General features: G+C 38.0%; 7 protein-coding genes across 11 annotated transcripts in view; 3 read left to right on the top strand and 4 right to left on the bottom strand.

Annotated features, from left to right (window-relative positions):
* vegfba (vascular endothelial growth factor Ba) overlaps positions 1-9,266 on the bottom strand; it is a gene marked incomplete at its 5' end in the record, with an annotated part of 15,724 nt that extends 6,458 nt beyond the window's left edge. Inside the window, 5 exons of the mRNA XM_079250090.1 lie at positions 2,230-2,265; positions 2,360-2,433; positions 2,526-2,722; positions 4,268-4,319; positions 9,189-9,266. Coding sequence (XP_079106216.1) covers positions 2,230-2,265; positions 2,360-2,433; positions 2,526-2,722; positions 4,268-4,319; positions 9,189-9,266 — 437 coding nt within the window. The remainder of the gene's footprint in view (positions 1-2,229; positions 2,266-2,359; positions 2,434-2,525; positions 2,723-4,267; positions 4,320-9,188) is intronic.
* Positions 9,267-12,444: 3,178 nt separating this feature from the next.
* dnajc4 (DnaJ (Hsp40) homolog, subfamily C, member 4) lies at positions 12,445-17,066 on the bottom strand. Of its 4 annotated transcripts, none has more exons than XM_079250260.1 (8): positions 17,024-17,066; positions 16,472-16,525; positions 15,678-15,792; positions 15,455-15,545; positions 15,002-15,180; positions 14,132-14,299; positions 13,607-13,693; positions 12,445-13,500 (listed from the first exon to the last, which is right to left on the bottom strand). In XM_079250260.1, exons 3-8 carry the CDS (start codon positions 15,767-15,769, stop codon positions 13,404-13,406), a joined length of 714 nt encoding a protein of 237 aa, XP_079106386.1. In that variant the 5' UTR covers positions 15,770-15,792; positions 16,472-16,525; positions 17,024-17,066; the 3' UTR covers positions 12,445-13,403. The 4 variants fall into 4 exon arrangements, with proteins under 4 accessions (XP_079106386.1, XP_079106388.1, XP_079106387.1 ...); XM_079250262.1 differs by having other exon boundaries at positions 16,472-16,537; positions 17,025-17,059; XM_079250261.1 differs by having other exon boundaries at positions 16,919-17,050.
* Positions 17,067-19,882: 2,816 nt separating this feature from the next.
* nudt22 (nudix (nucleoside diphosphate linked moiety X)-type motif 22) lies at positions 19,883-23,319 on the top strand. The gene is made up of 6 exons (XM_079250018.1): positions 19,883-20,022; positions 20,166-20,787; positions 20,853-20,978; positions 21,324-21,421; positions 21,776-21,869; positions 22,076-23,319. The coding sequence occupies exons 1-6, from the start codon at positions 19,937-19,939 to the stop codon at positions 22,274-22,276; spliced, it is 1,227 nt and encodes a 408-aa protein (XP_079106144.1). The 5' UTR covers positions 19,883-19,936; the 3' UTR covers positions 22,277-23,319.
* Positions 23,320-23,430: 111 nt separating this feature from the next.
* LOC306763307 (heterogeneous nuclear ribonucleoprotein U-like protein 2) lies at positions 23,431-29,031 on the bottom strand (the record flags this gene model as incomplete). Its single annotated transcript, XM_079250089.1, has 11 exons — positions 23,431-23,508; positions 25,225-25,277; positions 25,360-25,581; positions 26,531-26,699; positions 26,836-26,937; positions 27,046-27,168; positions 27,301-27,567; positions 27,686-27,798; positions 27,886-28,125; positions 28,293-28,369; positions 28,547-29,031. The coding sequence occupies 11 exons, from the start codon at positions 29,029-29,031 to the stop codon at positions 23,431-23,433; spliced, it is 1,929 nt and encodes a 642-aa protein (XP_079106215.1).
* Positions 29,032-30,533: 1,502 nt separating this feature from the next.
* LOC306763673 (transmembrane protein 179) lies at positions 30,534-35,606 on the bottom strand. The gene is made up of 4 exons (XM_079250545.1): positions 35,201-35,606; positions 33,846-33,983; positions 33,501-33,579; positions 30,534-32,077 (listed from the first exon to the last, which is right to left on the bottom strand). Exons 1-4 carry the CDS (start codon positions 35,521-35,523, stop codon positions 31,880-31,882), a joined length of 738 nt encoding a protein of 245 aa, XP_079106671.1. The 5' UTR covers positions 35,524-35,606; the 3' UTR covers positions 30,534-31,879.
* Positions 35,607-40,424: 4,818 nt separating this feature from the next.
* hs6st2 (heparan sulfate 6-O-sulfotransferase 2) lies at positions 40,425-44,148 on the top strand. The gene is made up of 2 exons (XM_079250471.1): positions 40,425-41,333; positions 42,849-44,148. Exons 1-2 carry the CDS (start codon positions 40,756-40,758, stop codon positions 43,666-43,668), a joined length of 1,398 nt encoding a protein of 465 aa, XP_079106597.1. The 5' UTR covers positions 40,425-40,755; the 3' UTR covers positions 43,669-44,148.
* Positions 44,149-45,564: 1,416 nt separating this feature from the next.
* mbnl3 (muscleblind-like splicing regulator 3) lies at positions 45,565-68,309 on the top strand. 2 transcript variants are annotated; one of them, XM_079249511.1, is made up of 8 exons: positions 45,565-45,755; positions 51,746-52,725; positions 61,103-61,267; positions 61,688-61,888; positions 61,982-62,221; positions 62,948-63,101; positions 67,599-67,693; positions 68,172-68,309. In XM_079249511.1, the coding sequence occupies exons 2-8, from the start codon at positions 52,552-52,554 to the stop codon at positions 68,172-68,174; spliced, it is 1,032 nt and encodes a 343-aa protein (XP_079105637.1). In that variant the 5' UTR covers positions 45,565-45,755; positions 51,746-52,551; the 3' UTR covers positions 68,175-68,309. The 2 variants fall into 2 exon arrangements, with proteins under 2 accessions (XP_079105637.1, XP_079105636.1); XM_079249510.1 differs by having other exon boundaries at positions 68,175-68,246.
* The last annotated feature ends 2,169 nt before the right edge of the window (positions 68,310-70,478 follow it).

Below are 70,478 nucleotides of genomic sequence, written 5' to 3'. Positions count from 1 at the left end.
CAACACAAATTATTTGTGCACATGTTGAAAACATTTGAAAAATAACAAACACGGTCATATAGATGATTGATCTTTTTCTTAAAGTATTAACTTTCCATACACACATACAAGCGTGCACTGGAATTCTGTATTTATGTCCCCATCCTAACAGGAAGTAGGGGGACATAAACATTAAAGATGCAATTGTGTGATTGTCTGGCTGGACCTGCTAGTATGAGGCACACAAACAAACACCAGGATCCAAGAGAAAACTTTTCCTCACAGTGCTCAGCTGTCACTCTCTAAAACCTCAGCAGATGTGTCTGAACAATTAGGACAGAAAGTTTTCTTTACTTTGAGCAATAATATGTATGTCCACAGCCAGAAGACTTTCATAAACAATAAACATATTCTGTAACAGTTCTATCCACTGACAACAAATATGAAACTCTCAAATCCTGCTGACCTTGAGATAAGTAAACCATAACAGAGATGTTACATAATGTTGAAGTATGTTCCCAGTGAGCCAGCTCTTACAAAGCTATAATATGTAACCAAAATGTCCCCTCAATCGATACCAAGTTTGCAGCATTGTGCTTTCATATACTTTGTTGAGTGTATTAAAGGGATTTTAGAGTTGGCTTCAGAAAACGTTAAACTAAAGGGTCATTAAGAAGTTATTCTGTAGCTGTGAAACAAACTCCATAAAGGTCATTGCACACATATGCACAGAGCATATAGAATATATATTGTCCAACTAAAGGTGAAAGAGGTTTTTCTGATCTGTGGTTGGTGACAACAGGCCAGCTTTCCAACAGCATCCTAACACAGTGGAATGAAGAAAACATAATGTTTAAAATTAATGTAAGCTTTGTGAACGAGTACATTCAAAGTCATAATGAGATATCTTGATAATCTTAACTAATATATGCCATGCCCCAGCCTAACCAAATTGCAATGGGGGGTAAACCTGATAAAATAGCTCTCACCCAATTTAAAGTTTTGCAGCTCAATCAGCAACCTGACACGATGACAAAATCCAAAATACCATCTTTGTAGCACATCACAAAACATTTTCGCTTAACAGACAGTCTAACTCTCAGTTAAGCAGCACAACATCATGTTACATCTATTTCAACATAATGGTTTCCACTTTCCACATCTTACACTCAAAGTAAAGAGTGTGGGGGCAATCCATGGACCCTTGTGTGTTTAATGCTTTTGTGGAAAAGATTGCTGGTTCAAGACTTATAATGTTTTCTACCATCATTGCACTTTTCAATCTTCTTTCTGCTTGCAATTCCTTACATTTTTGTTCTGCTCTCTGTGGAGAATGGTTTAAGTTAGATGTCAAATGTGTATGGCAAAAGGTTAGATTTAATATACCTGGTTAGATTTACATGCTACAAAAACCACTATTACAAAAATCTAAACTCCCGGATTCACTCCATGTTAATACTACCCAACAGAAAACAAGGTTACATTACCATCTCACAATTTACAACCAAACATTTTGAAAGTGTTGTCTTTTCCAGAAGTGAGAAATTTGATGCATTCCACATTTTCTGGTGAGATTGGGCAACTATCAACACATCAGTGCCAATATGCCAAATGCTGGTCATTAATAAGGAAGCTTTTCCTCTCATGTCAGATGCTGCAGCCTCAAGTGTGTCACAAGGGACACCATCTGCACATCTGAAAGCTGCACCCTGCCTTGAAAAACTGCAATATTTGATGTCCTGGAACATACAACAGATTGGAAATAACATGAAAACACACAACGCATTTAGGCAAATAGTGAATATATACATAAATCATCATCAGCACAGCCTAAATCATTAACCATATGTTTTTCTTTTTTGCTGTGTTTATTCTTTAAAGCATAAGTTAAACAACCCCAAATCGTTTTAATTTCTCAGTGTTAATTGTAGATATACCCATAATTCATGGATTGATATGGAAATGATAGTTTCCATTTCAAGAACCTGAGAAGTGTGACCTTTTTAAACTCAAGTGAGACTTACAGCTACTTAGGTTTAATTAGGAAGTGCTGCTTTCTGAGAAAGGTCATCTATTTATCAGAATCAAAATCAGAATTATAAGTGTATCCTCCATATGGATATGAGATGATAACCATGAAAAGATATAGTGTCATAGAAAAAAGCCAAAAAAGGGGAAAAGTCTGATGAAAGAAGCCACAGCAAAAAGATTCAAAACCATGAATAAAAAGGGAAAAAATGTGGGGTTTACCTTGTAGCTGGTGTTGGCTGGAAATGTTCTTTTAACCTGCATACAGAAAAAATAAGGAGCAAAGGTGCAGCAAAATTAATGAGCAGCAGGTACAGCATGCATTTAAAAACACAGAGTGTGTCGTTATTACCTGCACTCGCACTGGCTGTGCTCAATGAAGGACAGCTCAACAAGCTCATGCTTCATGAAGGACGTTCTCATCAGCTGCACACAGAGCAGAACAAAACTCATTCCACATTTATCATTTACAAAAGCATGTAGGGATTTGTGTGTGTGTGTGTGTGTGTGTGTTATACCTCCATGGTAAGTGTGTGCGTGAGTGAGGGCATGCACTCCAAGGCCTCATCAGCACAGCAGCCACCACATCGCTTCACAGACACACAGGATGGGATGAAGAGATGGTGGATCTCCCCTGGTAACTCCCGCCAAACTTCCACCAGAGTCTCCCGAGGCTCGCAGCCGCTGCGTGAATATACCTCCAACCACCGTCTCACTGCAGGATGAAGTAAATTGAGAAATTGCAAGGTTATTTTTAGTGTTTTGGCTCTATAAAGGCAAGCCAAGGCAAGTTTACTTGTAAAGAACATTTCCTGTACAAGGCAATTCAAAGTGCTTTACATAAAAACATTAAAAGCATTGCAGAGGGGTGCAGGAAGCATTACAAACAAACTTAAAAAAGAAAGTAAATAAAAAGAGAAAAAAATAAACAAATAGAAATAAAATAGACTAGATAAAATGCCTGAAATAAAAGTTACGGTGGAAGGAATTAACAATTATTTCAATAAAAAGTGGGAAATAGAAAGTTTTTTACTTTAATTATAAATATTTCTGTGAGTTTGTTCCACATGTGAAGAGCATAAAAACTAAAAGCTCGGAATACAAAGTCAACGTGACCCTGATAACCTGAGGGATGTGATTGGTGGTTCAGAACAAACCAGACGATCCTGAATGTGTTTGGGCCCTAAACTATCCCTGCTAATTAACAACAGGATTTTGAAATCAATTCCCTGACAGACAGAAAGCCGGTGTAAGGACTGGTGTTATATGCACCTTTTTAGTCTGAACTGCAGCTGTCTGATGGACATTTTAAGTGGCCTTGTAATGACTGTGTTACAGTAGTCTAATAAAGATAAATACATGGACAAGTTTTTGTAAATCTCACTGAGACATTAGTCCTTTTAATCCTCCAAATCTTGTTTAAGCGGTAAAAAGCCGACTTCTTAACTGTCTTAATGTGACTGCTGAACTTTAGGTCTGAGTCCAGGACTCAAAATTTCTGGCTTAGTCATTTGTTTTTAACATGGCTGTCTGACACTGAGACTGAGATTTTCAATCTTTCTCTCTTGGATCCAAAAATGATTACTTTAGTTCAATAATTTTGTCTGAAAGAAGTTCTGGCACATCTAGTCTTTAATTTAATTCATGCATTTGATTGGATTGCATCATATGATTGGATTATAAAACAATCCAAATGCATCATCCTGGGGAGATGGTTACCGGTATGTAGATTTGTTTCACATCAGTGTAACTATGGTGACATATTATGTTGTTTTTCATCATTTCGTCAAGTGGGAGCATGTAGATACTAAACAGCAATGGCTCCAAAATGGAGCTTTGGGGAACTCCGGAGCATATTGTCTATAGACACAAAGTAGTTCCTGCCTTTTGGTGCAGTGACAAAGAGTCTTACCCTGTTTTTCAGTCGGTCTAGTAAGATGTTATAGTCAACTGTTTTAAACGCAAGTCTGAGATCCATAAGGATGAGAACTGAAACGTTGCTGCATCTGTGCTTAGGCGGATGCCATGTAAGACCTTAACTAGAGCAGTCTCAGTGCTGTGATGTGGCTGAACACCAAACTGGTAGACATTAAAATAGTAAGTTTATGTCAGGAAGTTGTTTAATTGTTGGAAGGTAGCTTTTTCTATAATTTTACCAAGAAAAGGAAGGTTTGATATTAAGCTGAAAAAAAAGAAAATAAAAAGCCATGAAGTCATGAAGTCAGAGTCTTTGTAGGAACAAGCAATATTTGGACCATACCTTCTCGGCCTTCCCTGGATTTGGGGGTGTCTGCAGGCCGCCAGTGAGCAAGCTGGAGAAAGAATAAAGAGTTCAGTTTTGTGACTTAGAGGTATGATAAGTGGCTCTATTTTAGCAAGCTACAAAAGGTTAACCTTGTGCTTTAGGATATTCTAATTATTATTATGATTTATTTATTTTTTTTGCAGTGCCAAAGTTATCTATACTATGTACTAAAATCAACCTAAGATTCAATACAACTTTTTAAAAGTAAATAGGACATATTACAACAGTTTATCTGTGAAGTACACAAAAACATTAAATTAATGTAAATAAATAAGCAATTTGGTGCATTAAGAAACCCCAAATATATTGCTCTCATAACAAAGCCTTGGTGTATCTGCTTTGTTTGCACATCAGAAATCAAAGCAAAGGAATTTCATTTACGAGCTGTTATTGATCCCTAATTGGCGCTTATTTCTGAAGTAGACCATTATATGGCTGCAGTAAGGCTGAATTTTGTGTGCATGACCTCCTGTTTGACACTGTTGTAAAACCCTGCTGAAGCAGCGCAAAACATCAAAGTATTTCCCGTTAATGACCACCACAATATTTCACACCTAGGATCAAAACATGACAAGCCCAATAAAGCCTGGCGGTAGATAGCAAAAAGAAAACAAAGCCTCTAAACTTTGAACTTTTGAGATGAACTTGCAAGAGGGTTCGAGTAGGTGTGACAGCATATTAAACATCAAGATTGATTTTGGTTTTTGCCCCAACATATTTCCTGCATTAGTGTGGCCTGCATACCCATTTAAAGTGAAATTTTCTGTGCACATGATTAAATTTCAACCCAATCTCCACCTCCATGATGTTTTGCAGAAGCCGCAGGATATTTGAATCAATCACATCAGGTATCTTTGCCTAAACGCCTCTAACCTGCTCCATTTCAGACACTTTCAGTGGACGTGCAGAGCCTCACTGTGAGTGTCTGCCTCTAGAAGGACTGTGCAAGATAAATATAACTTTTTAAGAAAATGATTGGTCTAAATAGATTTTTGTCTTTTCATATAATCCCACATTTCCAGCTCATTTCTACCATTTCTTTGGTTTTCTTTTTGTTTGTTTTTTGTAGTTTAGTCATATGGCACAGCCTATCTACACCCAGAAAGGGATTTTTCATCACTTACAACTTTATATTTTTACTTCAATGTCTTTTAGGGACAACTATTGTTATTATTGTTTATTTATTCATTTATTGTATGACAGCTTGCCTAAAATAAAAAAAACGCATGTAGCAAGTTGATAAAAATTTATATTAAATGTAAAATCCATGCTTGTTGATCTCTTTGGCTTGTAACCAAATAAACAGAAAATTTAAGTTTTTTTTTATTTTTTTTATACTGTTTCAGTAAATATGTAGGAAATCTGTTACTACTTTAAAAAGAATCAATTTATGGCACTTTGGAGGGGCAACAGTTTTGGTTTGGATATACTGAACAAAACTAAAATGGTGCTCAAATCTTTATTATTGAAAACCCTTACAAACACATGGTCAAACTAAACTAAACTAAACTAAACTAAACTGAAGAAAGTCACAAGGCAGAGAAAGTCCTTTTACTTTTGGTGGTGTTGGTACAATAAACTTCAACACATTACTTTAATGCCAAGAACATATTTTTAAAAAGTTCATTTCGATTCATTTTTATGTATTGTGTTTTCTCAGGGGGGACTCTGTCGTCGAGGGCCCCAGTCCTGCAGATCTTAGAAGTTTCCTTGCTGCAACACCTGACTCAAATCAATACGTTGCAGCAGGGAAACCTCTAACATGTGACATCATCATGCAACATGTCTGGGGGGAGTCTACATGCTGTAGTTTAGTGAAATGAGGAAAACATTTCACAGATGTCTCAACAGTTCCAGACGTCAGTTTATTTCATCTTGTTTTCATGCATGATGCCTCAAACATTTTCAGATGGTGGCACGTCTGGTCAGCTGGCAGCCCAGTTTAGCAGCTGAACTGTAAACATAGGATCTATGCTGTTGTATCACCCGCACAATGCAATTTAAAAACAGTTCTGGTAAAATATGCAAAGCTTTTTCTGACAACAATGTCATCTGAATAATGGTAGCATATGTTCTCCCAAAACCTTTTGTTCAACATTTACTTTCCATATTAACCGAGTCATGTCACATGCACCAGTTCTGCTAATCTCTTTATAACTCATGCTGTAGCGCACTATTGGTTTTATTTCCAGTTGGTTTATTTCCAATTAAAAAAGCGAATTCTTGCCTGTTTTACCTTCTAAATTAAGTTTGTAAAGCTTTAATGTCTCTAACCTGTCACCAGTTAACTTAATTTAACCTGATTTTACAGCAAAATGTGAAGCACCAACAGGTCCATACTGCAGTTTTCCAATATAGGCTCAACAATTTTACAAAAATGTTTTTCTGCGCAGATTCAGCTGAAATTGTGATTCCAAAGCACATAAACTTCAGTACCTAACATTTTCATATCTGTTCCAATTTTGACATCTCAAAAGTCTATATGTTTCCACAGGGAAGGAGAAGATAGTTACAGCTCTCAGTTTCCACAATGACAGGAGGGAAAAAAGCCTATTGACGTATATTACTATATTATAATTTAACATTTTGCTTTATGACATTATATTTTGGGCAGTTAGACAAATCTATAACTACGACACCTAATTAAATGGAACTTGTTCTACCAGGTGCATGTGTTTCACCTGTCCAAACTTTTTTCTGTTTATGTAGAAAATAATGATGATATCAGCTGAAAAATTTGTTATTTTCAACTTATACAAATAAAACAAAGCATTTTGATTCGCTGCAAATCTTTGCACTGTATTTTTATTTACAATTTACAGCAATATTTATGGAAAAATGGGGTGTATTTTTAAATCTGTTGTTGCTTTTACACAAATAAAGGATCTGAATAGTTTTTTCTCCAACAATGAAAGAGACACAGAAAGAGAAAATAGATTTATAACTCCATGTTTTAGTCTATTTGTGCATGAAGACCAAGGCCACTAGTAAGGGAATGTAGACTTTGTCCACTTGCCCCCTTTTTAACTGCTCCACCCCCTTACATACACACAGACACACACATCTGCAAAAAAAAAAAAAACTGGTTTGGCGCTCATTGATTGAACAACTTTGAGTTACGCTGGGACTGAAGCCATTTTGTGACCGGTAAGAGCTAAACCAAGTGTGTCTTCTCTGTATCAGTCTTAGAGACAAGTCTAAGATTAACTCCTATTGGCAGCCATATCTGGCACGCACACACACAGACACACACTCCAGCGTGCCAGCCCAGAGCCATCTGCACTGGCAGCGCTATCTGTCAACAGTCTAACCCATCTAACTAACAGCCACTCCCTGAGCACACTGTGCAGATGGGCCATGTGAGTGCTTTGTGTGTGTGTGTGTGTGTGTGAAAAAGATCTTTCCCTTGAGCTGCACATCAGCTCCCTCACACTGAACCACATCACCACAAGAGAAGAAGGATGACCCCTTTTTCAAATAAGCTGTCAAAGAATCAGACAGCATGAAAGCAGAGAGTTTCGGGTGTGAAGGAGAAGAGACTTTCTGGTGCACACTTCTGCCTGCCATGTATTGTCTAGCATGATGAATGACTAAAAGATACAGTATGCAGCAGCTCAGAGACAGAGCTGGATCCCACACCGCCTCAGAGCACTGCCTGTCCCTGACAGAAGCCTCCAGACATAAATAAGAAAACAGAGCGCAGGTCTCTCTTTGAATTTGTGAAGAAGTGCACATAAATCACATCGAGGACCACGTTAGTACAATCGATAAACATTTCTTATTAATAAATAACCTTCTGCAAAAATCAAACAAAAGCAAAACTTATCAACATAATATACTGATGTAATTCAAACATAAAATGATGAGGTCATTCATCTAATAGCTAAACAGCTTTTATTTCTAATGATAAATTAGGTAATGAAAAAATATCTCCAGTTCAAGCTTCTTTTTTTTACCTAATATGTTCTGGTGATAAGACGACCCGTCTCTGAGCTCTAAAAGGATGGAATGGGTTTTTATGTGCTGCTTTGAGATAAATAATCCATAAATTAACAAACCAATAGTTAATTGCACATGTATAAATATTTAATTTATGTTTATTGTTTGCTGCTAACTATTAATGAGCTAATATGAGCGATTTGGGGGTTTCTTTAGTGAATGCATTCAGTATGATGCTTTAACAGCATTATATCTGAAAACAAAAAAAGTTCTTTTTATACTTTGTTTCCACAAAGCCAGGGGAAACTTGACTGCTCAATATGTCCTCAGTCTTTATCCAACACAAAAAGTGCATCATCTGAGCTAACTAAATATGAAGTATTTATCCATCAATACCAAACTACTTTTTTAATGTTAACATTAATGCAAGGATAATTGTTCCAGACGTCCCATGTACTTTTTTAAATTAATTTATTGAATTTAATTTTTATAAATAAATATCTAACAAAAGGGACAAAGCAAGTGCTGGAGGAAGATTTTACACAACCTGGCAACTTATTAACAGTCCTCATGAATGGCAAATCTCTGATCTAAAGGGAATTAGTGTGCAAACATATTTAGAAAACATTTACCTTTATATATAGTAAATAATGACTGAACGAAACGATAGTAAACAACAATATGTGGTAGCTAAAACTGCAACTTTACATTTAATTATCAGTGCGTTATTGCGTCACTAGACTTTGGGTGGCAGGTGTCATTGACCTCGGGTATAACCACAAATCTGTACAATAAAATAACCAAAGCAGATTTATGTCTATAGCTAAAACAGTAGCAGTAAGGCTGAAATGAATCACTTTAGTCCCATCCTGGTGGAGGTCTGACCACCTCGCACGCGCTCTCTACTGAGGTCAAATGGTCCATATAGGCTACATACCTTGGCATGGGACGACGGTATTCTGGTTAGCAGTAGGAATTGAAACATTCCGAGAATAACTTGAAGCATAATCCCCATCGTGCATGAGTCCAAGGGACACGCAAAAAGTCTTTTTTGGACCGACCCAAAAAGAGAAAGTGGCTTGTCCTTCTTCCTTGTCCTCTGTATCCGGTTAAAGACGCAGATATCCCGCTCTCATTCCCCAGTCTCCCCGATGTGAAAGGGCTCCCAGGGTGCCATCATCAGTGTTGGAATATTAACTTTATTGTGCAACATTTGAGCATAAATGAGGACATAAACATTAGCAAAAGTCAGTTCAAACCTAGACTCATTTACCTCAGAGTAGAGTGTCTTAAATACGGTCCGTAGTAAAGCCGAACAAATAAAAACAGTCTAAATATGTCTTTCTTGTGATATTTCATATAGAACCTTGGTACCACAGCTGCAAACCCTGACCTCTTCCCTGGAACTTGTATGAACTTTAAGGCAATGCCCCCTTTTTAAATGATTGTTATTGTTGGGTTATTACAATGTGGGGCAGTGTCGGTCTTGGTCCACAGAAGCCGGTAATGGGGTTCCGGCCGGCGTGGCGTGGCGTGACGGCGTGATCGCACAGATTCCCGCTGAAACGCGGTGTAATCATAAAATCCTGCTTGTTTTAAAAATGAAACAGGAGGGGAGAAGAAAACAGCCCACAATCCAGGTACGGGATGTTTATCCGTTAAAGATCCGCTGCTCTGACCGGTTGTGCGTACGGAAAGTGCCGCAAAATCCCGTCCCCCGGTTCGGTCACGGTTTCGCCACACGGTCTCTCCAAATGAAAATGTGACGTTTCCTCTCCAGGCGCATCCTCTCGTTTTTTCACCCTCCTTATAAATAAACCGAGAATGTGGTCCCCCGCTGACATGGTAGTGCAGCTGCAGCGGAGTCAGCACAGCAGCAGGGAGCTCCGCTCTCAGACGCAGAGGTCTGGAAAGGTAGCGGTCTTCATGTGTTATTGTGATCTGTTTCCTCGCTTCCTTTGCCCTTGAGACGCATGCAACGTAACCATTGCGCTGCCAACTTTTTTTCCGAGCGGGACAGGCGCACTGGATACAGGTGCAGCGTCTCTATTGGTCCCAAAGTGGGGGGGGGGGGGGGGGGGGGGGGGGGGGGGGGGGGGATCAAGGGGCCTCCAGGGGCTCCCCATGCAAGTGGGGAGCGTAGCTGTGCCGTCTTCCGATGACACTGAGGTCATGTCTCTGGAGTATTCTTTTAAATTTGATATATTCCCTTTACCCCGCGGGATTGATGTGGAAAACCAACACATGTTGCGTGGTGACAGTCATATTTGGAAATTTGAATATCAATAAAACATTTTAAAAACATCGCTAGAATAATTTTAAATAAAAATGTCCAATTATCTGATTGTTTTCAAAGGATTCCAAACTTTGATGGCACAGGAGCTTCATTTAGCAAAAACAATTATCTGAATGCATCAGATGAAACTGAATTATTAGAATTCGCCCCTTTTTTTTTTTTTTTTTTTTTTTTACTGGGCAGCAGTGTACTTCTTAATCCCCATGCAAGTGGGGAGCGTAGCTGTGCCGTCTTCCGATGACACTGAGGTCATGTCTCTGGAGTATTCTTTTAAATTTGATATATTCCCTTTACCCCGCGGGATTGATGTGGAAAACCAACACATGTTGTGTGGTGACAGTCATATTTGGAAATTTGAATATCAATAAAACATTTAAAAAACATCGCTAGAATAATTTTAAATAAAAATGTCCAATTATCTGATTGTTTTCAAAGGATTCCAAACTTTGATGACACAGGAGCTTCATTTAGCAAAAACAATTATCTGAATGCATCAGATGAAACTGAATTATTAGAATTCACCCCATTTTTTTAATTTAATTTTATTTTTTTACTGGGCAGCAGTGTACTTCTTAATCAATAAGGATGTGTAGATGAATGGGTTTGGGCAGAAAAGTTTACATGGAAAAAAAAAACAAACACATTTTTGTTTGTTGATCAACAACTTTCTGGAAACTGTCTCAGTTATTTAATAACTTCCCAGAAGGTTTAAACATATCTTAACCAATTCAAATTGTTAGATTCAGAAACAAATAGTCTGAATACAGAGGTGCACAATGTGTCAGCCTAAAAATCTGAAATATGTTTACAAACACAAAAGTGTGACTATAATAAAAGACAAAGTTCTATAAACCAAGTAGAAAAAAAACAACTAAACACTTTAAATTTGAAGCAACTAAATGTAAAATACACAGAAAGTGTGGGAGAAACTGTTTTACATTAGCAGTTGTTGCATCAACAATCCCAGGACATTCCTGCTGAGGAAATACCGCAGTGATTGTGTTATTTATCGCAGATTGCAAATCTTAACTGTTAAAATAAAAAAAAACTTGTCTGATGGATTGATTCAAGTCAAATGATGCAAAGTAAACAGCAGAGAGGATTGATTGATTGATTGATTGACAGTTTTCCCCCACATCTCATTATACTAAATATAAAAGTCAGTTAAATTTGTATCCATGGCTGCTTGTCTTGTGAAGCTGCTGAGTCTCCCCCGAGTCTTGTCTTTCATTATTACACGTGTGGCTGTATATGGGTGTCTGTTGGGACACGCCAACACCGCAATCTCAGTCATTATGGTGTGTTTGGGTTATGACGGGGCACTAACACGCCACATGAGGGTGAGGGTGTCTGTGAGCAATGCGGGGACAGAGCATGTTATCTATTGCTGGTGTCTTGGGGCAGGGGCTGCTGGTGACAAGAGCACTGTTGAGGAAAGCGGTCATATCTCCTCTTAAAATTTCACAGCTTGTTCTTCTTTCATAGAGGAAACCCTGCCTCCATTTTACAGCCATAACTAATTTAGCTGTCATGTCACAGAACAAGCAAATATATCAGTGTTAATGATGCTGCAAAGTCAGTTTTCAGCTATAATTGCTATAAATGCTTGACTTCAGGTTTGAATGTGTCACTTGGCCACTGATGCAATGGAACAGTTCTGATGTCTGAAGAAAAGCAGATAAATAATTATCTAATAACAAGAATACCGACTGCGCAGTGTGGTTGCTCATTAAAAAGCTCCTGTGCATTGCCGGATGTTTAAGCCTCGTCTTATCTTCGCCTAGCAGAGGAAGGGAATTTCACTTTGGGAGGATACCAGTAAAATGGTAACCAGCTAAATGTGAGCATCTTTTAGTTTGAGACAAAGGAAACAGGAAATAATGACAGATGACAAAAAGTCTGTTAAAGTTTAATAGTTTTTCTCTCAAGTCCCCTCAAAGAAAATATAAGGCATCAATGACAAACAACAATAATTTTTAATATCTAAAATCTGAGAGGCAGAATGGTAAATGTTGGGTCTGGATGTACAAAAGAAACATCACTAATACAGTTTTTGTCTTGCTTCTGTGTAATTCATTTACACATGTTTACTGTCTTATTACAACAGATTGAACATAAATAATTTAGTCAGTGGCACTTTTTCAAGTCATATTGGTCATTCATAATTTCTGCTTAAACAGAAAACTCTGTTTATGAGTTTAAGTGCTGAGAATTCCTGTCATCCAAAAAGAACCGAACTGTGCAAACAGGCTAGTTCACCAGTACAATGTAGCTTCACAACTCAGCTTCTCCTCTAAAAACAGCCTGAGGCTCATTAAAATTTGATGGAGACACTGATAGTAAAGACACTGATAAAGCCATCAGTTAATTTTCGAAGATACTGGTGTTAACAAGAGTCTCTTTTCTTTTTCACCTTCTATTAACTTGCAGCATTTTGCCAGGTCTGGATGCTGTACAACTTCAATGCAGAACTGAGGCTGAAGACAAAATATGATGAATATATTCCTATTTTAGGGTGCTTGTTGTGGCTTCTTTATATAAACAGGGAGGAGGTTTGTGAAGAAACTGCAGCTGGATCCTTTTGACATTCACATCAGTTATAATTAAGCAGCAGCTATAAATAGTTTTGGAGGCAAGCCTTGTGTTCTGCAGCTTGGCTTGGTCCAGCTTCAAGACCTGCACGACTGAATGAAAGTCCAAATTCATGCCCACGATGATCACCAGTGTCAAGATTACATCCCAAGACAAACTGAAGGTGCAGAAGATTAAGAAAAAAAAATCCCAACAATCTTAACGCTAATCCCGCATCCTCCACATCAGATGGCAACTTCATCATCGCTGAGCAAAGCTGGAGATTTACTTATCCTGTCCATCATTACGCAGGTTTAATCTCTCTTGAAACTCAGCGTGCTTCCGTCGCAGGATTTCAGTCTGTTTCTTAAAACCATTGACCCTGCAAAACCACACAGGTGGTTAAAAAAAACTCCAACAATTCACTGTTTTACAAAATTAAAAGGAAAATCCAATGCATATCAACTTGAAGGAGCTGATACACTCACCTGGCTCTCTCTTTGGCATCATGGTAGATCTCTGTAATGACTCTGTCCTTCTCATCCATGAAGTTATTGTGAACTTCTTCCAGTTTCCTGGAAAAGAAAAGGGAGAAACATTTCAGCAACACATCAAAACATTTACCTTCACCTGAAACATCATTGATATGTTTCCACGCCCCATTTAGTTTATTACACTTTTCTGGCAGCTTTTTCAGATCACAAGGAAGAGAACCTCAACTAACACAAGTGGCACCAAGTCAATGTGTGAAAACAAATCTATGGCAATGAGAGGTGAGGCTGTGCCAAAACACATGACACATAGGGCCACTTTGTCCACAGAACACTTTCTTCATCTGAATGTGAATGAGCAGCAAAGAAACCTTACAATGCAGGTATTCAGTAAATAGTGGAATGCTTTGGTATCAGAGTAAAATACATCTCATTTTACCACCTTCAGACTTGCTCCTTTCGGAGTGATTTATTTATGTTTAGTCCTCAGGTTTTACAGATACTGCGTGTAGAGATTCTTACTTGAAGAAGACCATATGAGCTCCGATGCTGACCATCATAGTGATGATGCAGTAGGCAACCAGTCGAAAGTTCCTCCGCCTCCTCTGCTGCTTCTCCTCGGCTGTCGCCTCTGGAGACTGATAACGACGAAACTGCTCCCAGTAATGAATGTTGTCCTGGGTGCCAGTGCTGATGCAAAGGAGACACGTGATCATGATCGGCTGTTCAGAAGACAGCGTTAGGATCGCTAACACAAATAGTCTGAATACAAAAGTTCATGAGGTCTGAGTGATAACAGTAAGTTCTGTGAATGAAATGATGAAAAAAAGCACGGTAAATAAACTGTACTTAACAATTTTATAGTGATCTCGACCACTCAGACTACATGTCACAATCACCCATTCACACACATATTCTTACATTTGATCTAATATCACACATTCATACTCCGAGAGGCGCATCAGGAGGCAATGTGAGGTTCAGTGTCTTGCCCAAGGACACTTCAGCATGTCGTCAGGGGAAGCCTGGAATTGAACTGACTTTCAGGTTGGCAGACGAATGCTCTTCCTCCTGAGCTCATAGTTAACCATGACAGTTAACTATGACTAAATGTCTTTTTTTCTCACCGTGGAAGACGGTTTTTGGTTTATGGTTTCTGGCATATCAATCCTTACACACAAATGCAAAACCCTCACTGTTCCTCTTTAGGAATAAAAGAGATAATCATTCCAATTTTGGGATTTCAGTTGTTATGGCTGAAGAGCATGTTCAGTGACTGTTACTTCTTGCAACATTGTCTTTAGAGATACTGCAGAGTATGAAACAGTGGTGGGTTTTTACAGATGGTGATAGTATTACAGATGAAGGTCAACACAAGCTAGGAGTCTTTACCTTCCGTAAGTGGTGTGACTAGAGGCAGATCTGAAGGCCTGGCCTCCACTGTATGGGTTTTGGATTTTGAAGTCATACTCCTTCCTGCTCAGCTCTTTGCTCAGCACCCGGTAGGCTTTATTCAACTCCACAAACTGGCTGTGCAGTGCTGGGTTTGATGGGTCACTGTCAGGGTGCAGCTGAATGATGAAAGTACCAAAGGCAGTGATGAAATCTCCTGACTCGACATATTCTAGTGCAGGCATGTGATTATCTGGACAATTTGCTTCTATCAGGCGCACAATATTCAGACATGCATTGTTTGAACTCAAAACAAACCCTCAAATGATAACAAAACTACAACATGAATACAGATCTCCAGCAGTTATCTTGAGCAAATAAGTTTGTGAAAGACTGCCCTCTTTTGGCTAAATGCTTCCACTTAGAGGAACAGCACTATAATAAAGGATATACCTTCTTTGATTTGTCAAAAAATGCATTTTTAATTTCGTCCAAGCTGGCATCTGTCTTGACCCCAAGTATGTCGTAGTAGTTCACAGCTTTTCTATGGTGACAAAGCAAATAACTCAAAACGAAGCAGGTATTTAGACCTGTACAAATACAGAGTGCACAATTATAAAGATGTTTTAGCAATGACAAAACCACACAAATAGAGTCACATATATGAAACATCTACCTGTGTGCATAGTTCTGGGACAGCATCCGCAGTCCACTCCTGCAGCACCAAAAACAACTTTGACAGAGACGTAACTGAGCGTCCAGCTGCATGATGGACAATTTCTCAGGTTGACCTGAATATACAGGAGAGATGTTAACATCAGCAGCGACGTAAAGCCATCGCAGAAAGAATAGAGACAAGTGTCGCCCACTTTGCAACATTCTAAACATGATTTTATTACAACCCCAAATCCAAATAAGTTGGGATGCTGCGTTATATTTACATAAAAACAGAATGCAAGGATATGCATATATCATAACCCATATTTTGTAGTTGAAGTTTTAGGGAAAGAATGTTGTCTGCTCTTGTCTGATGCAGGATTTTAGCTGGTGGGTCTTTCCTGCCAGATTAGTTCATTTCATGATACTACAAACTTTCTATTGGGTAAAGTTTTGGACCGCAGGCAGGTCAGTTTACTTTTCACCTGACAGTGGGCAAAATACAGTGTCATGAATTGTGTCTATTTTAAAGCCACATTACAAAAACAGATGAAAGTAGATCCTTAAAAAAATGGATGACTGACATTCTTTCGGATGATAAAAACGTAAATAAAATCAGTTTACTGCGAGAAAAGGTGACCATTTATATATCTTAAGATACAACTGTTGCACCTGTCAATTAAAGTTTCTGACCTTGTTTAATTATGTTGCCAAAGTTGCAGCATCCAAAATATCGCCACATTAACATTTAATTAAAAGTCATTTAGTGCAAAAAACAAACAAAACTTATTGTTAGCATTTATCCATCCTTACCTTTCACTGAGTTTCCATTGAAAACGTCGATGTCAGCAGCTGTCCCCTCGTCTCCTAGCACGTGACCATAGACCATAACAAAGCACGCGAGTGAAATTTCAAGCAAACCAAAACAACCATTTGATTATAGCACTTTTCATGTGCTATAATCATGTGCTGAAACACAACACACCAGCTTTAATACGCTGACACCATGTAGGGTTTCACTGGACTGCCACGTTTGTTTTGACTAAAGTTACATCTATGTAGTTACTTTAAATGGTGTACCAACAGCCATAACCCTGCTGCTTTTGTACATGTTAATGCATGAAATATCATACATTTCAAGAAAAATAGTGGACAGTTTTCAGACGGAACACTTTGTTCTGTTACCTAAACACACAAGCTAATGCTAGCCGGATGAAATAATGCAACTGGTACCTTTATATGTATATATTAAATACTTACTAATTCAGTTCGTGATGCTCTGTTAAGTATATGATGCAAACATCCGACCATACTTTGAATTAGGAGCATACATAAAATCATAAGTTGAGAGAAAAGGTGACATACCAGAGGACCTCAGTTTCGTAACAGTGCAGAAAGGGATTGGTAAATTAGCGTTAGCTACACCGGAAACAGATGGTACTATCAAAATAAAGTGAGAACTTTTCTTTCCATTGATTTTGACTTCAAACCACAGACTGCTTCAAATCCATGATGTCCATGTTCAAACCTGCTTCAAGGCTATGCTTTAAACGATGTACGGGAACCATGTTTAAAATACAATGTAGCTTATGCTAAAAAGAAAATGATAAACTGCACGACAGTATTATAACCTAACCAACTCAGCTAATTTTCTTCGTCAGAACAAGCGGGCCTAAATATTTTTTTAATGTTTTATTTCTAAAAGGCTATTATTTAAACCACAAACTACGAGCTCTTACATATAACAGTCATTTTATTTTGTGACATTGTTGGGTATATATGACGTTATAAATGATTTTAGGTGACTTCATAAAAACAACAAACCCATGCAAGTTTTTAGTATTATTATTATTGTTATTGATGATGTTGCTGTGAATTTGGTCATTTGGTTTTATACAAAACTACAAGTTTAAATAATCTGTTTGAATTATTGTATAGTTTCAGTTTGATTATTTTACGTAAGTGAAATTGTATCAACTGCAGTCCGCACTCACTGCCACTGGGTGGCGATAATGAGCGTATTTTTGCCATCAATGAAAGAGGAAGAAACTGCTGAGGGCTTTTCACGCATAGACATCATATATACGTAGACGCCTCATTGAGCGCTGGAGAGTGAACCAGCGTCGCCGCCATATTCGATGGGTCTCCGCAGTCGAGTTTTGCTGCAGCGTCAACGTAGTTTCCCCACAAAACTCTTTTGTGGAACAACCCGTATATATTACACACTAAAAAAAACACTTTTCTACATAATTGGTTGATAAATAATATTAACACAGTGAATAATCTCCTGAATGCAAGTGAATTGTTAGAATTATTATGATATTATTATTAGAACTATTCCTGCACACCAAGAACCCAGTAGAGGCAACACAGGATTAAAACGTAGAAGTAGAAAAAAAGCGTAGCTTCATATATGAGTAACGAAGCAGAGCGCTGGAAGATTAATGTACTGCACAAAGGACAATCATGAGACAACAAGTGGGGAGAAGACATAACATTTAACAAAGAATGAATGAAGAAAAAAGAAACCTAAATTAACACTAATACACACACACACACACACACACACACACACATATATATATATATATATATATATATATATATATATATATATATATATATATATATATAATTTGTGTATATATATATATATATATATATATATATATATATATACACATACATAATTTGTGTGTATATATATATATATATATATATACATATATATATATATACATATATATATATATATATATACACACACACATACATAATTTGTGTATATATATATATACATATACATATATATATATATACATATATATATATATATATATATATACACATATACATATATACATATATATATACATATACATATATATATACATATACATATACATATACATATATATATATACATATATATGTATATATGTATACACACACACACACACATATATATATATATATATATATATATATATATATATATATATATATATACACATATATATGTATATATGTATATTATGTATATTATTATATTATTAAACCTACATAAAATGAAACATCCTGGGTCTAATGTGTTGCTGTTCTGTACACAGCAAAATTTGGATTGTCTTAATTAAATCTTACTCCAAGGTTTTTGGAAAGTTATCAGCCCTTGTGTACCAGGAAATGTCCCTCAGCAGTCTAAACCTATCGCAGCATAACTAAGGGATAGTTAGATAGCTAATGATCCTAAACTATTGGACTTATCAAAATATTTTAACTTAAAAGCACGTTGTTTTTTAATGTTTTACAGTGATCTGTATCATAACAATATCTCTGCCCTTTGTAACAAACCAAACTGTGAGGAAAAACAGGTAAAAATCCGTGAAGTTATTGTTGTGGTTGGACCTACACCTTACAAATAAATGCATTGGAGGCGCATGGGAGACCCATCCAAGATGGCGGCGCGATGAGACGTCAGCTCGTATAGGCGGCGTGATACAATGCGGCGTCTACGTATATATGATGTCTATGTTTTCACGTCTTTCCGCTTCGACAAGGTAAGACAAGCGGCAATGAAAGATTCACAGGTTTTAACTTTTGTTCTCCTGGGTACATAAAGTGAAAGCAAAACGAAGTTGCGGAAGCATAAAATAAGATGCGTGATTCTTACCTTAAAACTGCTCTGCCTTATTGAAAGTATTTTCTCTTTAGAGATCGATTATCTTCTCGATATAACTCAACAGGAACTTACCTGCAGAAACTATTTGATATAAAAACCGGTTTATTATATAACCTGTCAGTGTGTATTAGGGTAAAACGTCCAATGGCAGTCGTCTTTCCTCATTTGATATGTTTTATTCATTTGTTTCCGCAAAGTGAAAATGTGTTCTATTTTCTTTTTCAACATTTCTGGAATTTTTAAAGAAAAATTAGTAGCACAAATTTAATGTGAAAATTGTAAATTCAGGGACTGAATAACAGGAAATTTTATTTCTCAAAGCAGTGACGTCACAAATAGTGACACGTCAAGAAAAAAAAATTATATCTTTGCTACTACAGTGCAGCTTCTGCTTGCTTTTTCAGTATGTTTGAGCAGTCATATCACAGTTACAGCTAAAAGCGCATTGAATCTCGCAGAGCCTACAGCTTATCCATTACTGTATTACCCAGGGAAAAACATTTTACTATAATGTGTTTTTATTATTATTATTTTACTTTTTTAAAGGACCAGATTAGGTTCCAGTGACTGGAAGAGAAGACTATCTACAGAGAAATTAAATGGACCCTGATGTGTCTGTGCTGCTGCAATGTGCCCAATGGAGGGGGCTGCTGGAGTCTCAAGTACAAGTGGAACTTTCCGAAAGGTATTCAGATCTCCTGTACATGCATGAAGTTTGGACAGTACAGGTGGTCTTGTAAATACAAACCAGTTCATACTACAAAATTTAGGCAGAAAATATATATTACTCTGACATATAAAGTGTTGATTTACTCATTCCTATCCCAGGTTCAACAGGCAGACAGACCCAGCCCTAGAGCGTCATATAGATGAGATTTGGACTGAGCGGCAGGCGAAGGAGCCATGGCTTTTCAATGGAGCCAAATTTCGGCTGCATTCATTCTGCTTAGCTTCTCCAACACGTCAACCTTCCCCTGATTCCTTCAAGGTCCCAAAGTCTGATTTTTCCGACAAGAAAAGGCAACAAGGGGACTATGATTTTGAGGATGATTTGGACATTAAGGATGGGTGTATAAATCCAACAAAGAGTGGCTGCATCCCTCTGCAGACAGACAATGTGTTGTCACAGTCTTCATCTTCTTGTGACAACAGAAGTTTTAGGAGTATTCAAGCTGAACGTTACTCGCACTCTGAGCCGCTCCTCACTCTGAGTCTGGGCCTTACATGCTACAAGGACTACTTGGGTACAAACTGGTCGCGTAGAGTGGCAGAGCTCCGTCAACGTGGAGAGGCAGAGTTTGGGGATCCTCTGGCATTGCTGGCTCAGCCTCTGGGTGTGGGTGCTGTGCTGTGCACAAATGACAGTCAAGTGGTGTTGATCAGGAGGAGTCAAAAGGTTGCAGAAGCTGGAGGTCTCTTAGACATACCTGGAGGTCACCCAGAGCCCAAGGTGACGTAAATAAAGTAAAGTCACTGAAGCAATACGTGTGTTAACATATTTGCTCCTCTCCACAGGCAGTGTGTGAGTGCCTGGGTGAGGCAGTGAATGAAGAACAGATCAGTCTGGTTATCATGCAGCAGAGGCCAGATGCTGTTGTTTCAGAGCTGTTCTCCTCAGTGTGTGCAGAGATTAGAGATGAGGTAGGTTTTTCTGTGTAAGTAACATAAGAGAAAAATTTCCATTTACCTGTTTTGTTATGTTTTTGTGTATGTGTGATTGAACTCACTTCCTGTTTGGTAGTGAGTTCCTGTATCTTAGGAACAGGATTTTTTTTTTCCAAATATCAAGTTATTCTGCATCCCTTCTATTGATTGTCTGCAGCTATGTTAATTAACTATAGAATAATAAATGCCAGTGAGAAGGTACCATCATTGTGTAATTCTATCATCAATTATTCATTTAACATGGAAACAAGTGAAGGAATATTTGTACATTTGTACTTGTAAAAATAGTTTTCATATAAAGTGGGTCTGTTCTGTCCTCAGGTAAATATTCCTCTAAGCAGCCTGGGAACACCACTTCTGATGGGCATTGCCCTGAATCACACCAGTGGCGGCAGACCAAGTGCCGAGTTCTTTGTCAGGTTGCCATTTTTTCCAATTTTAACCCTCAACACAAACTGCAGCACTATTTTTTCTTTAAGAATTTCACTTATGCTGCGCAGGAAATATGGACACTAAAAGCACTAAGACCTTTACATCTCCATCAAATGAATATAGTGGGTGGGTGGATCCATGTTTGCTTGGAGGTCTAAAACTGGCCAGCAATTTTAATAAAAAGATGAGTCCAGAAACAAGGTTGCCACTATTGTTAAAAGAAAGAAATTCAGAACAGTGAACAGATGTGTCCCCTCTGATCTGAAATTATGACTGTACTCTGGAGTAAGTTAGCCTTAAATGGGTCTATAAAGTAATTTTACTTTAATCTGTGTCCTCAGCTGCTCACTGACTTCTGAAGAAGTAAGAAAGTTGTACTGGAAAGGAGGAGCAGAAGCCAATGAGTCCACTGATGTAGTTTTCCTCCACAGAACGGTTAGTAGTGTGTACCAGTATTGTAATGTATGCACAGCTACACCAGTATGAGCTTTCTTGTTTTGTCAATATGAGGAAAACAGAGTTGAGCTCAATATTTCGATAAATGAGTTTAAAATGACATGGTTAAAGGTAAATTCATATGAAATCACACTGAAAATGTTTGAAGCATCTAAAAGGATAATTTATGAGATGTTGTGATGCAGGATGTGATGCAGCTGAACAGAAGCAGCCCACTGTGGTCGGAGCTTTGTCCTTCAGCTAAAGGAGCCATGCTGCTTTATCAGACCGTGAAACCAGACGACGGGCCAACATCCAGCTCACCACATCGCAACATACATACACAAGTTCAAAAGTACACAAATATTACAGAGTCTATACACTCACTGGTGAACCCCAACATTTAAAAACTACATGACATTGTATATTTTTTCAATGTACAGAAATTATACATTTAAATACATTAAAATATTTTTGATGAGGAAAAAAGTGAAGTTTTTGCATTATTATAAATTATGTTTTCCACAATGTCAAACCAGGTAGCACACAACACTGGAGGTACTGGACTGAACAGAACTGGGGGAAAGTTTATATACATTAACTGTAAATTTTCTAACTTTATTGCCATTTAGTTTGCAATTTAACCTTTTAAATTTTGGCTTTGGTTTAGTATTCAGTATTCAATTTGAACAAAATGATGTAATTTTCTTATTGAGAGCAAGAAAAAGGTTCCTGTTTCTTATGGAGTATGTAGCAGGCTTTTTTGTCATCATAATCAATGAGACACATTGCATTTTACAAAAACTTTTCCCTGTTAAAGCATTTTTTTTTTTTAGTTTAGTTTTTCTCCCTCCTATTGGCTTCCCTGGGTGTCAGTCGTACACATCATGCGAAAGCTTTAATTGACAGTTTGGCTATCTTAATTTAATCCACAAATCCGTTTCTTCCCACCAAAGATCATTTAGTTAGTGAAATAATACTGATTTTGCTGTACATTACATTTGTACATAAAGAGTGTCTTTTTACAACTCAACTTCCAATTGAAAATCACAAGATGAACCAGGCTTCACCAACTTTATTTAATAAAATTTCATTGTACCGGGACGCTGGTCCAGTGAGAGTAAATGCTTCTGATTCTGCTTCTAAAAATTCTGTAAATCTCAAATAACCATCATATCATCACCCACTTAAAATAATGACCCAAGTAATTTTTTCTCAGTTTTCTAAAAACACGAAAGTCAACCAGATATCTATTTTAAAAAAAAATTCAATCTTTGATTCCTAAACTCAATCTTTGATATCAACCTTAACGTACTGACACAGCCATCACATGGATGGCAGTTTGCCAATTCTGTGGCAGTGTTATGTGAATGAGTGTGAAGAATAAAAAACATTTGCATAATAGACTCGCATGTGTACAAAGTCTCCAAGTGTTTTTTTTTTTTATGGTTCAAACTAACCGAGAGTTAGTATAATAAGAAGAAAAAGGTGACATATTTGGCATTCATTCTCAGCTGAATGGCTTCTAAGCAGCAGTTCACCCTTCTCACTCCACATTGCTTCACCAGTAACCCTCATACCCACTGTACCCATAGTTTCTGTTATAGCAGCTGTTCTGGTCCTGATAAGACACAGTCCACTGAAAATGAGAAAAGAAACATGTGGTTTATGACATAAATTTCAGAAAGTTGTCTATGCTACTGATTAGCATAGCTTCGCTAAGACTAACATGCTAAATTTGACAAAAATGCTCAAAATATCTTCTGAACCACAAACTATCAATCAAATTAATCATATAGACTTATCCATTTGTAAGTATCAAGTGAGCCATTATACCTCTTCTGCTCATGTTTCACCACTAACTTCTCATCAACACATCAGTTTTTAAGTAGGTTGTGCACCGTATAAAAATAAATATGCAGACATTAAAATGTGACATTATTATTTGCACCCAATGAAAGACCCAGTTTAATAAAGAATTAAAAAAACTTTTTCCAGTTTAGGTAGATACTTGATTAAAGAGGGAAATATATTTAAACAAGCTTAGTGTACGGGAAGAAATGTTAACCATATGAAGCATAACCTGGGTAATTGTGCAGTTATTTTTTTGGAAATAATAATGCGAAGAGAATCCGCAGTGACAGTTGAGTTTGAGATAGATATCAACTGGGTTGTAAGATGATTGAGGCTTAATTTTTTTTCTATTCATGGTCTCCGTAGTTTGAGCTATCCCGAAAACATTTCAACAATCTGGCAGTATGTGTGTAAATAACTTAACCAAATATTTCAAACACAGAATAAAGTAAATGTAAATAAATTGTTTATAAAACTTTATAAATTAACCTTTTCATGCATAGTAGTAACTAAAAACAGATTTCTATTATTTACATAGGTGCGTATGTTTTTAAATATGCCACTGGATCAGACATCAATACACTGCCAGTCAAGGGAAAACAAAAAAATATATATACCATTTGAAACATGCACATATGTATATAAATTAACATATGATTAATAGGGAAAAATTATGAAGCAAATTTTCTATATGTCAACATAATATGTCAACATAACATTCTAGATATTTTAGCTGAAAATAGATTAGACAAAAAACAAGATTGAAATATGAAAAATGCATCACTTTAAAAGTCTATGGAATTAAACTTTTTGTAGAATTGAAAAAAGCTAACCTACTGATTTTTATATAATATATATAAAAATATCTATATAAAGAATATAAATCATGTATGAAGTATTTGAATACTTTTCTGTAAGTGAATTTTGGTTAAAATATCAGATACAACAAAGTTTAACCCTTTTTTTCTTCTAAAGTTTACGCCTTAAGCTGAAAAATAAAAGGTTTATAATGAAATATTAATTCATTCATTCATTCATTTTCCGAACCGCTTATTCCAATTCAGGGTCGCGGGGAAGCTGGAGCCTTTCCCAGCCGGCTTTGGGCGACAGGCAGGGTACACCCTGGACAGCTCGCCAGTCCATCGCAGGGCCACACAGAGAGACGAACAACCACACTCACACTCACACTCACTCCTAGGGGCAATTTAGAGTGACCAATTTTGGATGGTGGAGAAGCCAGAGTACCCGGAGAGAACCCACGCATACATGGGGAGAACATGCAAACTCCACACAGAAAGGCCACTGACCAAACCAGCCAAGGATTGAACCAGCGACCTTCTTGCTGTGAGGCCACAGTGCTAACCACTGCGCCACCGTGCAGCCCATAATGAAATATAATACATCAAATATAGAAAAGTTAAATTAATTGGAAACACTTGAAGAAGGAACTGAAGTAAGAGAATATAAAAGAACTTTGTTCAGTATGTTTTTATTCACTCACGTATCTTGGCTGGTGATTCCATGTTTCTGTGTTGAGTCTTGTGTTGCGCCAACCTATGAAGACCAAAATCTCATCAAAAAATGCTTCAGACTATAAAAACTTTAAAAAATATTATTTAATATTTCTCATGCTGACCTTGAAGCCTAGTCCATGGCGTCCTATATACAGGCGGAGGGACGAGAGGCTGATGTCTTTTCTTACACAATCGAGGTTTCTTCTGTGTGGGTACAGGGGGCAGCAGTCTGCGAGCATTGTCTTTGTACTCTTGCAAGAGTATTTGTGCCTCTTCCCGTGCCAGTGCCACATACTGCAACTCCTCCATCAGGTCAGCCTGTGGCTCTGGAAGACTGCAGCTCACTGGAAAAAAAACCAGACAAAACCCAAAGTATATCTTCACATTCACTGTAATACGCAATATTACCAGGCTCAAAGCAAAGGAACACTTCCATACACCAGGCTTGGTTCAAGATCCCAAAATATCAGCCGGCACTGGCTCATTCCTTGGTGAATACAACAGATTATCTGTCCATTTGTCCACTTTTGGTGCTTAGCAAGGTCCAAGTTATGAAAGCTGCAGTTTAACCAGAGAAGCCCAGTCGCTGCAGAAAAACAAGCTCTTTGGCACATCACAAAGCCATGTCTGCAGTGCATACCAAAAACACCTCAGCAGGGAGAAAAAAAAGCCACACTGCCAAGTGTATTAACTTCAACTATAGCTGGCAACAAACCAAGCTCTCACTATGACTACACATGGACAGAGTTGTCCTTAGCAACAAGCCCTGTGCCCTAACAACACAACTCTAAGGATGCTTATAGATGTTCGGAATTCAAATAGCACGTAATTATTTAACAATACTTTCTATTTATTACTTTCTAGATGTTAACACCAGGCGATGAGACAAAGTTAAAACTTATATTGATTAAATAACAGCTTTACATAAAATGAATGAGTTTTTTGGAAATATTCAATGTTTGAGATTTTCAAGCCTATCGAGTATCCTTGCAAACAAAATTAAACTGTGCACTGTCTAAATATCATATCCCTAAACTATCAAGATACAAAATTAAAACCACTCAGGTAAAGCAACTAAAACTGCTGATCTTGTACATATGTAATGTTCTGTTGAAATATTGCATCATAAAAATATATTGTTACAGTTATAATCTCCAAAACTCAGGATTTTTCTTTTTTTCTGTCTTTTATAAAAATGACTTCCAAAAAATATGAATGATCATTTTTGTCTTAACACTATTATAATAATTAATTTAGTTAGTTTGTAGCCGAAAAAATATGAACAGGTAAAACCTTGGAGTTTGAGCAGGGCAGTCTCGGGAATGTGCTCGCCGTCATTTATCTGCCGCTGTGAGAGTCGTCTCTTCCACTCGTCTGCTGAGGGAAAGATAACCACCACCCGCCGCCTGAAGCCTGCAAACAGCTGCAGCTTGTAACGTCGTGCAGAAAAGAAGATGTTGCACTGGGAACACAGAGAGTTTTGGCAAAATATTTGCTGATGTAATTTAACAATAGCTAAATATATGCAATGACCTTTAACAGGTTTTGTCGAAATCCTCAGGGCTTTACTGAGTCATTGTTTAGTAATGAGGTGTTACCTGGTCAAGGATGTAGTTCCCACGAGTCTCAGCAGCAATCTTGATCAACTCAGTCAGACACTGAGAAGCCTGCTGCAACCTGCTTTGTCTCTGGCCACCACTCTAAAACACACCGCACACATACAATTACATCAGATCAGCCGGTCAGAGATGGACAACCATCTTTAAATGTGAATATGCAACATGAGAAATCCTTGAGTTTTGACTGACAATCATACATGTGAGCAGCTCCTCCGTTCCCAACAGCTTGTATTGTTTATGTGAATGCTGGTTCATGAGATTCCGGGCCCAGAAGCTTTTCCCAGAACCTGGAGCACCCACCATCATCACTACCTTGGGGGAGGGACATAGGGATGAGATGTTACAAACAAACCAGCATTTTAAGTAGCGTAGCTCTAAGATTGTTGGCATGATAAAGACTATAGTACCAGCTTGACTTTTATTATTCTGACTGAAATGTCTCACCTCACACTGTGCTCTAGAGGCCGGAGCTGATGTGGAGCGAACCATCTGACTGACAGGAAGAGCTGCCAATGGTGTAAATCCTGGAGGGCCAGGGTACCACATAGGATTTGTGGGGTCTAGAATCAATCGGACTGAACAGCTCTTACAGAGGATGTGAGGGAACAGGGCACGACCCTGCAGCATGGAGGCCCCCAGAACAAAGCCCACACCAATAAAACGGCTGTTCTTATAAAAGGAGAGCTCGACAACACCATCTGTAAAGAAAGACTGCAGGTGTGGAGGTACAGATATGAAACACAAAAGATGGAAATTAGAAAAACACTCACTTCAGCACTATGCAAACTGCATCTCTAGGATATAAGAAAGCACCAAAAAAGTAACTCACAGCATAACAGCCTACAATATCCCCCTCGCAGATAGGTTCTCCAAACATTTCTTCATGTCCACCAGAGACTTTTTTACCAAGCCCATCATAAGCAAAGGAAAATTCATCCTCACCTGATTTGAAAACCCAGAAAAAAAATCATTAAATGGCTTTCAGCAAGAGTCAAAACATCCACAGATAATAACAAAACTAATCTTTACCCAGCAGCAGAGAGGCATCAGCCACTGACCAACCAACCCTCAAACCATATGGCTCTCCAACGCCATAGTTTTCTGGCTGTATGGTCAACTTCTTCTCCAGCCTGACCTCAAAGCTCACCCTACCCTGCTGCACCCCATGGGTGAGCCTGCAGCCTGACCAAAGCAGGGGGTACCGATCCCAGAAACGTGGCTGTCCGCAGGATCCATCAGGACTCACCTCAAAGTGGAGGTGACAGCCATCTATGGGAATGACAAGCAAAAGCGACAACTCAGAATAAAATTTCTACTTCCAATCATTATTATTATTATTTTTTATCATTGTTATATTTCTTATTATATGTAACTGCTTTTCTGGGATGGTATTCAAGATTAAAGGAATTTGTGACAAATTGAAAATAAAGACTCACATGGATCTAATCTGACTTTATTTTCATCATGCTCCTCTGCTTCCCCCCTCTCAGGCCAGGATTGTGGGGATTTAGCTCTGGGTTAGAAAAGAGACACAATCTTTCAAAAATCTTAATTCAGGTTTTATTCACTCATATTTGATGATAAAACTGATTTCTTCCCATTGCAGGGACCAATGGGAAGAAAACTTAGTGACAGTTGTGAACTAGAGACATACAGGTCCAAATATGTTTTGGACAAAAAACCAACCCACCTTTTGTATCTGATCTCCTCTTTGAACTCGTAGAAAGCTCTTCCTCTGCCAATATCCTGTAACAGCGGAGTTCCTCTGTCCTCTCTGGAACTGTTTTCATGACCCAGCTCTGCTCCCTCCACCTGGCTGTCAGCCTCACTGAGCGAGACACGCTCATTTCCTGGATGTTGGACTGGTGGATCGGGTTCCGGTTCTGGTCCCGATTCTGTCTGTGTGGCAGTGTCTACCAACTCCATGCTATCTACTGATGGCGCTGTAACACCAGCTTCTGCAAGTGATGGTGTCTCTGTCGGTATTACTTTTAATGAAATGTTATTTTGTTGTTTGGCCTCTTCTTCATTGGCTTCCCCACTCTGTCCTGCTTGTGACACAGACCACAGTCTGTCCACCAGGTCGGCTTTCAGTCCTCTGCTGTCCAGCCCCAGTTCTGCCAGTCTGGCCCGTAACTCAGCCACTTTTAACTTTTTAATATCTGTTAGCTTCATCCTTTCAGTGCGAGTAAGAATTAAACAATGAACTTAAAGTAAATATGACTTTTAAATGACAGACAATGTCGCTAAGAATTCACACAGTAGGAAGAAAAACAACGACTTGCCTCAAAGGATTTAATGTGGTGCCTCGTATTCTGATTGGTGCTTCAGTTCTTCCTCGTTTTGAATCAGGTAGAAACAAAACTCTTTACTGCCACCAACGACAGAAATTATACTGCACCTAGTCATGACATGAGCATATTTAAATGTATCATTAACACACTTACAAACTAAATCTTCTTTCAGTCTCAATAAATAAAAAGAAACATGTTACTTTATAACTGTTTAAAATAGATAAGCATTGTTATTTTTTTCAAAAGGGCCATAATGATATAAGAATGCTACACATGGCAGTAGCATGACCTTCCTTCTGGAGCCTATTTTTATGTTAATAAAAGCACATTGAATTAAGTGTTTGTAGTTCATTTGACCAATTCCCGGTTTTTCATTCTTGTAACCATATTTATTGCAACTTATTGTGTGTGTGTGTGTGTGTGTGTGTGTGTGTGTGTGTGTGTGTGTGTGTGTGTGTGTGTGTGTAAGAGATTGAGAGAGATAGAGAGAGAGTGAGTGAGTGTAGGGCAAGGATCCTCACTCCTGCAGGTTTTCCAAGTGTCACACTCAGCAACACACCTGATTCAGATCAGTGTATTTAGCAGACATGTGCAGATCTTGTCTGAGTCTGAGTCAGGCGTGTTCCAACAGGGACACTTGGAAAACCTGCAGGACACCGGCCCTCAAGACCAGGATTGGGAAGCCCTGGTATACAGGTTGTTAAACATTGAAATGCATACTGTGTTTGTGCTGTGACCATGTTGTTAAAGGGCAAGATAGATAATACGGCCTGTCTGTAAATGAAGTTTATTTTAACTGAAGCCCAAAACTAATCTGCAAATACCTAATTAGTTGTTAGATTTTTCATTTATTCAGATTCAGTTATTTACTTCATGCAGAATAAAGTATATTGTGATTTTATTTTCATTCAACCTGCAAATAAAAAGCATTATTAAAAAGACAGATATAAATCCATTATGTCAAATGAACTATAGCCACAACTGTGATGAAACCATTAATTGAGGATACAAGTTACCATCTACATTTAGTGAAAAATAAAACATATCAATTTATTTATATGGATGTGGTTGTTTCCCTTTCAGCTTGTTTCTCTGGTCGCCAGAGTGAATCATCGTACAGGGGAATTGGCACATGTTTTACGCCAGATGCCTTTCCTGATGCAATCCCCGGCATTTATCTGGGCTTAGGACCGGCCCCCAGAGAACAATCGTGTTCCCCTCGGGGATGCAACAGAGTAGGGGAGCAGGACCTAAACTGCCAACAGTCACATCACAAAACAAGTGGATCTACCACCCGAGCCACTGCCACCAGTTCATTTATATGGATGTCCTTTTTAAATACGTGAGCTGCAACAAACAGTTTTTTTGTTTTTTTTTATGGAAGTGGTTTATTTGAAAACAACACAAATGCAAAAACATAAATATGAATGAGCACAAATTGGTAAAAGAGGTAAAAAAAAAAAAAAACACAAAACAGTTAAGTAAAAAAAAAAAAAAAAAAAAAAAAGCTTTTCTTATCTTACAGTTCCATTCAAGAAACAACACCATCTGTTTTCTGCTTACTTCAGATTTCCTGCTCCGTTGTCTGTGCTTCATTACATCTGCTCAGGTCAATGACAACAGGATAAACTTTGAGTCACAATTTAAAAAATAAAACAACAAACACCTTTTCATTGACCTTTTTGGACTTCAAACAAATTCTTCCCAATATGAAAACTATCACAGCTAAATAAATTGAATCAGCATTGTAACTCTACATGGATCGTTTGAGACGATCCGACTGCTTCATCGACGTGCCCAGAGCAGCTGCGTCCACACAGACAGCACCAAAATGAAAATCGTCACAAGAGCAGAGGTCAGCTGTGTTTTTTTCCTGTTACACAGCAGCACATGCGGATCACGCTCACACAGTGAGCCTGTATCAAGAACAGTGGCTCTGTCATGCTCTCACCACATGCTTCACAATAAATACAACTCAGTGCTTCATCTGAATATTAAACTTGGAACAAACATGTTATCTTTTCTCCCTGATAAGGACACAAATGTGCAAAATATTGAATTCCAGGAAAATAAATGTAAACAGATATGCATGTCAAATTCATTCCCAGCTGACTTCAACAATTTAAAAACAGTATTTGGTTGCATGCACAGCTGTAAGTAACATGAATAAAATACAAAGCATTGATTCCCAGAATTATAGTAAAACTCCATAAACAAACATTTTCTTTAACACTATGGTTACTACTTATATCTGCTCTCATCTGTTTTAATCTATGCTGTGAAATCCCTTTTGACTTGATAAAAAAAATAATTTTAACTCTAAAGTTAAGACCTGAAGTCTTTTTTTGTGTTTAAAGTTTCACATGAACTTTTTACTTTCTGTGTAATATTTGAATTATAATTTCTCACATTTCATTTTCCAGTTACAGGTTCAGGATTGTTTTTTACTAATTATCTAATGGGGAGATGGGAGCAAAAGTACTTTATTTGCTACCAGATAATGACTGTTCTACGTTCCACAATCTGTACCTTTGGCATTTCTGCACTGCAGCAGTTTCTTTATATCCATTTAGTTATATACAATAAACATTCTTGTAGTCTCTGTAAATAATATGAATAAGATTTACAAAGTGACATTATCAGCAGTCATGGTCAAAAAGAAAATGCAAACATGTATTTTGAGTTAAAAGGTTGGAGTTAAATCTGGGGCTTAGAACACTACTTCACACTCAGACTAAGATGGTAGGTGTTGCTGGAGGATGAGGAGGTGAAGGGGCTGCGCTATCAGATGGACTGTGTCCCAGCAGCAGCTCCTTGTCACGGTGCAGACAAGGCCCACTGATGTGCTGGCTGTGGGAGTGGTAGAGTCGCAGGAAAGCCAGGATGGACTGAGCGAGCCACAGAGCCGTCACACACCACAGAGACGCCTGAGGGAAGCAAAGTGAGAGCTGAGTCACACTTAAATATGGTATGAAAGAATAACATATCTCTCAGAATCCTCATAATATTTGTGAATAAAATAATCCCATGTCTTCACATCAGCAGTCTGCGTGACAGCATGGACAGAGTTTTCTACTGTCTGACATGACAGAAGATCATAGTATAAAACACAGGACTTAATAAGAATAAACCACTATTGATTTAAATAATTTACTTTCCAAATACATAAAGGACATAAATGTTGATATTTGTTTAAAGTAGCAACCATCTACTTACACCAGTGGTAAGAGTACATATTCTATTTTTTGTCGCAAGTCATGTTAGTAAAGTGAAGGAATAAAGTCAGAATTCAATCAGTCAACAAGGAACAGGGCATGCCAATCAATCAAAAGAAACTGGGAAGTGAGAACCTCGTCTTACTGATTATTACATCTGAGATGCAAGGTTGAAAAATAACAGAATTCAACTTTAAGTAGATTTAATTCTTTCATCACTAAATTAAAACATTAATTTCTTATTCCAACCTGTGACACTTTTGCTTGTGACATTGTTTTTGTTCTTCTGTTGCATGACATGACTGACGCCGACACTGAGAAACCTGGATTTGCTGGCTTCACTGACAATGTAGGTGACCTTTCCACAATGTAACATGTGCTGTGTGTCATCCAGCCAAATGATATTCTGGTTTAAAACACTGATAAAGGATGCCCCACTAAAAAACATGATAAGATCCAGACTTAGTCCAAATGCTGGTGATGCAAATATTACAAAGAATCTAAATCTAGCAAGTAAGTGCATGGGGAAATTAAACTGAAATCAGTCTGTTTTAGTTCTGTTTTAACCTCTTTGCATTGGCTATAACAGACTGAGTTTAAGATCTTCCTATTGACTTTTATAGCTCGAGTCTGTATGAGGTCTACAACCATCTGGCAAATTAATTTACTTGTCCTCGAGTCATGACTTAAGACAAGAGAAACAGAGTATTTGTAGCTAAGCCTTACATAGTTGCAACAGTTGCTTGAGATTAGATCAGTGTAGTTAGTGTCTTCTTTTAAATATCTTTTTAAAGCATTTTTTTTTTTTTATCAAAAAGCTTTTCTTATCTTTTTCTGACACTTTTTACTTCCTTTATAAAGTGAATTACTGCCCTAAAATTATGTTCTATTTTATAAAGATAGATTTAAAGTTTTCATTATTAACATTACATTGTTATTGTGGTATAATTTAGTATAAGATACTGATTAGTCTTAAAATGCAAGGAGGTAACTTAATCATACTGTTTTTATTTGCCAAAATAAAAAAATTTAAAAAAAAAATCAGGAAAATCTGTTGTTAAAGCAAGTAGAACCAAAGGTGGGCTAAAAGTATGGTTTTTTTCTGTCTACTGTGCGTGTTTATTTGAACTCCTACCTGTGCCAGGCTGAGCTCTGTGTAGAAAGATGAAGTGTTCACATCCAGATAAAGTGGGACAGACTGGGACTCTGCACAGCTGAAGAGAAAAAAGCATGAAGAAGTGAGAAAAGATTCCCAAATACACTTTTAAATTAGCGAACAAAAAAAAGGGCTGTTTAAAGCATTTGTTGCAGGATTCTCAAGTGAAACATTAGCCTTCTACAAAAACATAAACTAAAACCAAATTATGTTTAAATCCTGACACTTTCTATCCATTAGTATTGCTGCTTTGTTTTTACTCTGGATAACAGTTTTAAGTCTTAAACCATCCATAAACAAGCAGAATTCCCTTAAATAATGTACCTGTATGGTCGCGTGTTGGCATCGGTTACAGTGTCACACCAGGAGCTGAACCCCAAGGACAAGATGGCACTCGCCCCTCCAGACAGGAAAAGGACACACACACTCAGCAGGACCGTGAGGAAGGATGAAAACAGGGTGCTGGATGGAGACACAGACAATAACATACTTATAGAATAATTTTAGGTGATTGGTTTTAGGTAATTGGACAATGTTGTAATAATTTCAGACTGTTGTTTTCTGTTTGTTTTTTGTCCTGTTTTTTTTTTTTTTTAATAGCATGTTGTTGTCTTGGACCACAGGAAAAATAGTCCTTACTCCCATAACAGAGTGATTACTTATGAGGATAAATAAATAACTCTACTTACAGGAGTAACATACTAAGGCTACATGTTGATTAAGCAACATAGGATGGTTGATTAGTTTGCTATTTTATCATACTGTATGTAAACTATTGTGGTTTTGTTTTTCAACCAGAAAAAAGAACAGTTTCTGATTTTGGCTCTTAAATAATAAAAATATTGCAATAATTATATTCATATCATGTTTCCAAATCTTGTATCAAATAAGTTCTATAAAGTTAATTATAAATATTTGGATTTGTTTGAAAAAACTTTAAAAAGGTGCATTAATAAAGATTTTACATCAACATGCTGATGTGAATTTAATGGAGAAAATAAATTTATAGTGTGGAGTGGGAAGGGAGAAAAACAAAATAAAAAACAACAAAACAAAAAAAAAATTCTGTAGCACTTCATGTAAGGGAGGACCTGCGTCCAACTCGACAGTCCACTAGCACATTCCTGTGATGTCCTCTACTGTTTGATTTTGTGTTTGTGTTGTTCTCACTCATATGTAAGTCGCTTTGGATAAAAGCGTCTGCTAAATGACAATAGAATAGAATAGAATAGAATTAAGGTGTTGGCTTGTGCATGTACTTTAAATCTACTACAAAAGCCAACATTGATACTACTGCTGCATTATTTTATTCCTTACACTGCTGCTGTTGTATTTATAAGCCAGTAATTGTCATAAATGACCAAATAAATGTCATGGATCAATGGATCCTCTACTTCCCCTTTCCCTTGTGTGGATCACACTGTCTTCCCCTGATGTTTATGTGTGTGTAGGAAGTGTGTCGTGCGCACAGATGAAAGGAATCAAGCCTTTTGCTTCAAGCCTGCTTATGGACACCAGGCAGACCCCAATTTTGTTTGTTGCTAAAGCAATGTGGCAAACTAGCTCGATAGATGTGCTTTTCCTTGGGTTCAACTTTGGGACAACTTCAGCGTTTCCCTCTTAAAAACACACAAATATGCGCAAAGTGTGTGTTGCTCTTATGGTGTGAGTGGACTCACTCGTCATGCCGCCCATGTAGATAGAAGAGACATCTCCAGCCCTGCGCAGCCCCGTACAGCACCGTGAAAATACCCACAAACGTGGAGAACTGGCAAGCTACTGGTGAGCCCCACTGCTGCACCACCAGGTGAGACAATTCTCCGGGTTGTCCGGTCATCTCGTCTCGGTTTTCACTTCTCCAATAGCCGGTGGCGAAGAGGGCGCAGCGGCCTTTAAAAGCGGAACCGCTGAGAGCCATCGGGACGACCACCAGCAAACCTGCCACCACAGATACGGCGTGAGTCGCGCAGTGAGCCAGCAGCAGCCGCCGGTCCAGCTCCATATCAGAGAGCAACCAACAAGTTCAAACAAAATAAAAACAGAGCTTTCACGCCGCGAGCACGTAAATCTGAGAATCAGCACATTTCCAGATGAATACTACGTCACGGTCCCGGTGACGCTGGGTTTTTAAAAAAGTAGGGCGGGGCGGGGTCAGCGGGGCGGGGCCAGAGGTGTTGGCCCATATTCCAACCGTTCCACACGGCCTGCACGTACAGTCAGAGAGGAGCCTACAGAGGGCTCACTCCGCCGGAAATTACAGGATATTAGGCGGCATTTTGTGTGGTTACAGCACCATAACAGAATCAAAAGGTTTTTTCCGTATCTGTTTTTATGTATATAAACATTAAAGCAAGTAGGTATTTTTAAAAAATTGAAACTTAACACTTTCAACGAATTTTCCCCAAATTTTAAGCTGTTTGCCACCTTTTACCTTGACAGATGAATTTATTACATACATTGAAACAACCAATTGATTATTGTGTTTTACAATGAAACAAACAACTAAATTAAAAAAAACAAAACATTCAACAAACAATTAAAAACAACAAATAGTTCTCTGCAGCTTTTAACTTGATCATATCCAAATCTGGGCTACAGTGAAGATGTTGGGACATTATTCTCTCACTTCCATTTTTCATGTCAAAGTATTCTAAATGAAGTGGCTCCTCTATAACTAGGCTTTCGAAGCCTAGCCCTGATCCCTGGACAAATGAAATCACACAAGCAGCTAGACGTGACTGTAGGAGAGCTGTGTGTCAGTGGAAGAAGGACAAGTTACAAATATCTTTTCAAATGTTTAGGGATCGCTGGCGTTGCTATCAGAGAACTATGAGAGCTGCTAAAACACAGTACTTTTCGGCTATTGTTGCCTCGAACTGTCACAATCCTCATGTTCTTTTTAAAACTGTTCATAATGTTATTTTAAAAAAAATGTTTATAATCTTAATGCCACTGAATCAGCTTGCATGGAGAGCTCAACTAGGTGTATGAGAAATTTTATTATTTTTCTTAAATAAGGTTTAGATTATTAGGGCCCCCACTGATCCTCTTTCCTCTGACCTATTTACATCAATTAATTGTTCTGATGTTTTTTTTTTATCAGTTTGAATCTGTCACTGTGTCTTCTCTTTGAAAATAAGAGGTCATATGAAGCTTGCTGGGTTACCCAAGTATCTTATTCAACCACCCCTTAATCATTGGGGCCTGCCCCTGGGCCCTTTCAAAGTTGATGACAGTCTCGTGCAAAAAAGTGCTGTTGGCAGATCAGACCGTCAGGTTCGTCATATGCAGTACTATTGAAATATAAAACGTCTAACAGATTTTACAAGATTTTATATGGGGTGAAATTTACATCACTACAGTTACTGTAATGTTATTTTAGACACAAACCTGTGTAGGACATGAGCAAAGTTACCATGACTTCATGCTCCTGTTGAAATCTACATATAATAATATAAATACTAAATATTTGAATTAATCAAGCATCAAGCATTAATCAAGCAGAGTCTAGGCCTGACTTCTGAAATGGGTGGAAGCAGATCAGCAACCCAACTGGGAGGTGGTGTCAGCCCTAGACCCAGAAACCAAATCATTGTACTCCCATTGGTCCAACATTTGCTACAACAGTGGGGTATTCTACCCGTGGTAGCAGACTCCAGCAGGTCAGCACAACATATCTGGTTGTTGGTGCCCCGAGGTGTTTCAGATGATCTATGGCTTGATGTTGATGGTCTAGTTTGGGGTCACCAGCACCTCGGGTCCAGATTCCACTATTCTGGCTACTGCCAAGCTCTGACATACTGATCCCAAATGGATAATAGTATAATAGTGCACCTCCCTTTCTTTTAATGTAAAACGTTTCATTCTTATTGCCAAATGTCTCTCAATATGTAGATGGTATTTAGATTTGGCAACTTAATAATAATAATAATAATAATAATAATAATAATAATAATAATAATAATAATAATAATAATAATAATAATGATCAACAACGCAACTCATTCTTTTTTCTTTTTTTTTTTTTTTTTTACGATGGCGAAGTATAAAATGATCATTTTCTTGTTGAATGGAAATGTATCAGAGTGGTACACTACATTACACTAACGATCTTTGTTTCTAGAACGTCCTCCATCGCTGACGTAAGCTGGCCGAAATCATGTTCCATTTCCTCTGATTTCAGACAGAAGGTGAAGCTCAGCTGTGTAGTGATGCTGATACAGTCTATGCGCTGAATGCGAATCGATTTTTTTTGGGTCATCTGACTGATGATGGGTTGTACCATCGACATATATGGGGATAAGTGGGTCAGTCAGACCCCATTGCAGTCCATCAGGAGATACTTCAGGACCAGAACTGCGGCAGCCTGAAGCTTTGATTTGCGTCATTGAATCTAATTTACTATAAACGTAGCACATTATGAAACCTCATAACATCTAAACAAATTCCATTTCTATTTTGTTTAAATAATCAAAACTAAACAGGAAATAGTCATTTTAAAATAATTGTATTTGATTCATATTCAAATTGATTGAAAAGAAAAACAACTGAGTCCTGTGTTAAGATTACATGAGATTAAACTTTATTGTCTTTACTCAAGTACAGGTACAGGGCAACGAGGACAGATGACTGTTTCCTTAGAAAAGCAATCAGACCTGTTCTACACAACATGTCTCTTGTAGGACAAAAAGATCCAAGAGATCATTTCTGCCAGCAGGCATCACTCTTCAGAACAAGATTAAATATCTTTGTTTTGTTTGTACTTCCTCTAATTATAAAGTTCTCAGGAGAGGAAATGCAACTATAAACTAGTTTCTTATCATGCAATATTTGGTTTCCCATTATGTGTGGTGACACATGGTCATACCTTTATGTGACTGAAATAGATTACAACACGTTTATTTGACTGAAGCCTTCTTCAGAGTATTTAAAAATCAACGGAGAATGTTCACTCATACTTAAAAGTTGGATTATATGACATCTGAAGCCTTTCCATTGTCAGGAGATAAAAGCAGAATGAACGGGCTGCAGACTGTCATTTGGTTTCCTCAGTTTTCACAAACACAGTGAAACATTAAAATAATATGTTATTGTTTCCACAATGCACACTCTCCTTTCAGATTTGTTTTAATGATCACCATTTATAGATAATTTTCTTTCTTACCTTTTTTGTTTTTTCATCATTTTGGGATTATTTTCCTCCTTTAAATCTTAGTTTTTTGGTGAAGCTTTAATTGTCTGGTCTCTGCAGGAATAAAACTGCAGCCTGTTCCGGTTAAATTATCTCCTTTTAGAAAGAAAAGAAAAAAAACAGAAAACCAAAAAGGCTTGCAATTGATTTCCCAGAAGCTGTCGAGACAGGGGAAAACAGCACAGAGAAATTTCTTTGCATAACGTGTCCAGTTTGATCTCTTGTGGGGTCATTTCAAAGGCATAATTACTGTGTATTGAAGAGGTCTCTCACTAAACACACTCTGCTGTTTCTTCACTGTACTGAAAATGTTCCATTATTTTCAGAGGCTTGTGCAGCATTTTTTCTTTAGACAATCAGCTCCAGTGAGTTATCTCCAGCTTAGAACCAGTCTTAGTTTGTTTAGCTTCTTTAAGACTGGGCTCTAATAATGCTACCCCAGCAGATGCTGCAAAACTGACTGAACTTTGCACAACAGACTGACAGAGATATGCAACATCTTGGTGCAGACATTGGATGGTCTTATCTTCCGAGTTGATCACCGAGGTATTTGTATTCTTCCATAAACTCCACCTCTTCTCCCAGGATGTAGATGGCTATTCTTTACTTTTATTTTCTCCTTAAAGCAGCAGTCTTCTCTTTTGTTTTGTTTGCGATCCAAGAAATTTGACTGCACAAAATGAAGTTACTCAAGGTTTTCACTTCATTCTATAATAGCACAGCTTTTTTCTTTTTGTAATGATGGATGACACAATAATTCATACTTTTATACCATATATCAGCTGAGTGTTATCATAAATCATAACATTTTCAAGTTTGTGTTAAAACTATATCAAATTTTTAAATGTGACAAGAAATCTTTTAATAAACATTACAAACAAGAAGAACTGTAACTATACAACATGCAAAATCTGCTATAAATGTTTTGTGTTTATCTTCTATAAATAAATCATAAAAAATGTGAACATGTCCTTCAATTAATGCTGATATATACTTATGTTTACAAAATGTAATGTAATAGTAGTCATGATAGCATTATAATGGTGTAAAAGGCCAGAAACAGCTGTAATTGTGGGAGGTGAAAGTTGGTTTGGATTTCTAGGATTCCAGGTCATGGTAAATCCAAGTCATTGAGTTCTTAGTTTTGTTTTTTTTTATGTCAGCATCCCTCCCGTCCCACAAACAACAAACATAAAGTAAAACAAAACAAAACAAAAAAACAAACAAAAAAAAAACAACAAAACAAAACAAAACAACAAAAAAAAAAAAAAAGCAGCAAATTTCCAAGCAAAAACAGAAGACTTTGCATTATCTTGGCTTTTAAAACTTTTAACACATGGTTTATTCTTATTGCTTTCTTAATTTACATTCTTTAACTGTCAAGATATTTTAACCCTTCCAGAACAAAAAGATGGACGTATGGTTTCCCATCTGTCTATTACTTCCTGTGTAGCCTATGTGAAATTTCCCAAGTATCAGATATAATAGAACAAATCAAATCATATCACTCTCCATGTTTCCTTCACCATGATGAGAACATCTTTTTCCTTCAGAGTAATTTTTGTTTGCTGTTATTGTTCTTATATGACGCTGGATATTAAAACACAGATTGAAAATACAGACATGAGTTTCAGAAAAGCGAGTCTTGGGACTGTGCGTGATGACGTCATGGTTACTTCCACACCGCGCGCAGTGGCGTATGGGAAGAAAGGTCAAGAATCGATGGCCGTGGAAGATGAGTATTAAGCTGCTGGGAGGATTATCTCTTTCTGAAACTAACTAACGGTTATAATTAAACAATTTAACTGTTTTGAATGAAATTAGCTCGCGTCGCTGCGTATATAAGAAAGAGAAACGCTCCTTCGTTGTTGCCTGATTTTCTGACTTCCAGCCAACAATCCGGTCAACCGTCGCTCTGCTAGCAGCCGCATTGTTGTTGTTTTCGCTTCATCGGGAAACCTCTTCACTCCACTCTCCGGGGTCCCCCAGCTGGGACAGGGGCTTGGACCGCCTCAGGGATGCTTTTCTCGTCCTTCCGGGAAGATGGATGAGAAATCCAGCAGCAGCAGCCACCAGCGGCTCCTGGTCGTCCTGCTCATGGCACTGCTGTTTTGCGTCATTATGATTCAGTATGTTTGCCCCAGCAAGTCAGAGTGCCAAATGCTCCACCACTTGGGATCCTGGTTAGCTGTCGGTGGTGTAACTGGTTCCCGGTTCAGTGGCAAGAAGATGCCAGACGGACTTCAGAAGGACCCTTACATCGCAGAAGACCGCGCTCTGGCCCGCTTCGTTCCTCGCTTCAACTTCACAAAACCAGACCTGAGTCGCCTTATAGACTTCAACATCAAAGGGGATGATGTTATAGTTTTTCTGCATATTCAGAAGACCGGCGGCACGACGTTTGGTCGACACTTGGTGCGGAACATTCAGTTGGAGAGACCCTGCGAGTGTCACGCAGGTCAGAAGAAATGCACATGTTTCCGGCCAGGTAAGAAGGAAACCTGGCTCTTCTCCCGTTTCTCCACCGGCTGGAGCTGCGGACTCCATGCAGACTGGACCGAGCTGACCAGCTGCGTGCCTTCACGCATGGACTCACAAGAAGTACCGAAGAACCAGCCCAGGTTGGTAAAAGAGATGGGATTAGGATGAAATGTTTCAACATCGGCTCCACAGGAGCCTCCTTTCAAAGAACCATTTAAAACACCAACTTGTTAGTAGGGATGTGAATCTAACCATAAATCACGATTCTATTCGATTCCGATATTTGGGGTGATTCGTATCAGAATTGATTTTCGAGTCAAACAGATTTTTTATTCATGATCAGTACACTTAAGTAACAAAAAAAGTGCTAATTTACCAAGTAACTTCATTCTTCTGTAAGATAGAAAGAACTGAGAAATTATGTATTCATAGATTTATTTATTAATTCGTTTTAAACTGCGACATGTACAAAACTTTTTGTGCCCGTCATTCTGCTGCTATAATGCCCCAGAAGACAAGTAAAAAGATCAATAAAACAATAAAAATGATGAAAAAGTTTATTATTAATTATTTTTATTTATTAAAACAAAAATCAATGTTAAAATTGTGAAGCAAAATAAATCCAGATTTTTTTTCCTTTTCAATTCATTTCCCCACCCCTACTTGTTATTTTTTAAATTTATTTTCTTTAGAATTCAGTAAGAGGAAAGAATCACTGGTCAGATTTGGATCAGACCCGTTCAAATTTATAAACAACACTAATATATGATCAATTGGTGGGAATTCTTCTGAAATTCTGCTTATAATTTCCTCGCTTGTGTTTTTGTAACCTTGTCATAAAGTGGCTTCATATCCCCATTATGTAACAATAACATCACTATTTTGGATTCAGCCTAATCAAAGAACTTTGTGAAACAACAAAAACATGCTGGCTTTAAGTTCCACAAAACCATTTTACTACAAAACTTTACAAAACAATAGTATTTTATATATGCCAAAAACTCATCATGTAAGAATAATAAATAACAAAAGAAGTGTTTATATAAAATCTAATACACAAGATTTTTTTATTTACAATAAAGAAATAAAGGAAAAAATAAATAAGCATAGAATAAACCTGAGCAAGAGACATCAGTGCAAATTTTAGAAACATTTTCGTTATAACCCTCAGTATTCGTTTCCCAACCATACTTTCTGCCCATATATACATTCAAGTGAAAGGAGCATGTTGGACATCAGACTCCCGTGATGGCACATGCGTGTCACGTGACAACAGCATCCATAATCGTCAATAAAAGATTGGTTTGCCAATATGACTTGGTTTTCATCATTCATTTAAAATATTAAAATAATTAGATTGTAAATGAACATTACACCTCTAGTAGATAATTACACATCTGATATTAAGACCATGCAGCTGTACAGTTTGGTGCAGGACAGCGTTAAACAGAACTTTGAAAAGAGTTTCCTTTAAGAATATTTTTCTGATTACTTCAGTATTGCTCCACACAGATACAACACTGTACAATGGCAAAAAAGTTGTCAATTCTAATAAAGCAAGAGTTCCTATATTTACAAAAATATTTGAATTGCAAAGTTATTGTAAAGGACTTCATTGGCTTGCAGAAACCTAATATTGTCCATTCTCTCTCCAGCAGAAACTATTACTACATAACAATCTTGAGAGATCCAGTATCGCGCTATTTGAGCGAGTGGCGTCATGTGCAACGTGGTGCTACATGGAAAGCCTCCTTACATGTGTGTGATGGACGTTCACCAACACTGTCAGAGCTGCCAAGCTGCTATTCAGGTGATGACTGGTCAGGTTGTTCCTTGCAAGAGTTTATGGATTGTCCCTATAACCTGGCCAACAATCGACAGACCCGCATGCTAGCCGACCTCAGTCTGGTGGGTTGCTACAATGTGTCTACCATGAGTGAGGAGGAACGCTGGGCTGTGCTGCTGGAGAGTGCAAAACGCAACCTACGAGGCATGGCCTTCTTTGGTCTGACTGAGTACCAGCGCAAGACCCAGTACCTGTTTGAGCGAACCTTCAACCTGGAGTTTATTGCACCTTTCACACAGCTGAATGGAACGCGTGCTTCCAGTGTGGAGGTCCCTCCTGAAACGCAGCACAGAATCCGCCAACTAAACCAATGGGACGTAGAGCTGTATGAGTACGCCCGGGATCTCTTCTTGCAGCGTTTTCAGGTAGCAAGGCAGCAGGAGCACAGACAGGCTAGAGAGAGACGACAGCAAGAAAGGAGGCGGCTCCGTGGAAGGTTCACAGCAAAGCTGGGGAAGCAGCTGAAGCCCACTGAAACGCCACCTTTTACCAACAACCGGGCTGTCGTAGCTGAAGAACAGCACAGTGCTGACAACACTGCTGAGTCCGAAGTGCTACTCCCAGACTGGTGGGATCTGGATGACAGTGACACTATGGAGGACTACACTGATAATGTGGAACAGTGGTAGTAAGAAGGTGTCTTAATACAAACTCTGCCAAGTTCTGCCTTGCCTATATTTATTAATTCAGGTTATTTTCAGCATTTGCCTTCCTTTTACTTTTCCACCATAAGCTAATTTTAAATTACGTTTTAATTTATTGATAATAATATTATGTCATTTCTACTGCTGATGTTTTTATGGATGTATTTCCTTAAAAGAAAAAACAAGCAAGTCTTATAAGTTTTGGGGGGGCTCCTAGATAATTCAGGATTTTAAATTAAATTGTGATGTGGCTTGGAACCACTGAATGTTTTGTTTCTTTTGGTACTACCAATGATGTAATATGCTCATCTATTCAAAGACACTACTATTGTCTGTGATTAAGTCTTTAAATTTGCCGGATTGTTGTCTAGTCTAAAATGTGTGCATTCTGGGATGTGCTTGTGTTTTAAGTGTCTTTTCTGTAACCGAAAAGGACGAGGAGTTTTCATAGATACCTCAATGTATAGCATCAACTACTAATATTGTATAATGGCTGAATGTGTTTCTTTTTATATATAAAATTTTTTACAAGTGTTTGCTGTTTTGTCCTTGCCATTCTAGATGATCTTTAACTTGTCTGACATGGTTTTGTCTGATTATATGCAGCACAAACGACACTTGCAAAGCTTCAGATGACCAGCAGGGGGCGCCAAAGTATTTTTACGTGAAACAAACTTCGTGAGCGCTCACACTGGAGAGGCAGCAAGCTCATCACACCGGGGAGATAGTTGACATCACAGCTTATTCTTCAATTTGGTTGGATAGGATTTTGGCTATTTTTCAGTCTAATCCTCAGGCGATTTAATGAAGGGAGTGACTGTGGCAACTGCACTTAAACTTTAAGGACTCAAAGATAAAATGACCAAGATTTTTTTTAATTGTCTATCTATCTATCTATCTATCTATCTATCTATCTATCTATCTATCTATCTATCTATCTATAAAATGGTGGTTAAGACATTATTAGAAAGCCTGATTAGTCACCTTTAGAAGAGGATTGTGTTAAGGACTGTGTTTAATGTGAAACGAGCACCACACAGCTAAACGTGTGAGTATCCCCCTTCATACAGCAAACAACCCTTTAATATTCTCCTCTTGGTTTTCACTGAGATTCATGTGCTGGCAATTAACTGTCAGTCACAGATGTATGAATGGCACTTGTGATTGGCACCTAATTGACATAATGAAATGAGACTGGAGCAAATGGCTGTCCCATATTTCCAGAATCTAATTCCCTTCCAGGATGAAGTTGCTCTCTTCCACAGAGCCAGGATCATTACAAAGGGGCCTCCAGAATTTGAGAGGACTGAATGACCTGCTGTGAGTTCTAACCTCCAACCCTACTGAACACATGTCGGATCAGCCTGGGTGGGTCGTATGTGTTGCAGTGTCCAACATAAACACACTGACCTTTAACAACTCCTGGTTGAGGAGCAGGATGCCACCCTGACCCCACAGCCTAATATGACCAGGCTAGATACCACCATAAGAAGGAGACAGTATCTCCTTGTCCACAAGCTACTGAGGTCCTTGGCATTGGAAAATGAATTAAATATTTAAACAATGACATTAAATGTGATGATCAAGACAAAACTGTAAAACTAATACTCACCTTAATGATACTTACCTGCCGTATTTTTGTCGTGACTGGTTTCACTGATTTGTTGTTTCCCAGCTCCGTCTGTGTTGTCCAACTCCTCCCTCTTCATATCGCCCTCCCTCCATCTTTTTTTTTTCTAAATCTGTTATCGCTTTGGCTGCAGTCTGTTTTGCTGAGGACCAAACGGAGTTGCTGTGAACATTTCGGCTGCCGCGCGCGCAGTTAGTCCCTGCCTCTGTCCGTCCCTCCTCGGCTGCAGCACCTTTTCATCTCGCCGCGATTTTTCTGCTTTTTTCATCATTATTATTTATAGTCAGCGCATTTCCCCCCCCTTTATTTTCTCACTTCAAGGCAGTGCTGGCCGTCCTACAAATTCAGGAGACGTCTTTGCGGAAAATAACCAGCAAACAATACATTTCAGTCGACGTTAATTTGGAGGAAGACATTTAATCCGTTTTGGCGCTGAGGACAGGTGAGCTAAGCTTGTCTGGTGCAGTTGACTTTGCACTTCTGTTCATGCAGTCTGGCGCATTTGAACAGGTTGGCTTCGTGAGTTTTTCGTGTAATTCAAGTGGCACTTATTTAATTCTACTCCCGCCTGTTGCGTGGACGTGGAAACTGGCTTAGTAAACATGGGCGTAAATGCACTATTATTGTGTAAAACAGTAATAACATAGTTATTCATCGTGTCTTGTGGACGCTTGACATCTTTACATGCCCTCTCCTGTCTAGATATAAATGATGCCGAGACTATCTGTCATGTTTTTGTTTAGCTTACATTAGTTTTAAATTGTATTTGAGATTTTATCGCGCATATTTGCAAAGCTAGAGTTTGTTTTCTGGCTGGACTGTTGCTCGAGTTTTCTGATGCATTTTCTTCAAGGAGGATATTGACCTTTAGTCCATTACAGCTAAATGGAGAATGGCAGGTTGCTCTTTGGTTACCTGGCTGTATGTCTGCAGGACATTTGCTGACAGGCTCCATGCATGCAGTCAGTGCATTAGACATGAAGTCTTGTCCTTGTTTCTCCCATAAGGGGTCAGACAATGAAGCCACCATGTCAAACTGTGCTGTTATGACTTGCCATATACTGTATGCAGTCCTGGCTCCTCTCAGAATTTTGCCAGTCAAGACAAGTTCACGCTCCCTCCAGGCTGTGGACTCTGTACCAGTTTGGCTAGTTTTTCTTTACCTAATATAAACAGACAAACTGACAGGCACACACACACACACACACACACACACACACACACACACACACACACACACACACACACACACACACACACAAGGAGATAAAGCCACATTTCCCCCACAACCTGTTTTTATTTCTATTTTCACCCAGAGACTGCCCAGCATCCTATGCAAATACCATTCACCAACAGCAGAAATAACAAATGAAAACACAGCTCTTAACATAAATGAAAAACTTGTGATATATATATATATATATATATATATATATATATATATATATATATATATAGATAGATAGATAGATAGATAGATAGATAGATATAAATAGATAGACAGATATATATATATATATATATATATATATATATATATATATATATATATATATATATATATATATATATATACATATATATATATATATATATATAGAGAGAGAGAGAGAGAGAGAGAGAGAGAGAGAGAGAGAGAGAGAGAGTCTTTAACTTTCATATTGAAACAGTTAACTTTCATCATCTCAAAACAGGGATGTGGAAACTTCCAGTTCAGTCAAAACTTATATTTTTCCTTCTTTTTTTCAGAGTCAAATTTTTAGTTTTTTACTGCAAACAAGCATCTTACTTCTTTTACCTGTTTTACGGGCCGTATTATACTGTATAATGAAATCATCTTGTTGTATGGTTGCTTGAACGGTGGCTGTGGTGCTTTAATGAGCTGAACGGATTACTGATACTTAACCTAATTACTTTGCTCCCTCCCTCCAGGCTACTGGCTTGCACTCATTGTGATTTATAGATTGTTCACCTTATGCTATTAAATCAATCACCTGGTCATTAATGTTGTCCTGTTTTGCACTCATCCTTGCTCTTCAAAGAGTTGTGTGGTTAGTGAACTGAAACAGATCGTTTAGATGTAGATAAACGGTTACGTTTTCACAACTTTAGTATTTGTTACACAACCACCTATCCCTCTTTAAAAAAAGTGGGAGAAAAAGGAATTTACCAAGCTTTTGGGCATGCGGTAACTTCAGACTTAACAAAAACCTCCCACTGGACACTCAGATTCTCATGGGAAACCAAAACTGACACAGATCTGTGTCTGTGTGTGTTTTCTTGTGAATACAGAAAAAGCCGCACATTTCCTCTGTTTGTGACAGAATGACCTTGGTATGATCCCTTATTTACACTTTATACCTGCTTTATAAGCCTAAGACACATTTTAATGTTTACTCAGTTGTCTAGACTGAGGACAAAAATTTAATACAACTTAAATCTCAACATGAAGTATGTCTTCCTTTCAGTTAGTCAACTTGATCTTATTCTGTTCAGGACTTTCACACACTACGTTTATTGTACGGTTTTACTCAAAACTGTTCACAATATTGTAACAATTTTTCATCTGCAGACACATATTAATGTTGTAGCTTTTTTAGACCAGCATCTCTCTGTAACTGTAAACTAGTTACAGCGTTAACCTTCCTCTGTATAATATCCAACAGCAGTGGTAAAAATGTATTCCTCTCTAGTTTTATAAGCCTTATGAAATTTTAGGTCAACATGGTGTACTAACACTTATAACTACAATTTTCTACTTAATTTAACAGACAAGCAGGGCACTTAAAAATGCCTGTGTTTATGCAAAAGATAAGAATTGAGTTCTAATTCTCTTTGCCCTTTGCTTAATTCATGGCTGACAGCTTTACTACAGTTAGGCTCCCTTCAGAGTGAGGCGACAATGTGCAGGGCTGTGTGTTGAGGTGGGACTCAGCCTATACACGAGCTATAATGCAGACGTCAGAGCCCAGCTGAAGGTTACGCTGTCGGAAGCCCTTTGGTGCACTGTGTTTGATGAGGGACGCAGTGCGCTTTATTCAGCCGCAGCTGCCCTCGTCTGTCCTCCTTGTGGTTCCCCCAGCCACGTCTCACCTACATGTTGACCTCCACCTACTGGCTGCTTGAGCCCTGGCTTCTCTGCAGACACCTGGAGGACAGGCAGCAGCAGCGCAGTGAGTCTTCTAACCAGGCGACTCCATATATATGAACATGTTTGAGCTGCATTGCAAGGAATCAATGAGCTCTGTAGGTGTTTCCATTTAAAAGCTTCAGGATGTGTGGAAGTTATTTTGCTGACTGATAGAGCTGATTGAAAATTGATTTGACACTGAAAAATGTTAAAATCTTAAAAATTGACAGTTAAATTCATTCATTCATTTTCCAATCCACTTTGTCCGATTAAGGGTCGCGGGGAAGCTGGAGCCTATCCCAGCAATCATTGAGCGAGAGGCGGGTGTACACCCTGGACAGGTCGCTGGTCCATCACAATGCGGTTAAATGTATTTATTTATTGATAATACAATAAAACAAGATATAGGTTTAAATGACGAATTCTTCTTTATTTACTGCCACAGAAGAGTAGCTTATACTCACTTTTATATTCTCGTAAATACGTTTGTCTTTGTTAAAAAAGAAAAACAAACTTTGAATCATTCAGTTTTGGACAATGGTGAAAAAGGGTGCACCGTAGCTAACTTGATTATAAAAAAAATAAACAAATGCTAAATACAGATTATTCATGTAGCTACTTCTTTGTTTAGTTTTTTTGTTTGTTTTAGCTCTAAAACTGGGACACTCAAGCTGCATTTTGGGATAAATTTTTAAAAACAAAGTAATTTACTTTGGTTACTGGTGGTTAATGAATGTGCAGATCTGTCCCATGGTGAACATTGTGTGCAGTACAGATGGTTCAATCAAAACTTATGTCAGAGGACCAAATGTTAATGTACTGTCGTCCATACTGAGTGGATCACTGGAACATTTAGAATCTAATTAATGTTTTTCTTAAAAAAAAATTATGATTTTTGACGAACTTCTTGATGATTATTGAAAAAAAAAACTTTTTTTTTGGTGCGCACAAAGTTAACAGAAAAAGTTATGAACAGCTATTTAGCAAATGCTAACACAGAAATTTAACATTTTTAACATGCCATAATATGCTTAATATGGTCTTATGAATATTTTTATTGTCATTTTTAAGTTTTCATTGAGCTCAAAGCAGTCCTGTGGAGGCTGAAACTGCCAGTATGGCTACAGACTCTTTCACGACACAGTCGAGTACTTCCATTTGTCTTTAATGTGAGTGTGAACTTATCTTCTGCTCTTTACAAAGTTCTTGCATTTCTACACCTGGTGATGTAGTGAAAACACTTAGTTATGAGTTACTAATAGAAAAAGATTTATTATTTTCTTATAGCTTTCAGACTTTGTTCTCTGCTAATGAACATGTTGTAGCAAACACAACCCCCAAACGGGCATGTCACATTTAACCTACTTTCACATTATTCCATAGCATGGTTTCACTATTTTTATCTGTCCCCATTGTCTTCTAGTATCCATAAAGGCTCCTTTAGAGGCCAAAGGCAAATCTAATAAGGAAATGCCTGGTTAAACAGTTAGTGAAATATTTGGGAGGGTAAAACTCTGGGAAAAGCTGCTGTAAGACCAGGCAGTCATAGCTGCTTTTATCAGCAAGTGAAAGGTCATTCCTGTTTATATTCAAAGGTACCGGTTGCAGTGTAAACTAGGATAGCTTTGGAGAAGAGCCAGTATTGCTGTATCTTTCCAAGAGCGGTTATAATAGCAGCTGTGAACCATTTGGGATCTGGTGTGGCAAAAATAAGGAAAGCGAGACCAAGGAACGTTGCTGGGGAGCATTTTGATGATGTGGGTTACATATTGCATCGTCAGGCTGTGCGTAAGCAAAGGCTCTTGACACTGACGTGGATCTGAATGCAGGGCAGGCAAAGCTGCAGGAGCAGTGCTTGTCTAGTCCCCCATGAGAAAAGTTTGTATTGATCTGTAGATAGGCGAGGACGAGGAGGGAGTATAGACAAGCATGATAGTTAAGCAAGCAAAGCAGTTGTTGTACCTCCTCATTCCTTATTCCTGGCTTGTTTTATTTGACTGTATTGTGTGTTTGTTCCTCTTTTTGAAGGTGGGTGAATTGGTTTGATTCCCACCTCACATTTATCCCTCCTTCTCTGCTGCAGTGTTCTCCTTCTGGACTGTGTATCTGCATGTCGTCATGCACACACTCACTCATGTACACACACATACACACACACTCATTCCCCCACAGCCCCCCCCCCCCCCCCCCCAAACCCCCGTTGCTTCCTCCGTCTGTGTCTGCCACCATCAGACATAGGGACTGATAATATCTGCTCCAACGCCCTCTCCTCCTATTTTGTTGCACTGCTCCTCTCCTCCATGTTGCCTATTAAATAATTTTATGCATCTTTGTTCTGTATAAATTTTTCACACATTCTTAAACCGACGTGCAATTTTATTTGTCTGTGTCTGTGTGTGTCACCTCATTGATTATTATTTGTATTCACGTAGTGTCTGGACACGTCACTCTGCTCCCTGAGTGTGAGCTGAGCAGCAGGCTGCATGCATCATCCTTGCATCATACTGCAGTGTGCTTGCAGAAGACACAACTTAAACTTCGCTGTCTGTGAGAGGACAAAAAGCTGTTTGGAGTCAGCTCAGAGCTGTTACACAATTTTAATGTTAACATGTGGCTCAGCCATGATTGTATTCATACCAGTGGAGGAAAAAAAAGCAAAAGGAACAAGGGCAAGATCTGTGAAGGGAGGAGCTGCAGTTGAACATGTTCTGTCATTGGTCTGCGTTGTGCCCTGCCTGCCTGTAAACCTCTGTCTCATTGGTTGTTGCTTTACATTGAGCACAGCAGCTGCAGTTGTGAAGAACTGCCCCTTCTCTTTCTGTCCCCATCTCTCCTTTTCTTGCCTCTTCCTTCCGCATTAATAACTGTCTGGGAATCATCTGTGTAGACCACATGTACCAGCCTGTGCCACTTCAAGGACACTTTTCACCGTATATTGCAGCATAAATCATTTCAAGTTGGTCAATTACTTTCTGCTCTGCAGAGTTTAGGTGACGTATCTGTCCTGCCCGCAGTCCCCCTCCATCCTCTCCCTCTCTCTCTCGTCTGTATCACTTAATCAAGACATAGCTTGCCCTTTCCTGTTCATTGCTGGCTGCCTCCCTCCTTCCTGTATGCTATGCTCTCCTATTTGTTTGCCCTCTCCTTCTTCTCTTTGGCTCTTTTTCTTGCACTCCCCTGCCGAATGACTCCCATCGCCCTCCGGTACAAGAAGCTCTGCATGAGGTTTTAGCTTTACAGTGACATTTTCTAGTCAACAGGCTGCAGTTTTCTTAATGCATTTCTGTTTTTATGATCCACAGCAAGGCAACTAGCAAGGACATGCAGCAGTGAGGTCATTGAGGAGGATGACAACAGAGGAATAAAGAACAGTGAAGGGGGATGAGAAAGAGACCGAAGTAAGAGGAGGAAGTGGAACTCCAAAGTGCCTACTGCAAGGTTTCGTCCAACGAGGCTGCTGGTGTCCAGCAGGACAGAACTCTGTGTGCGTTTGGCCTTGAATGGAGGCTATATTTTATCCCGACAGCCACAGTCAGCCATCCCACGTTGTTGAGCTGCAGTCCTGACATACCCTGAGCTGAGCTGCAGCCTTGTCTCATCATAACAAGAACATCACGGTGTAAGGTTCTGCTTTCTTTTTCTATCTCTTTTGTTTCTGCCCAAATACAACTACAGTAAAACTACAGTGACTCCCCCTTCATTGACCATGTTGACGTGAATGTAACACAGACTTAAAGGGGGTGTCAGCTTATACACGTAAATGCACAGACATATCAAAGCAGACCATAGTAATGCTCTCAGAGTCTTTTCATTTTCGTTCTTTCTTCGTTTGAGACAGAGCTGGCCTCTGCTCACATTTAACCTTTGCTATCTCACCCAGTGAAACTTCAGCTGCCACTTTTCCCAGGGAAAACTAACAAACAACCCCCAAAATATACCAAGCAAGAGGACTATTTGCACTGAGGAAAAAATATTTTTACTTCTATTTTTCTCTGTGTTTTTCTGGGGATTTTTTTTTTCTTGAATCAGCATTAGTCATCCTTACTCCGATCAGACCTTTTTCCATTCAGTTGGCCCCAGCGCTCCTCAGTGCTTGTGAGCGTCTCAGATGGCTGTCAGCATGACCATGGGACGAGACACCAAATGGCTGACCTTGGAAGTGTGTCGAGAGTTTCAGAGAGGCACCTGCTCACGGTCTGATGCCGAGTGTAAATTTGCACATCCATCCCGGAGCTGCCATGTGGAGAACGGTCGAGTCATCGCCTGCTTTGATTCACTCAAGGTAACAGTCACAGCAGAAATTACACACATCAGTCACTGATGTAATACAGCTTGATTGTTTTCACATGCTCATTGTGGCTCATGCCAGGTCAAATTTTGCCTTAAGGTGCTGTGTTATTTTATAGTTAAGGCTGTGCCTGCTTATAAACACTGACATGCAAACATTCTCAAGGTTTCCATCGTTCTAAATTAAGCTGACGAAATTCCCTTTGTGGAAAACAGAAAGCATGCTGTCTGACAAGATGAAAGACATTTATAACGTGTTATGGGAAGTTCCAGATAATGTTGGTTTCACTTGATTACCTTGCTGATCCCTTACAAGCCATACTAGTTGGTCCATCAATCTGCTTATTTAACAGTCATCAGATTTTTAATATTGTCTGATTTTGTGCTTTGGAGATGGAAATGTGTAAGGCTATAAGTAATTATAATTCTCTAATATTGAATTATAATCAGCAAGCTTGTTCTTATAAGAAAAAAAAGAGAAAAAAAAATATATATATTTTTTAATTAATTTATTTATTTATTTTTTTAAATATCAGCTGAAAAAGTAATTTTGGCATGTGAGCATTGAGCTCCAAACCCAGAGTTAGTGATATAGCCACAAGTCAGATAATATAATAGCATTATTCTGAATATTCCAGGACACACACTTTAAAGTGAATGGTTTTTGATACTGATAAATATAAAATAATGTATTTACGTTACATCAGTTCATGGCAGCTGTGAAGTTCTTTTTGCCTCAAGACTTTTGCAGTGTGAAAATAACTTGTCCAAAGTGAGCTTGCTTAGCTACTCTGTAGCTGTGTTTCTCAGTTACACAACAAACATCAGTTGCATGTTCTGTAGCCAAACCTCCTTGTTGCTGACTTTAACTACAGTTTAATATTGCTCCATTAATTTGGAAGTGGATCAGCGATTAGAGTTTTTCTGTCACCTCAACGTAAGTAATGATGTTGCTGAACCATATTTCACAACTGGCAAACTGGGATGTGATTCTTTTATAAATAATGCAGTGTCACATGTATGCTGGATATCAGGATATTTATCGGTCAGTTCCTCATAAAGCATTTATGCCTCCACCGCTCCTGATGTGGACTCGCTGGTCTTGTAGTCTCAACATCACTCATCTGCTCTCTCTTCTCCGCCATGAGCTACCTCACTAGTACTGCACACACATCGAAAAATTGTCTGAGAAGTGATATTTTTTAAGGCACTTCAGCTATCAATAGCTACTTATACTAAAATCAAAACAGACCGGTGCTGTAATGAAGTGTGTCTGCATATGTGTTTGTGAGATCTTTTGTTCCAAAGCTTTGCTGCAATGAATAAGTGAGACCCAGTCAAGGGGCTTTCTGTCTGAGTGCAGCTACTATCTCCTTGTTTATTGAGTTAGAATTTATTATTCAGCCATTTATCTGCGTTATATCCTACAGAGCAGGGAGGAGATGGTGTGGAGAGACAGCGGGATCGGGCCTAGCAACAGCACAGGAGTGCATACCCATTGGATAGTTTGATCTTTATGAGTGACATGGCTGTTTTTAGCACAGAGCAACAGCCTTTATTCATACAGGTTACACTGAGGAAAGCAGGAGGGAAGCTGCTTTTTACCAGTGGTAGTGGGGAACCATTAAAAGCCACATTTGACAGCTTGAAGCCCCAGGGTCCTGTTGTTAGTTTAAAAGAGAAGCGAGGTTAGGATCAGTTGAAGGTCAGAGCAGTTTTCTTCATCAGGGTGATGCAGCAGGACTCTAGTGTCAACATGGAACATAAACAATTGTTTTCAACTCCACCATAGCCTCATTGTCATTGGATAATACATTCAGCTGACATTGTTTTTGGTCAACAGGACTAGAAGCACAGAGAAGCACCACTTCTTCCTGCTCTCAGCCCACCCCTCCCTCCTTTGTTAATTTTATGGATTTATCTGCTAATGGCTTTCCTCCTAACAGCCATTCCCATATCTAGCATCTCAGGCTGGTCCATGTTGACTGCTGTCATTCCGTGTTGCACATCCATTAGCTCTGTCTGCATAGTTTGGGTGTGCTGCAGGGGAGTTGGGGGAGCCCACCGCTTCTTTTTACCCCTGCTAACTGAAGTGCTGCTGTCACCTCAAATGATGAGCATGGACTTAATATCTGCCCATCCTCTTGCTTTTAAACATGCAGTGGCAATGTCACCTTTGAATGACATCACTGAATTTTGATTATAGATTAATCCACGTTTTTTATTTAAATGATTGTAACCTCCCCCAGCAGGGACTCTGTACTTCATACCTTGTAACACCCAACAAGAAGAATTCTGTCTCAGTCCAACCAGATCAGATTATTCTTTAGTGCTGATGAGGTCTTCATTCAACAAAAGAGAGAATTAGAGAATTTCTTTTAGGCATAAAAGACATGAAGAGTATTAGATTCAAAATACCTCGTCCAGATATTCAGATGTAATAAGTTTATATTGATTGCTGGGATAGGCTCCAGCTGCCCCGCGACCCTTAATTGGACTAAGCAGTTAAGAAAATGGATGGATGGATGGATGGATGGATAAGTTTATATTGTACATAAATTAAATAATTTAAGAAAGGCCAAAATGTGCAATCCAAAATTCATCTTTATCCGATCCTATGGAAGTTGTAATAAAATACCATTGCCACATTATTGATTCAGATCCAATATTTGAGACATTTTTCTCATCACCAAATTGTACGTAAGAGAGCTCCTTGGTGCTTGCTCCATCTGGTTTCTTCTTGTTTTCCACGTGGACAACGTTAGCAGTGTAACTTCACTCATAAAGCATGAATCTTAAATCATCCAAATGAATGAAGGTAATGTAACATGGAAGGGGTTAAGGGGTTATGTCTTGTTTCCACATTTCCACTGTTACCTAGATGCTTACATGTCCTAATGACTTGAAATATGTTTGTAAAGCCACTTGGACAGTGGAGACATGCATTGCAAAGACTTATAGTTTTGTAAAAAATGTCAGGTCTTGGGGCTGTACATTTTGTGAATATTTATTCCCTTAAATATGTTGGAAGTTAGGTTCTTAAACATTCATGCCGAGGGATGATCTGCATTGTCGGTTCCTTCATTGTAAATGATTTTGTATACATACTCTGGGTAATTTAGCCTTTAATGGGTTTAATGAGGATTTCAGTGTTATGCTTTTTCCATGAGCCATCATTGTGATGTCCTCTCCTTATTTTACTATTAATCTGTAAAATTGTTTTTGCTTTTTGTATAAATGAGACTTTTTCTTGTTTTGGTTTGTTGAATGAATTATTTATGTTGTAGTTTAGATAATAGAGTGCTCCTCTCATCGGCAGTATCCAATGAGTTTTATAGATCTGCTCCCTTAGTGGAAAAACTAATTATTAGCTGGCTACTTTCTACAACATATATTTTTAGGTCATACATGTTGTCATGTACATGTCTGCTTTCTACGGTTTTTTACACAGATCCTGGACAGCAGTCTCTTCACTGTTTCAGAGGTTATTTTGATGTTTTTATTTTTTCCTGAACACAAAAATCAATGTTCTGAAAAAGGGCCTGATATATGAAAGATCACACCAGATAATAAAATTATACACAGATGCTCTGTGATATCAGGAATGATTCATTTGTTGAGTACTTACTGGTTTAGCACATTTTTCAGTTTATTACAATGAACTAAAAACATTGAACCGTTAATGATATGATAAAACTGAGTTCTAACTCTGAATTAGAATATTTTGTTTGTCTGATATTAAATGTGGGATTTAATACAACTCTGCAGATCTGTACAGATGTCCCAGTTCGGCTTTATGTGTGATCAGGGACTTTTTCTGTTTCGTAGTGTGTTGCTATGGCTACTAAAAGGAGATTCCTGACTTCACCTCAGCACTGCTTTTCATTGTCCTCATTTTCTACCCAACATTTTGCAACCTTTAGTAAGGTTTCTTATATGTATCCATGGTCAGGCTATTGAAGGAAAGATTAAGTAAATTTTTAATTTTATTAATGTATCTTTAAAGGCTCACAATACATAAACTAGACTCGTTAATAGGTGCTTTTCTGTCCCTCTGAGTGGGAGCAGGAGTCCTCAGCTCATGGGACTTACTCATTACAAACTCATCCCTAAACACACAGCCTGCTGACGCAAAGCTTGCTCACATCTCCAGTGTAGATGAGGGTGTTTGTGATTGCCTTTGTACCCTCCTGATCATTTCTCAGGTAACTGCCTGCTCTTCTGTTCACTTTTAGCACACTGTAAGAGGTTGTGTGAATGGATGCTAGCAAAAGAGACACTGCTGTGCGTCCTCTTGTCAAACTTCTACTGCTTCAACTGCTGAACTCTTTTTAATGTCTTTTTCTCAACACATAATCTGTCGCTGTCAGACTCAACATGTCCTCACTTTGTCATCAGAATTTTTTATTTTCCTTGGCTTTAGTTCCCTGCCAGTGACTGTATGAGGAATGCTGAGGGTCAGCTAATGCTAGCTGTTTGATGTGGGTGTGGTTTGATGACAGGGTGTGTGTCTGTCACTGTGTGGGGGTAGTTAAGCAGGTTAACAGCTCATCTGCAGGAGCAGACAGCTGCTGTCAGCCCAGGGGTTTAATGAAAGTGCAGTTTGTTGCAGTGTTTTCTGTAGCAGTTAGAAAGAAAGGAAGGACACCTCTTTTTACAACACTGGGGCAAGATGAACAGCTTTTGGACAAGTGGTTGAATTATTTTACTTATAGTTTGTCAGTAGACCAAAACTGAGAAGTATCAAAGAACATAATCAATTTCTTCTCATCAAAATGCTTTGTGGTAGTATAAAGTCAAAACACAAAACTTTCGACTTGAAATGACGGGTTTATTAGTCGTTTACCTCTAGCTGCTCCACAGCTAGAATTGCTGCTCTTGCTTTAAGTTTAGCCAAGCTTGATAAAGCATTTAGTCAACATTTAATATTTGGATGTAATCATTGTGTCAAAGGGACTGGTTTTAATACCAATATATGCACATATTTTTTCACCAATTGCAGGGAACATCAAGTCTTTTTCTGTAATTCATTCAATATGTAAATATTCAGTCTACTCAGCATAAAATCTACCACGGTTTACATGCCGAGCACTGTGTAAAAATCTTGAGCCACCTCTTCAAGTCCTTATGTTTTGCTCTCAAGGAGTCGGACATTCTTGCAAAGTGGTCTTCGTCAATTCCTGTGTAGGCTCATTTTTTAAAATAATTCACTTGCCTATGAATTATTCAAGCAAATAACCAAATAGATAAAGCAGTGTTGCATGTATGCACAACAAAATAACAGAGGACCCGTTTCGGAATCTTTAAGGACATAGTAGCTTCCTGTCAAAAAGACATATAATGTGTTCCCATCTATGAAACATTGGAAAGATAGCATAGTTTGACAGACAAAATAATTTTGAACCCGAATGATGAAATTCAATAATCTTGCAAATTTGACTGCCTCAGCATGGTGTGAAGCTTTTCCTCAAAAGAATAAGGAGAATGGAGAAGTGGAAGACAACAGAAGGAGTTTCAGACCTTTAAAAACAACGATCTCAAACAAACAAACAGTATCTGAAAATGTCATAAAAGAGCAAAAATAATTTAGCAAAGACCTGAGACAGTTTGTCCTTCCGTTCAGAAATGAGAGAGAAAATTACAATGGGAAGGTGGCAGTGAAGTAGCAATTCTTCAGGGAGAGAAAGAGGAATAAAATGCTGAAATGAGCAAAATTACACAAGAACTGGACTGAAAATCGGTGGCAACAGGTCATATGCAGTGATAAATCCTCCACATGGCACAGACCTCAACATTATTAAAGCAGCGTGGGATCTGTTTGACAGGAAACTGAACAAATAGCTGCCAACATCCTAAGAAGAGCTTTGAAATGTTCTTAAAAATAAGAGATTTATTTCTGGAGACTACTTAGACAGATGACAAGAAAGCTTGTCTTCGAGAGTTCAGGCTGTGTTGAAGAACAAAGGTGGTCATTTCCAAATGTAGACTTTCCAGCTCAGGGCTCAGCAACTCCAGACCTCTAGGGCAAGGGTCCTGCAGATTTTAGATGTTTCTCCGTTGCAACACAGCTTATTTAGATTAAATTGTTTTCCAGCAGCTTGTTGTCAAGCTCTCAACCAGCTCTGGACCCATTCATTTGAGTCAGGTTTTTTGCAGAGGGGTAATATGTAAAATCTGCAAGACCCTTATCCAAGAGGTCTGAGTTAGTAATCTGTTTTAGCTTGTTGGAATTGTACATTTCCACAGGCAACGGATTTAATAAATCTTTTATATAAGTGGTTTAAAAAAAAACCCAAAAAACTGAGATCTTCTTTGGTGATTTCCTTTTAAACCCTTTTAGGCTCCTAATTATTTCAGTGTCAGCCTGCAACCACAGATTATGTTAAAGTTAAGAAAAACATGATAGAGCTAAATATAAGTTATGTTAAATTATCTTTTTTTAAAAGAGTTTTTAAAAAAATAATGACAATGTTTTGACATTTTTATTTAATCACTAATTTTAAAATTTCAGAAAATATAGAACCACTGCTGATATCTTTGGGTATTACTGGAGTTAATAACATGATCACAGGACAATAAATGAAGTTATTAGTTTTTATTTTGGCATTAATGGTCAGGGGAAGGGTTGGGTTGTGTGTGTGTGTGTGTGTGGGGGGGGGGGGGGGGGGGGGGGTAGTGTGTGTGTGTGTTTTTAAGTGTGAAACTTTTTATTTTTCTGTTGTTAAGCATTTTGATATGTTTTGCTATACAAATAAAGTTTGATTTGATTTGATGATTTAATATGCAGTTGTTGTCAGTGATGTGTGTTATTCAACAGGCTTTATAAGCTGCTTAATTAATTCCAAACCTAATGAACTACCAGTGTTTTTCTGCTTTTTATTGTAGTTTTATTTTAGATCTATTATAAAAACCAAATTCTTAACTCAAATATACACAAGATTTAACTGTCTGCTGTCAACGTTCATCTGAATGAATCTCTATAAATGAATGACGCAGCAGGATACTGTGCTCAGCCAACGTGTCCCATCCCCAATTTGTTTTTGAACAGTATTAATAATGCTCTTGTTTATTTGGTTATTGATTTTGACATTTCCTACAGGATTTTAAGTACACGTGGTATTTAAATGTGTCACCAAACCCACCCTCTGCTTAAACAGTGCCTTTTATTTCTTAAAAGAGAAGTACATGTTCTTTCCGAACTGATTGCGAATACATATAATTCAAAAAGTCTATTTATTTTTAACAAATTTATTAAAAAGCAAATGAATAAATAATTCATAATAAATTATTACAAAAGGTGGAGCAGATATTTTTATACACCTTTGCATCTCTTTTCCTTTGACGTTCTTGGTTGTCCACATCTCCCTTCATGCAACACCGTCCCTATCTCCATAAAATTCTTGTGCCATGCACAAATTGAGGAACATGATTTTGTTTTTGGTTTGTTTCAATGAACCACCGTAAACCTTTTGCAATTTCTTGAAGAGCAGCCACTTTTTAGGGTTATTTTTGAAGATCCCCACACACAATCACCAAACTACTGTGATGGTGAATGTGTGTTGTTTGTCCCCTGTGGGCTACTTTAGTAACCCATGAAAGGATCAGAGGGCTGCAGTAGTTTTTATTTTTGGATGAATCATAAAAAGATTCTTATAAAATCCCTAAAAATACCTCTTTGTATATAAAATGTCTTTGAGTACATTTAAATGTATTTATTTGAGAGAAAAAAACGCAGTTACTAATGATATGAACGCATTGTTGAAAATGTTTTTAAATGTGTCGCACTTTGAGAATAACATGTCAATAATACCTTTGCTGCAGTCAGTCACACACTTTCAAAGATGATTTTTTCTTTTTTTTTATATTCTTTTCTCATTTTATCTTCTCGGTGGGAATATTTAACATGTCACACATGAGTCTGACAGCTGGGCACCTGCTTTTATTCTCCAGCCTTATCTCTTGTCACAACTGTTGATTTTCTTTTCTGATCCACAATGGAAAAAACCAAAGCTGGGTCTAATATTCTACTGTCACTTCACATTTCTTCAAAATGATTAATTTACGTTTTAAAATACAATATTTTGTTGGATTTTTTTAATATAACAAAAGTAATTATTTTCAGAGTAGCATGTATATGTACCATATAAGTACATAACATATAGTTTTTAAAATATTGTTAAAATGCTAATTACAACATTATTATATGACTTCTCAGCTAAATTTTTGTTGCTTGCTGCAATAAGGGGAACATTTTATCTGTATTTCTGTAGAGTCCTGTGGTTATCTCCCTTAAGCCACTTTCTCAGGCACAATGTGTTTGTCTTCCGGTGAGTGTCTGCTCTCACATTTCTTCTTTTTCCTGTCGCTTTCAGGGGCGCTGCACACGAGAGAACTGTAAATACCTGCATCCCCCGCCGCATCTGAAAACTCAGCTGGAGATTAACGGGAGAAACAACCTGATCCAGCAGAAGGCTGCGGCGGCCATGTTGGCCCAGCAGATGCAGTTCATGCTGCCTGGAGCACAACTGCAACCCATTGTGAGCTGTCCACACTAAAACTAAGGCTTCTCACGCTTTGAACAAATGTTATTTAACTATTTTAGAAAACATGTGCTGTGTGCACCATGCATCGCGAATGATGTTACAAATCAGAAACAAAGAAGCAGTTTTTTTAATGAAAGAAAAGAAAGATGGATATCTTCCTCTATTAAATGTTGAGCCTGATTTCCCCCCAACATTTGTCCTTCAGTTATTATAAAAAAGGGAATAAAGTAGAGCTACACTAAACAACGCTTGATATGAAAAATCTATTAACCAAACTGAAGTCTTCTTTTAATGCCTAAATGAGGAGCATAGCTGTCCATAACTGCATTTACTTTTTTGCTGAAAGAAACTGCAACATGTTTATGTTGCCACTAGATCGTCTCTCCTCGTTTCTGTGGTGTCTTTTTCTCTCAGACGTTTCCAGTGACGCCCTCGCTGGCAACGAATCCCAGCATGGCATTTAGTCCGTATCTGAGCCACATGGGCCCAGCTATGGGCTTGATGCCTGAACTGCTGCCCAGCACTCCTCTGCTTGTCCCTGGAAGTCCCACCGGCCTGGCAACAATGGGAAATGGCACCACTGCTCAAAAACACACACGCGCAGACAAGCTGGAGGTATGCTGCCTGTGTGCAGTTGCTGCGTTTCTATATTTAGTGAAAGTATGATAAGAGGTAAATGTTGATTAGTACTCCCCGTGGCCTCACCAGGTTTGTCGAGAGTTCCAACGTGGTAACTGCACGCGGGGTGAGAGCGACTGTCGCTACGCCCATCCCCTGGAGGCTGGAATGGTGGACTGCAGCGAGAACTCTGTTATTGTTTGCATGGACTACATTAAAGGTCGCTGCAGTCGAGACAAGTGCAAGTACTTCCACCCACCGGCTCACCTGCAGGCCCGGATCAAGGCTTCACAACACCAAGCCAGTCCAAACACAGCATCTGCACCCTTGGTGAGTCATTCTCAACACTGTGATAGAGATAATCTGAGAGCTCTCTGTCCTTCAACCAGAACTAAAGTTCGGTCATACGGTAAACTATGTCAGGTGATTCTGCGATATGCAAGTACAAACATTTACTGTTTGTACTTGCATATTGATCCGATATTGAATCTAAGACAGAATCAAGGAACAGAATAAAAAGATTTCTAATCCATATTTAACTTTGATTACAGTTTAATGATTGTGTTTTTATTTAATCTCTGTCACCCTGCAGTGAAGCAAGCCACAAGGCTTACTTTAGATGTAATCAGCTGTAACATAATCAAGTTAGCAGTGTTAAAAACACAGTGTATCACAATAATACTAAAAGAGTGCAAAAGTACCTGCCGTTTACCTTTTGATGTTTATTATTGTGTGTGTGTGTGTGTGTGCTATGCAGATAATATTATACCCTGATTTTTAATGTGCATTTTGCTTGTTATCTTCTACTCATTTTTCACCATTGGAGAGAAAATCAGAACAATCCTATTTTGCTCTTGGCCTGACCTTTGGGCTGTCCTTCATTACCTCAGCTAACATCTGATCTTGCAGGGCCCTCTTGTGGATGTAAACAACAACAACAACAATGAAACAACATCCACATCAGTGGTGCTCAAAACTAAAGATCACTTGCAGAGACAACCTTATTTTTGCCCTGATTGCTTCTTTTTTCCTTTCCTTGTTTCGCTTCATGGCCAGGCTCTACCTCCAGGGGCCGTGCACCAATTACCAAAGAGGCCGATTATTGAGAAAAGCAATGGAGCAGCTGCCACAGTCTTCAACCCAAGCATGTTCCACTACCAGCAAGCCCTGGCGAACATGCAGCTCCAGCAACCAGCCTTTATCCCTACCGGTGAGTCTCTGAATACAGTAATGCTTGTGATTATCCCTCAGGTTTGTTGGTGCAATCGTGGAAACATCGGCACTTAAAGCCTGATTTAAAACGTGATCCCTGCTGCATCTGTTTGTGGAAGCTTACATTTTCTGTCTACTACTACTACTACTACTACTACTACTACTACTACAACTACATAATAATAATAATAATAATAATAACAATAATAATGATAATGATAATAATAATAATGACTAAGACTATACCTCTTGGACTAAGAGGTATGGACAATGAATGAATGGATAATCAAAATAATAATAATAATTACTTTATTAACACTAACTGAGAAATTGGGTTTAGCATTTTACCGATCTCTAGATTCACTACAATGGGAACAATGAGGGTGGGTGTGGTTAGGGGTCATGTTAACGGGCCCATAGCTCTATGTCACACTGATCTTCCTTCTGCTGTACCTTCTGTTGCTTTAATTGGACTAATTATAGCTTAACATGAGATGAAAGTTGTTTTGGATTTGGGCAAGTTTCGATGAAATGTTAAATAAACAAAAGACATAAAAATTCCCAAATGTGGGAGCTCTGTTGTACTCAGGCATGCACTGGCCATCTGGCATACTGAGCATTTTTCTGGTGGGTCAACGTGGTTTTTGGGCTGACAATTTATTTATTGGTTAGTCTGACTGGTTCATAAAAACCAGTGGATCAGCAGCCCAACTAACACTGGCCCAATCAACTCAAGTGTTTAAATGCAGCCCCTCTCACAGTGGTCCCTGTGCCTCAGTAATACTTCCATCCAGTAAGCACAAAACTTTTTTTTTCCTGACCACTGGCCCATGAGACACATTGACAGAGAGGAGGTGCAGAGAAACCACATTTTAAAAAAAAGACGCCAGCAAATCTCCAAAAATGATTGACAGTTTGAACGGAGCAGGACATTAATCGGCTGGAATATGATGATGGTAGAAGCCGTGTTAAGCTGCACTGCTTTCACATCACAGGTTCAGATCTGAGCAAAGAGACCCATTAAACCCAATAAGTCTGAGCCATACAAGCCAGTTAGCGTTGAACACACTAGCTGTTCACAAAGTTATGATGAAAACACACATGTAAACAGGTATTTTATGACTTCATTAACTGGTAGCGTTCATAAATTAAAACAACAAATCTCACATTTACCTCTTTAATGTCTTTCTTAAATAAATAATCTTGTTAAAAGTGAACACACCCTGTTTTTAAACTCTCTTTATTGATAGGGAAACAAACCACATTTAAGATTTATGTAAAATTATATAAAATATTATTAAAATTTATGATAGTTTAATTTTGCAGACAACAAATCACCAAAATAAAAAATGTTTCCCTGAGCTGGGTAAAGTAGAGAAACATTGATTTTAATGTAAGGCCTGAAGAGTGTAAAATATGAAGTAATATGTCAGAAATTTGTCACCAAATTAGTCTGTCGTGTAACCCTAACCCCATTATATATTTTTCCACACATTTCCAAAGCAGTTTACGTCTTCTTTGTTGGATATGAGTATGCTAACTAAAACACCTTCATATTGTCAACTAGTGGAAATCTCTGCCAAGGCCTTTAAAAAGTTCCTGGATCCAAACAGTGATCCAGATCATCACCAAAATTAAATCAGTTCTTCCTTTTCACATTTCCAAAAACTCCTGAAAATGTCATGAAAATCAGTCCTTAACTTTTTGAGTTATCTTGAACATAAACAAACAGATAAACATAACCTCCTTGGCGGAGGTAATGACAGCTTTGTGATGTCATTTCTGCACCTGCTTTATGCTTTCTTTTTTCTTTTTTCTTCTGCTAACACACCATTAACTTGTGCCTTTCTTTACTAGTAAATGTATGCTGTGACTGTGTTGGCCACTGCGTTGCTTGTATTGCCTGCACTAACTTGGATCTGCAAGCTTACCTTGACCGGCTGTTGCCAGTTAAACCTTCTTCTTTGCCTCTTTAACTTTTTTTCTGTTTTGTTTTGCTCTTGCTGTTCTTCTTTTCTGATCATTGTAATTTATTTGTTTTTGCATGACTGTTTTCACATAGGGCATAAGATTATCTTCTGTATCTGTATCTACATCTTTACTGTATATGATGATTAAATAATATGATTTTCCTTGCTTCTCTGGTGATGAGTGATCTGTTTTTTAAACAGGAGCCATGAACAGTCACACCCACAATCATTTATTTGAACCCTTTCATGCATGAATTAATAAAAACAAAACAAAACAAAACAAAAAAAAAGCAATACAACATTTTTTAAAATACAATATTTTATCCCTATAAACATATACAAGGATACTTCTTTGTTTCTTAGTGATATTTAGAATTAATCCTTATTTATGATTTATTTAATTGTAATCTAAAAAAATATTTATAAAATAATATATAATCATAATTATATTATTTAAATCTTCTATAAAATGTAGCTGTTTCATTTTCTTTTTCCATTTATCGCAAAGGCAAACTTACGTAATTACATTATGTTCTGTTATATCATATATTTATTTATGTCCAGTGAGTGAAAATGTATTGGATGACTCACTAACATCCACTAAATTGGTTTATTTACAAAAATACCATCCTCATTCCTGAATATGCAAGAAAAAACTCATAAATAGGTGTCCACTCCATGGCCACTATGCATGAAAGGGTTAAAGTTGTGTCAAGATTACTGGCTTACTATTGACTAACTACTAGCTATGAGTTAGCACAATTTAATTAATAAATCTACAACTGAACCCCAAATCAAGTGTTACAGATGATTTCATGTAACATGATTTCATGAAATTTCATTTCATGTAATTTAAGCCATGCTTGAGCAAACGGTTTAGTAGATCATTCAGCTCTGTGTGAGCACACCTGCAGTTTGTACATGTTTGTATGTGTTGTGCATGTGTTTTGAGAAGTGAGGCCCCAGCAGTCAACGCTTCTTTCCATCTCTTTTCTGTCAGCAGAGGGCTGCTCGGAAAGCAGCTAAAGGCAAAACTTTAGCCGTTTTCTTGTCAGTGCCCTGACGCAGTGGTCTGGTCGGGGAAATCCCTACAGACTCTTAAATTTTCCAGGAAAGAAGCTAAACAGGTCTGACCTGATCTAAATGTAGTGTTGGTGTAGTGCAGAACTCTACAGAGGTCTTTTTAGATGCATGATGTCAACACTTGTAAACCTGATACTGGATGTTTCTGTTGCCAGGTCATGTGTAAACCTGAACATTTTGAACCATGGTGTTCTTTCAGAACATCCTGCGTTGGGTTTTGTACTATGATTAGAAGCTCAGCGGCAGAATGACACATTAAGTTGAATTGATGCTGACCTAAGCTATGAACTTTTAAGTAACACGTTTTTAAAAGATGTACAATTGACATGTATTTCTGTATGTGTGTTCTCCATCTAAACAACATTTACTATCTCTGTTGAGATTCTTGTAAAAGTATGCTGTATAAATAAACAAAATGTTTTTTTGTATCTCAGAGTTTTTTAAATCACAGTGAAATAAGGTCTCAACGTCCTTTGTGCCACTGAACGGGGAAGAGAGTATCTTAAACGGGAAATGTAGACCTTGATGATGGCCACCAGTCAATCAATCAATAGAAATGGTCAATTCAGTTTATGATTTAGCTGGTCACAGTTTAAAGCGGTATTTCATAACATAATCAATTGTTTCTCATCATACCTTCGTACTTCAATAACATGGGAGTGATTACAAGAGATTTCGAACATAAAGAATTATAGAAAAAAAAATGTAACAGCAAAAGTCCAGATAGAATAAATTATGGATCCGGAAGTACTTATTCCCTCATTTGCCGTGGTCAAACCTAAATCACCTGACGCATTCCTACTAAGTGTACTTTTCAGACATTTAATGCAGGTTTTGTATCAGCTGTGTGTGTTTTGTGCATAGTTTGAAGTGGGGAACAATTCTGTAATAATTTTTTCAGATGTCTTGAGTATCCGGTTGCCCCACAAGCAGGTGGAAGCATGTTTGAGTTAAATCTTAAAATGCCACAACAAGATTTACTTAACTATATCTTGCCTATGACTCAACAACAGCCTGTGGTAGTGTGACGGAAAGCTGTTTAGTACTTCAGTCACATGATTGTGTGTGTGTGTGTGTAAATCATCATTTGCTCCTTCCATACACATGCACTGTTCATTGAATACAATTATCAGATGTTCCAGTCTGATTAGATTGTATGACTGTGTATTGCCTTGTTTGTTTAACTACCATTTGGTGGTCAAACAATGCCTTTCTTTTAATTTCGTAACTAGTTACTGATTAATTATGCAATTTTCTTTTCTCTTAATTTGTTTGCATGTGTCCTGATATGTGTTCAAATTCATCCTGGCAATATCACTTGACTTGTGCCATGACTTTTAATTCTATACATTTTGCCATGGTAACCATATCATTCCTGTCCCCCCTCCTCCTCCCCACCCACATCCTCGTCTTGTCTTCCGTCCAACTTGCCTGAATTAAAGTTCCCATGATGCACGGTGCCACCACCTCCACTGTTTCGTCGGCCTCGACCCCAGTCACCAATGTTCCTTTCGCTGAATCTGCCGCCTCGAATCAGGTTTGCTCTTTCATTTCAGTTCTCTTTTGTTTTATGACTTGTTCACTGTTTTATTTAGTTAAGTTCAAGAGCCACCTGCTTTCAATGTATAATGTCCACATTTCATCTGTCTTCACTTCTCATGCAAAAACGTTTTTGTTTTTTTTAAAGAAAAATCTTTAAATATAAAGCTTTGTTCTACTGTTTTCTAGTTGAATTTTATGTCTGTCTCTGTCCTGACTGTTACTCTGTGTAAGCGCACAATTTAGAATGAAGTCATGTTATACGACTTTAACTTTCAGCTTAAAAAGGAAAATCTATGATGTTTTGTTTTGGGTGATGGAATTTGTCAAGGAGCGGGTACAGTTATGGTCACTGTCTTTATTTGACGGACTCTCTATCTGTCTCTGTACACACAAACACATCCGTGCATAATTTAGAAATTTATATTATCCTAAAGATTGACTACCCCACCTTTGTCCCTCTCTGTGTGTTTCAGTAGACCCCTCAGAGCTTCTAACTTCTGATCCTGTGGAGCTCCAGTGCGTCCCCGTGGAAACCCATTTCTGTCCTGTTCCCAAACTGCTGGTGGCAGCTCCGGTGGCACTAAATTCAGTAAGCCTTTCCAGAAACCCCAGTTAAAGTTCCTAAAACCTGCAGCACTGCAGCAAATATGTGCCTCGCCTACAGTGCACACTGACTGACTGGCAATGTGAAACTTGTTAAACAATTAAGAAAGTAAGAAAGCGGCAATGGTTCATGCATTACAAGCATGGGCGTTGCACTGTTGCTTTACAGCAGCCATCCTAATGCATACTGACTTGATGAGCAATACAGCTCCCTTGTTCTGACAGCCATACATGCCCACACCTTAAACATGCAGCAGAGATGCATGCTGACACACATTCTAGATAAAGTACCCTTTATGGGTTGCAGCCATTACATGAGGCAGCCCAATTCATTTGACTGTTTCAAAGTCAGAAATGTTCAGAGAATTTAAGCAGCAAAAAGACCTGTTGCTTTTATGCTACATGACATGTTGTCAAAGTGAAAGTGTTTCATAAAATGTCATTTATGGTTTTAAGATGACTGCAAATGTAACATTGTGTTGTACCATGTACAGTATACCATTTGGTTTGTTCTCATGGTCTCATTTTGTCTGATGAAATGTCAGTAACGACTAGTTATTCATTTGTTTGTGCCTTTGATTTTTTTTCTGCGCAGCTGCAGAGGAGACTTGGTTTTCCAAAAGAATTAGAGCAACAGCAAACCTAAAATGATGCTGTTATTTGCAATTGAAGGCAATATCCCTTTCAAATTGGCAGTGTTAAGTCTAATGTACCTAATTACTTATCTCCAAATGAGGCATTACTCATGATTTAATTCATTCAATCATTCTGAAAAACATTTTGAGGAATATTAAATTAATGTATCTTAACTTTTACTGATGCTGAGTTGAGGAATTTTTTTGGGATGATGGTTCTTAATTTTTATTTTCAAAGAAATCACAATTAATGAAACAAACTGCCTTAAAGCAGGTGGAGTCATTGTTTTACACATAAAGGCCTGTCTCTGTTTCTCTCATTAGTAGTGCATCAAAATTCTCAAATAATAAGCAACAATGTTTCAGAAAGACCATTTAGCCATGATGTCTAAACAGTAATAAGTTCTGTTGTGTACGTTTGTGTGTTGAATAATTGTGGAAGGACAAAAAGAAATTATCTGCCCACCCTGGAACCTCAATAATTTGATTTTTAAAAAAACTTTCTGTCTTCATTGTTACCTTGAATCAAAAGAAACGGAAGAATAAAAAGAAATAGATATATTCGTTGGTAAAAGCTACGATAAACCTCCAGAACTGGCATCACTGTTACACCTGATGTCCGTCATTGCACAAGATGGGAGTTGATGGGAGTTTGTTTTCTTAATGCTGTGCCTAAAGTCTGTTGTATATGCAAGGACCTCCCCTTTTATTGCAATAACTAAGTAATTCCTCCAAATAACGTATAACCCTTAAAAGCAGAAATACAATTTAAAAGGCAATTTATAATTATCTCCTGTCATTTGGTTTTTGGAGTAAGTGGTGAATAAATGGCAAATGATTTTGTTTCATGCCTCTTCAGGGAGAATTCTTAGAACTTGAATTGTTGTGTCTGACTCCAAACTTCAGACTTCACGTGTCATCTTTTCTACTGCTGCATCCATTTTGTCAAAAGTCCCCAGACTCTAAATTTTTAACCCAGTGTTGTTGTCACCACAATTTAGTTCTGTTAAAGTGACGAATCGCTCCTACAAAAACAACAGCAAAAAAAAACTACAGGACATTTGCTTGATAGTTGACTCCAAGGAACAGCTTTTGTTTGTGTGTACAGATTTAGAAACTGGGCTAAAATCACTTTTATCCAAATTCAAATGTGCCTCTTTCAAGTCTCCTCAAGTCACCACACTCAATACACTGTAATAACTGACCAGTGCTCAGTTATACATGTTTTATTTAGTACATTATTATAGTCGTCACATTTAGCATATTGTGGGACAGCTGTGCTGTCTTGTTGTTAATATAAGAAATTTAAAAAGGAAAAAAAACGGTAATTTGTGTCAAACTATATGTGTGAAAAAAGAAATGAATTATTAGGTTTGGTTATTTGTAAATGCTGCAGATATTACAGAATTTCTTACTAAACATTATTCATTTTAAATAATGTTAACGTGTTGTGAATGTATCTAATGCAAAAATTACACACATGCCCCTATGAAAGACAGGCATGCTGAAATATTATGATTAATATATATATATATATATATA

The sequence above is a fragment of the Telmatherina bonti genome (genome assembly GCF_933228915.1).
Source record: "Telmatherina bonti genome assembly, chromosome: 12".
In the NCBI taxonomy this organism is placed as follows: domain Eukaryota; kingdom Metazoa; phylum Chordata; class Actinopteri; order Atheriniformes; family Telmatherinidae; genus Telmatherina; species Telmatherina bonti.
Note: the sequence above shows the minus strand (reverse complement) of the source record. Positions and strands in the feature narration are given on the sequence as shown.

What these genes read in the sequence shown, in the direction of transcription:
- hs6st2 (XM_079250471.1), top strand. Translation starts at nt 40,756, where the DNA reads ATGGATGAGAAATCCAGCAGCAGCAGCCACCAGCGGCTCCTGGTCGTC. An exon ending in GTACCGAAGAACCAGCCCAG is followed by an intron (nt 41,334 to 42,848) that starts GTTGGTAAAAGA and finishes TTCTCTCTCCAG; the next exon opens with CAGAAACTATTACTACATAA.
- nudt22 (XM_079250018.1), top strand. Translation starts at nt 19,937, where the DNA reads ATGGACCCTGATGTGTCTGTGCTGCTGCAATGTGCCCAATGGAGGGGG. An exon ending in AGTGCCGAGTTCTTTGTCAG is followed by an intron (nt 21,422 to 21,775) that starts GTTGCCATTTTT and finishes CTGTGTCCTCAG; the next exon opens with CTGCTCACTGACTTCTGAAG. An exon ending in TAGTTTTCCTCCACAGAACG is followed by an intron (nt 21,870 to 22,075) that starts GTTAGTAGTGTG and finishes GTTGTGATGCAG; the next exon opens with GATGTGATGCAGCTGAACAG.
- LOC306763673 (XM_079250545.1), bottom strand. Translation starts at nt 35,523, where the DNA reads ATGGAGCTGGACCGGCGGCTGCTGCTGGCTCACTGCGCGACTCACGCC. An exon ending in CTACATGGGCGGCATGACGA is followed by an intron (nt 33,984 to 35,200) that starts GTGAGTCCACTC and finishes GTCTCCATCCAG; the next exon opens with CACCCTGTTTTCATCCTTCC. An exon ending in CAGAGCTCAGCCTGGCACAG is followed by an intron (nt 32,078 to 33,500) that starts GTAGGAGTTCAA and finishes TGCTTCCCTCAG; the next exon opens with GCGTCTCTGTGGTGTGTGAC.
- dnajc4 (XM_079250260.1), bottom strand. Translation starts at nt 15,769, where the DNA reads ATGCAGCTGGACGCTCAGTTACGTCTCTGTCAAAGTTGTTTTTGGTGC. An exon ending in TCCCAGAACTATGCACACAG is followed by an intron (nt 15,546 to 15,677) that starts GTAGATGTTTCA and finishes TTGTCACCATAG; the next exon opens with AAAAGCTGTGAACTACTACG. An exon ending in TTTTTGACAAATCAAAGAAG is followed by an intron (nt 15,181 to 15,454) that starts GTATATCCTTTA and finishes TTCATCATTCAG; the next exon opens with CTGCACCCTGACAGTGACCC.
- mbnl3 (XM_079249510.1), top strand. Translation starts at nt 52,552, where the DNA reads ATGGCTGTCAGCATGACCATGGGACGAGACACCAAATGGCTGACCTTG. An exon ending in CACGCGCAGACAAGCTGGAG is followed by an intron (nt 61,889 to 61,981) that starts GTATGCTGCCTG and finishes TGGCCTCACCAG; the next exon opens with GTTTGTCGAGAGTTCCAACG. An exon ending in ACACAGCATCTGCACCCTTG is followed by an intron (nt 62,222 to 62,947) that starts GTGAGTCATTCT and finishes CTTCATGGCCAG; the next exon opens with GCTCTACCTCCAGGGGCCGT.